Source organism: Cynocephalus volans, chromosome 7 (genome assembly GCF_027409185.1).
Source record: "Cynocephalus volans isolate mCynVol1 chromosome 7, mCynVol1.pri, whole genome shotgun sequence".
NCBI classification, from domain to species: Eukaryota; Metazoa; Chordata; class Mammalia; order Dermoptera; family Cynocephalidae; genus Cynocephalus; species Cynocephalus volans.
In genome coordinates this window covers 77,111,604-77,183,692 of record NC_084466.1, presented here as the reverse complement: position 1 = coordinate 77,183,692, position 72,089 = coordinate 77,111,604, and the positions used below count along the sequence as shown (strand labels likewise).

At 41.7% G+C, this 72,089-nt stretch overlaps 1 protein-coding gene across 1 annotated transcript; it reads left to right on the top strand.

Annotated features, from left to right (window-relative positions):
• Positions 1 to 21,331: 21,331 nt before the first annotated feature.
• KL (klotho) lies at positions 21,332 to 69,540 on the top strand. The gene is made up of 5 exons (XM_063103482.1): positions 21,332 to 22,150; positions 62,149 to 62,659; positions 63,428 to 63,696; positions 67,551 to 68,652; positions 69,203 to 69,540. The coding sequence occupies exons 1-5, from the start codon at positions 21,332 to 21,334 to the stop codon at positions 69,538 to 69,540; spliced, it is 3,039 nt and encodes a 1,012-aa protein (XP_062959552.1).
• Positions 69,541 to 72,089: the final 2,549 nt, after the last annotated feature.

Here is a 72,089-nt window from a genome sequence, read left to right as displayed (position 1 = left end):
GTCTTGTAAGGAAAGGTCTTGGAGCCCCTCTAGTCTTTGTAACCTTTTTTTAATGTCTGGGGCTGACTGGCCGATAAAGGCCATGGCAACTGCCGCCTGCTGTCCCTCAGAAGAGGGGTCAAACGGAGTGTATCTCCTATATGCCTCCATTAGGCGTTCCAAGAAAACCGAGGGGGGTTCTACTGGTCCCTGCAAGACCTCTCTTACCTTAGCCAAATTGGTGGGGCGCCGGGCTGCCCCTTTGAGACCTGCCACTAGAGTCCGGCGGTAGACCAGAAGACGCTCCCTACCTTCGGCCGTGTTGTAATCCCATTGAGGTCGATTGAGGGGGAAAGCCTCATTAATGAGGTTCTCGAGTTGTATAGGGGCCCCGTTATCCCCGAGAACGTTCTTGCGGGCCTCCAGAAGAATCCTTTCTCGCTCTTCAGTGGTGAAGAGGATCTGGAGTAGCTGTTGGCAATCGTCCCAAGTGGGCTGGTGAGAGAACATAAGGGACTCAAGAAGTCCCGTGAGACCTGCTGGTTTTTCAGAAAAAGAAGGATGGTTAGACTTCCAATTGTAAAGATCTGCTGAGGAAAAAGGCCAATACTGCAAAGGGACCAAGCCATTTGGCTCGGCTGGGGGCCCTATGGCTCGGAGGGGCAAAGCTACGGTGGAGTCAGGACCGGAGCCGTCTCTCGGACTGCGAGGTTGGCGGCTCCTAGTCCCCGCAGCCGGTCCCTCAGGGCTAGGATCACCGGGCGCTCGGCCTGGTGCCGATCTGTTTCCCTGAGGGGTCAGAGGGGGCAGCGGAGCCGCCGGGTAAGGTGGGGGTTCAGAGAGAGAAAATAGGTCATCTGGTGTCGGGAGGACGGGGGGTTGGGGAGGGGCGGAAGGCTTCCTTGTAGGTGGCCTTTGAGTATTTTCTGATCCCGAAACAACAGCGACTTTGCTGGAGGGTGGCACCCAGGGAGGGGGATTCTGGGCGAGGTCTTGCCATACCACGACATAGGCAACCTGGTCCGGGTGTCCTCCGGTCTCCTGAAAAACAATCTTTTTAACTGCAAAAATGACAGTAAGATCAAAGGTTCCCTCTGGCGGCCAACCTACGCCGAATGTGGGCCACTCAGACGAACAGAAAGTCCGCCATTTTCCTTTTTTTTGATCTCCACGGACAGATTGTGAGCCCTGGTTTTGACATCTTTCCAATGATCTAGAGTAAGGGAGAGAGGGGTAATGGCACTTTGTCCCATCTCGAAAATTTCCAATAGGGGAACGACGACGCAAAGACCTATCACAACTAAGACAAAAAGAAACCAGAAACGGCGACGAGACCGAGTGCCGTAGAAATAGAAGAAAGAGTCCGATGGCAGAGCGCGCCTCCCGAGACGCGGTGAGACCAAAACACAATAATCCTCTGCCAAGGGGTCCACCAGGCGTCCCTGGTCCTCCCCTGATCCTGGGACGTCTCCCAGGATTGCCGGGTGGCGAGCCCCCGAACACGTCTGTTCGCTACCCGCACTTCGCTCCCAGAGCGACTAACCCGGAACAAACTGAAACCAAAATGCGCGCACTCAGAAAGACAGTCGAAATCACTGAGTCAGACACAGAGACGAGACACAGAAACGAGACACAGAACGACTGCTGGCCAGCTTACCTCCCGTTGGTGGGTCGGTGGTCCCTGGGTGGGGGTCTCCGATCCCGGACGAGCCCCCAAATGAAAGACTCCCAATGTGGGTAGTCAGTCAGTTCGGGGAGACCCTCCCAAGGAACAGCGAGACCACGAGGACGGATGCAAACAGCAAGAGGTTTATTGATCACACGGGTACCCGGGCGACTCAGTCTTTTGGAAGACTGGCGCGCCGAGTAGAGCTCCTGGGTCCTTTTTATAGCAAAAAGCGCGGGTACAGAAGCGAGAAGCGAGTTTAATTGGTCAGTTCAAATAAGCGCGGGTACAGAAGCGAGAAGCAAGGTAATTGGTTAGTTTAAATCAAGCCAGGGGTGAACTTCGGTCAAGTGGGAGTCCTTGAAACAGCTGAGGGGCACTCTTGAAACTTTAACTGACTTGTCTATTTCTGGGAACTATCCGCCCTTTGCCTCGGGCCGGGGCCCAGGTGCATAACCACAGATATCCTGTTTGACTCTGTTCCCCTTGTTTCTTAACTTGACTTTTTGGCTGTATTTTCCCTATACTGCGGCTAGCTTGAAAAGAAAAAAGAAAAACACTTCCTTCAGAGGGACCCTAAGCAGGAGCAAAGAGCCAGGGAGGGGAGCAGACCGATGAACAAGGGGAAGACGAGCAGGACCTTGTACAGCCTCACTGGCCATCACAAGGACTCTGGCTTTTATTGAAGAACTTTGGGATGTTATTCTAGGGAAAGGAGTAGAGGAGTCACGTGATCTGATCTGATTTCAATAGGATCACTCTGGCTGCTTCGTCGGCAATAGACTGTGGAAGGGCAGGGCAGACACAGGAAGGCCAGATATGACTGTAATGACCAGAGAGATGATGGGTCCTCAACCAGGACAGTAGCAGAGGACGTGATGAGAAGTGCTTGGATCCTGGATATCTTTTGCATGTGGAGTCAAAAGGATTTCATGACTGACTGGATATGTGGTCTAAGGAAAAGTAAAAAGATGAGGATGACTTGAAGGTTTTTAGCCTGAGTCACTGCTTCCAGTGACCATCTGGATCGGGGCTAGCACAGGTTTTGCAGGGACAATCAGGAGCTCACTTTTGGACGTGTTAAAATTGAGGCCGGAGAGAGGGATCAAACACATCCATCGATCTGGCCAACTAGCTTCTGTTGCTTCAGGGACACTCACAGAGGCCATGCTGTCTGCAGTGGAGGTGGGTGGTCCAGCCTGCACTTGGGAGGCTGAGCTGTGTTTTGGAGAAGAAGGTGGGGTTGTCCTTCTCGGCCCCGCTGATAGAGCTCATTCCTGGGCTTCACTTTATCTCCATCTAGACTCCCTTGCGAGACGCATGGCAGGTATTCCATAAATATTTGTTGAATGAATAAAAGAATGAATGAATGATGAGTTTTACAAAAGGAGAACTATAAGATGTAATAGGATATATATAAACATCATACTGCCGTGGCTGCATTTAGAACTGCTCACAGTTGTGTTAATAGGAGCAAACTTCATAATTTTAAATCATCACATACTTTTTCATGCTGGGTACAACTTATACTAGTTAAATTTGGCAAATATTTATTAAGACTAGTTTCCTTTTTCATCTATATCTCTGCCATGCTCACTTAAATATTTAAAGCAACTTTAAAAAGCTTATTAATTTAATAATTTGATTTTGAGTGGGACTCATATCAGAGACCAGAAATTCTAGGCTGAAAGCTATCTGGTAAATAATTGTGAGTCATCTGGATTTGACTTAGTGGAGAAAATATTGTTATATGGAACTGTCGTGTTGGAAAATGAGCATGTTGGGTAGTTCCTTTTAAAATAAAGTTGTCAAACACAGAGGTCATAACTTATAGTTACAAACATCTGGAAGAAAAGTTGAGTCAAACATGAAAATTTTCCAAATCACCAGTTTTAATACAAGGTAGACAAAATTAATTAAAAGTCTGGACCATCTGGATTCTACTTGTGAAACCGTGAGGCAAATCTAAGTGGAAGTGCTCATAGAAAACTTTAATCTTCAAATCCAGGCAATTAACTAACTGAATATGTAAATTTATGAGGAACTTTAATAATTATTAAGTGCATCTTAAAATAAATTGCTTAGTTTTTAAAAAATTATGGGCTGAAGTCTTTAATCACTTCACTTTGTTCCCTCTCTTTTGATTTTATTTCATGGCAAGTAGGTGAGGTGAACGACAAGCACGTGCACTCTGCACCGCCCCTAGCAGGGGCAGCAGCCGTTCTGGCTGGTAAATCCCAACATGACTCTCTCTTTTCACTTCCACCAGTTTCCTTTCCCCACCACTTTCTTGTGGGGACATTGTGTGTCTGAATGCTCTCTTTCTCTTGGTCATCAACCCATTTTCTTTCGGGACTGGCTCCTAACGAGAGAAGTTTCCAGAATACAACCACTCTGTCCTTTTACTCTCCCCACCCTTTTCGTTTTCTCTCTCCTCTGTTGCAGTGTGTGTTAAGTCACACACACTTGCTTGTGTTTTCTGAGTTCTCGTGAAGGACAGATCTGTCTCCTAGTCAGATCATCAGCTAGGAATGCGGCTTCTTATTTGTGAACCTCTTTGCTAGTCCTCAGAGGACACACTGGAGCACTGTGAGGAACTCCCTTGCTGGACAAGTATGGGAAGTTACCCTCAACTTGGCCATCCCAGTGGTAAACAGAGAGAAAGGAGGAGAAGCCCATCATAGTTCATTGGTCTGTCACTAAGGGGGCTTTTGTAGCTAAAGTGGGCAGTCAGCTAATGGAAGTGGTTTCACTCTCTCACGTTGTCATAGAGCAAGGGAGGACTGTAGCTGTGAGGAAAACGGAGTCAGTCTGGTCAGGCCCCCTCACCTCCTATCCAGCTGGGTGTGATTCAGCACATCTGTTGTAAACAAGTTACAGAAGAGTGATGTAACTGCGCACGTGCACCCATATACTCTGGCTCGTCGCCACTGTTATGTCCTTTCAGTAAAAAAGGCAGCGGCTCTGAACCGCTGGCCAGCAGAGCTCACGTTGGAATAAAGTGTGTCTGTCCTATTATTGGCCGCCAGAATCTTTTTTCAGCTACCTGACTCATGACCTGCACAGGACAGGGCAGAGGGGTCTGCGATCCAGCCCAGCAATAGCTGACAGTAGGACCAAGAACTCTATGTCCCAGTAGTGGCTGTAGACAGAGGTGCGAGGAGGGACCCACCATGCAATGCTCTGCTCTCAATTCCCTTCGGTATTTTATTCTGGAGGAGAATACAATACTGTTTCTTGAGATATCCCAATTTTTATCAAGTTCTAGAAAATAAATTTAAGAAGACATTGGAATCATATTTTTCTATTTTATGCTCTTGAAACTGAATAGAACTTTCAAGGAAGAATGAGCTTAGAATGCCCTACCCTTCCAGATCCTCTCTGAGTTGGGGGTTGACTTGGGCCTGGACAGACCACCTTGAGTAGATATGTTGGACTGAGCAGGACTGAAGCCATGTTGGGACCTAAAACTGCATGGGCTGTAGGCAAATTTTAAAAAGACACAGTTTTTTTTTTTTTGGCTTGCATTTCTCTAAGTTCCCTCATTTTCCATGGTTATTTGATATTTTGAACCTTGGTTATGGAGCAAGATGGCATTATTTACATGAATGTAAAGTAGTTTTCCAGGCAGCCTGGAGCTGCAGACTTTCACGTACTATCCAGACACTGGGAAACCAAGTAAGACATCCATGAAGCTGTGCTGATTCCGCCCCTCCAGCAGGCCCACGAGATAACAACAGGACAGGAGCAGAAACCAGATGGAGTCTGGAGGAGACTGCACCTGGCCCCTTGCCTGTCCCTCTCCCTCCTGCTGTTCATTTCCCATGTTCCATTCCCTCACCCCCTCTTACAATCTCCTCTGTAAATCTGCGTCTTTGAGATGGTTTAGCCTGGCCATGCTCTTTTGGGTTTCCTGGGGAGATGGGTTAGCCCAACATCTCTCCTCAGGTCACTGTTATTCCTGAATAAAAGCTGACTTCCATTTTTACCAACATTTGACTTTTGAGTGGTTTGCGTTTGAAAGGGGGCAGTCAGCTGGACCTGTGTGCCCAGTATCAAATTTGGGGGAGCCTCAGCCAGGAGCTGAGTGTGCCCAGTAGCAGATATGAGGGGCCCTGATGCTGCTCTGAGGTTCTGGGGTTATTCAGGGGCACCCAGCTGCTAACTGCCTACACACCAGCCCTTGGCCCCAGCACCGACACCACTGGCACTCTGGCCAGAGCTGGTTGGACTGATGCTCAGTGGTCCATCTGGTGATTTACAACTCGACTCCAGTCACTGCCCTAACTTCTCATGAGAAAGCCCTAGAAGTCCCAGAGAGGCAAAACCCAGATACAAGATGAAAGGTCATTGTCTTATCAGCAGTTCACAATACTGTATTTTTAGCTTATTATGAGCCATCCTATTAATTCCATTAGGACTTCCTTTTACCGCATACTTTCATACCACTCAGTATGTTTGTACTTAAAAATTGTTATCTCATAAGTAGTAATGGTCTACTTACAGAAATATGGTGAGACATTAGAGGTGTGGATTTGAGTAGCGAGCAGGAATTTTGGATTATGCAGACTCAGAGATTTGTTCTGCTTTCCCATCTCATTCATTCCACAAATATGTAGGTGCCTATTATGTCAGGCACCAGCAATGGGTCAGAAACGAGCACTGAGCATTTCAGTCCTTGCTCTCATGGAACCTATGTTCTAGAAGGATGAGACAGACAACACACTGAGAAACACATGAATATGTAACGTCAGGTGAGCAAGAGAGAAAGAAAAGCAAGGCACCATAAGTGGGTAGAGAGGGGTGAGGTGAGGGATGCTTTTCGAGATTCTGTGGTCAGGGAAGGACTCCTTTTGAGATGACATTGCAGTGAAGTCTTGATTGTAGTGAGGAAACAATCTGAGTAGATATTTGTGATGAGGACTCCAGGGAGAGGGATCTTCAAGTTCATATGACCCAAGGCGAGGGCATACCTGATGTTTCAGGAGGGGTCTCCTGTATGGCATGAGGAGGAATGGCAGGAGATGATGTTGAAGAGGTGCTAAGGTCTAGATCTTACAAAACCTTGCAGGTCCACCTCAAGGATTCAGAATTCCTCCGAGTATGATGGAAAGTCACATTGAACAGGAAAGTGATTAATTTGACATTTTAAAAGGAAGCAGAGAGATCAGTGAGGTGACCGTGGTAGTCTGGGACACTACGGTGGCAGGAGTGAGGGTGAAGTGTTGAGCACGGTGAGCACCAGTTAGGTTTGGGATCTATTGTGGAAGTAGAGCGGGCAGGGTTTGCAGAAGGATGGATGAGGGTTGCTAGAGGAAGAAAGTTAACGGTGACTGCAGGGGTTTTGGCCTCAAATATGTTTTTTCCAAAAGAAGGAGAGAGCCATCAGCTATGTTACATGCTGCTGAGGGATTAAAGTGAGGACTGAGAATTAAGCACTGGATTTAGCGACAGAGAGATTATGCATGATCTTCATATTAGTGATTTTAGGGAGTTGACTAAGAGCATGACTGAGCTGGTTTCAAAAGAGAATGAGTTTGTCTCTTTCAGGAGGTATGAATAGCCTGATTGGATAAAGGAGGAGCTCGTGGTGTAACCTGAAGTCATTGGTAATCTTCCAGTTCCTAGGCTGGGTGATAGGTTCATGTAGATTCACTGGATTAGTATGTCTTACATCTTCCAATTACATCTTCCATTATAATTCATATATTCCTTTCTATGAATCAAATATTACACTTGAAAATATTTTAAATTTAATACAGAAAGAGAATGGAAAGAGGAATTGGAGACAGCAAACATAGATCATTGTTTCAGAGGGATTCACTGCTAAAAGAGTGGCAACCACGTTGCAGGGCACAGGTCTGGCAGCCTGCCTCCAGGCAAAAATGGACAACCTCAAAGCCAAATGTTGGTGAAAGTGGAAGGCAGCTTTTATTCAGGAACACCAGCGACCTGAGGAGAAATGTTAGGCTAATCCATCTCTTCAGTAAACCTGAAGGACAATGCCCAGACTAAAGCTGTTCGAAAGACTCAGGTTTACTAAGAGGTTTTTGAAGATGGGGTTGAGGGAATGGAACATGGGAAATGAAAAGCAGGACGTAGGAGGATAGGAGCTGTGGGGGGCTCTGTGCAAGATCTCACCAAGACTCCATCTGGTTTCTGCTCCTATCTTTGCTGTTATCTCAGAGTCTGAACGGTGCATGCCTCCTGGCAAGTCTGCAGCTCCAGGCTGGCTGGAAAATAACTTTACATTCATGAAAATGTCATCTCGCCCCATAACCAAGGTTTGAAATATCAAATAACCATGGGAAAAGAGGGAATTCAGAGAAATGCATGCCAAGAAAAAAACCTGTGTCCTTTTAAAATCTTTTTGAGCACCTGCGGCTTTGGGTCCCAGCATGGCTTCAGTTCTGCTCACTCCAACAACTGGAGGTGAGGTAGGGGATGTGGTGTCACTCCTGCACAGCATTCCCAAGTTTGTATGTTTGTATGCCGATGGAAATAATCCTCCAGCAGAGAGGGAAAGGATGATGACGGAAGAGAGATGGGCAATTTCAAGAATGGCGTTCTTGGTTATCAAGAGGGTCAGGGATGGAGAATCCAGCAAGAAGAGGATCAGCCCTGGATAGGGGCAGGGCAGTTTCCCCATCGTTATAAGAGGGAAGGCAGAATATATAAGCACAGATGCACGAAGACTGGTAGATTTGTTATGGAAGGTTGTGGAACTTATTTTCCAACCACTTTTGTCTTCTCAAGGAAATAAGCAGCCAGGTCAGTATCTGAAAGCAGGATGAGGAGGAGGTGTTAGAGCTTGAAGAAAGAGAGAAGGTGTGGATTAGGGAATGGGCAAGAGAAGGGATACAGGAATTGTGCAGGGGGGCTGGGCTGGGTAGAAGGCCCCTCTGTGGCTTGAGGTAATGAATTTCAATGAGATCACCAGCATGGTGGTGTTTTTCTTCATCCCCATCCCAGCTGCTCAGGAGTAGAAGAGCTACAGGTAGAGAGTTGGATTAAATCAAGATTGGGGTTTTTCTGGGCTACTATTATGCAGGGAGAAGGGTAAGGTCATCGAAAATGAATGCAACGGGCCAGCCCCGTGGCTCACTCAGGAGAGAGCGGCGCTGGTAGCACCAAGGCCGTGGGTTGGGATCCTATATAGGGAAGGCTGGTGCACTCACTGGCTGAGCGTGGTGCGGACAACACCATGCCGAGGGTTGCGATCCCCTTACAAAAAAAGAAAAGAAAAGAAAAGAAAATGAATGCAAAGGGGTAGATTATAAGGGTAGACAAAGGCATTTAAGCTTTATAAGGAGGGAAGTGAGGCTGTGAGTGGGGTTCAGACAGTAAGTGGCAAGGTCATAGTGACAAAGGATTATCAGTCCCAGGGGAGCCAAAGAACTGTTGCCAGCGAAGTGCTAGAGGGAATAAGATGGAAAGGTGGCAGGTGGGGTTAGATGATGGGATGCTTGAAAGTGAGGTTTTAGAGGCAGTGCAGTTATTGATGATGACAAAGTCGAGGGTTATGGGTGTCAGTGGCAGAAGTTGGTTGGAGGCCAGGATCACGGGAGAAGAATTCGGAGGCCAGAGTGCTGGAGAGAGTCTTCTGCATGAAAATTGAAATCACCATGAGGGTGGCAAAAGCAGTGGTAGAGGGAGGGGCCATGAGTCAGGTGCTGAGGTCTTTAGTGGATGAGGAGGAGTTTCTGTGGATGGGGCAGGAGGGACTGCAGATGCTACAGTAGTTTAAAATCCTGGGAGCTGCTGCGAAGATGGAGAAAACATTTTCTAGAAGAAGCAATGAGGAACAAGGACTCCTGGCCAACCTCTGCTTTCCCTAGTCTGTTTTCCTTTTCATCTCTCTCCAGTTGCTCTTCCAAAAGGCTGCACACCAGGAATGTCCCCTAGGAATGTTGCAGCAGAGGCTGCTTTCCCCTTCCCTTCCATTCTTTCTCTTTCCTCAGAGTAACAGAAACCCCTAAGCATTAGCTGGGCACCCAGTTTTCCAGCAGCATATTAATTTCCTAGCCTACCTTGCAGCTAGGTTCGGCCATGGAGGTGTATGAGCAGGGATATGTGCCATTACTCTGGTCATTCTCTTTCCCCTTGTTAATGGCTGACAGAGACCTTGGGAACACATGCTAGGGGTGGCAGAACCATTACAAACCCTGGGTCGCCCTCCCCAGGACCACTGTGTGAGTTAGAAATAAACAACTTCTGTATTGTTGAAGCCCCTGTATTGTTGCCATTGTTACAGCAGCTTAGCCTGAACCCAGTTAATACAAGCAGCATGGAAGAGTCTCTTTCCCTAAATCCTCACCTACACTTTGCCATTTTATGGCCTGCTAGGGACTAAATTCTGTGACCCCCAATATTCATAAGCTGAAACCCTAGTCCCCAATATGATGTTATTAGGGCCTTTGGGAGGTAACTAGGTCAGGAGGGTGGAGCTCTCAAGATGGGATTAGTGCCCTTATCAGAGGAGACAGGAGAGAACTTGCTTTCTTTCTCTGGCCAGCTGCCCCCTAATTTATTAAAGAAGGGAAAGAATTAGTGAGACCGGTGACTGTTTCCATGCAGACAGCATTACCCTTTGTTGAAATCTGCACTCTCTGGCACTACAAAACCGAGTTAATCCCAATGTGATTACCTGGCCCATGTTTTTCCCTTTTTTCTCTCTTCTTTTTTCCCCCCCTCCTCTGGGGTAAGGGATGGGGAGCAAGTATCTATAAATTAAACATGAAAAGAAGAGGAAGAAAATTCCTCCCTTCAATTCTATGCCTCAGAGGTAAGCATTTGGCATATCTTCAACCAGGGGATTTAAAAAAATCTAAACTTGTAACACAATTTATTTAATTTCCACCATAGCTGGGCATTGGGATTTGCCTATTATTTGTCATTACGAACAGCGCTACGCTGCACTGTGCACCTATATCCTTATGCATTTGTTGCTTCTGTTGTTGTAGGAGAGTCCTTGAAGTGGCATTTCTGGATGATAAGGGTATCAGGAGAGAAATGAATAGAGGGCCAGGGACTAGGAGATGGGGACAGTAAAGAGGAGGAAGAAGAGACAAACTAGAATCACAAAGCCAGAATCAACAAGATTTTCATGGTTGGAAGTAAGCTATAAAGATCAAAATGCCAGGGCCACATAGCAGGCTCTTGCTGAACAGATAAGATCTTCAGGTTCTCTCTGAAGAGAGAGATGACCAAAATGGTGTGGGTACAACATCAATATTGTTGGGGTGAGGATTTGTAGGCAGTTCTGCTCTCCCTGGGTCAAAGGTCTGGACCCTACACCCAAGTTTTATTAGTCACACTTGGAGAGTAATACATTTTGTGCAGTTTTTCTATGCTAGTGATGCATTCCAACTAATTAATTCACATTCTGTTCCAACCAATGCCCCTGATGACTCAGGACACCAATTTCAAGCCTGTGGTCAGGAACAGGGTGGCTATCTGTAAGAATGCGGGGGACGATACTAACTGGGCCATCCACATTGTGAACTGTTGTCCTTAGTCCTAATCAATAAAAGAACTGACCATATTAAAAGAAACAGCAAGTTTGATCTTGTATTATGTGATAAGTATAGCTGTTTTGTTATCTCAGTGAGAAATAGGTTACAAAATTGTGGATTTTAAAGACTGGAATATAGCCAATCTGAAATAGTGCATATAAGGTATTTGAGATAAACGTGGTTTATATAGACAGTTACTTTAAAAATGCATGCTGTGTAGCTTCAATCCTGCTGTTTAGTGATGAAGTAGCAATAATCTTTTGTTGACTTTTCAGGAAATTCACTATAGTGGCTCTTTTATTTTATTTTTGTACACTCACCCAGTGCTGTGGGTTGAATGACCCCCACAAACTCATTGAAGCTTAAATTGTGTCCCCCAAAGATCTAGGTATTGGACACTTGGTACCCACTGTGACAGTGTTGAGAGAGTGGGAAATCCTATTGTGATGATTGAAAGGTGGGGCCTTGAAGAGGTGATTTAGATTGTAGGACTATGCTGTAGTAAATGGATTAATAATGATGGCCAGGGGCACGGTTCTGAGGGTTTTAAAAGGAAAGCATGTGGGAGTCTCTCTCTCTCTGCTTCACAATTTTCTGCCATGTGACACCCCTGCATTGCTGTAAAACCACCACCAAAAAAAGACCCTCACCACATGTATTCCCTGGACTTTGGACTTCCCAGCCTCCACAACTGTAAGCAATAAATTGTGTTTTCTTATAAATTACCCAGTTCCAGGTATTTTGTTATAAGCAACAGAAAGAGACTAATACATCCAGCTTGCTCACTCCCAGCAGTTGATTTAATCTTTTATTCTACAAGAAGATATAAACCATTCATTTTAAGTTATTCCCCTCAACCTCTGTCAGCCTCTCACCTCAGAATATATTTGTGTATACTTTCACCTCTGCTGCCCTGTCTCTCTGTAGCTCTACCCACCCCTCTTGCTTTCTCCTCTTAGGAAGACATAATTCTTCTGCACTTTGAACCAAGACTAACTGACATGTACTTCCTTTAATGTACACAAAAATTAAAAAGTCAAACAATTTTGAAAGGTTTATTAAATAGTCATTGATCCTCTGGTTTTATCCCTTTCAACCCTTTGAGCTGTTTTTTTGTTTGTTCGTTTTATTTTTATTTTGGTGGCTGGCTGGTACAGGGATCCAGCCCTGGACATTGGTGTTATCAGCACCATGCTCTAACCACTGGGATAACCAGACAGCCACTTTTAGTTTTCTTCATATTTCACAACATTTTAAAATAATACCCATGTACAGTTTTCTCTTGAATCATTCTTGCAACTGCCCAATATAATAACAATACTCTATTACATTCATATTAAGTGCAAATAAATAAATTTCACTCATAGCTAAGCCAAGTAGTTTCTATAATAACATTCCCTTCATTGTACAACTCCTCTCACCCCCAGAAGTGCTTACCTCATTATTTTTATTTATTTATTTTTTTTAGTCTGGTTCTGATGCTTGCATTGTCTCTTCTGACTAGGGTGTTTTTATTTTTGTTTTGCCTTTTAGCATGCCTTGTAATTGTTTTGTTGAAGGCTGGACATGACATACTAGATAAAAGGAACTGAATGAGGTAAACAGGACTTTAGTGTGAGGTTTTATGTTTATCTGGCTGAGAGTTAGGCTTTGTTTACTGTTTGTTGTAGCTGTGATGTCAGAGGTTAAACTTTTAGTGTCCTTGTTTTTGTCTCTCCGAATGTCTTTGGGTCTCCCTAGAGACTTCTTCTTAAATAGGGTCTGAGGCTTTAGTTGTAATCCCCTGTTATCATACAAGATCCCTATTGATGTGGGGGTAAGGTGTGTGTGGGGGGTGTTAAGATGTGGGAAAAGGGGAATCTTTTTACAGTCCTTAGGATCTTAGTCTTTCAGTGAGTCTGACCTGTGTATTTCTTTTCCTCCATATTGGAAGCTAGAGGGAGCTGGATTTGGGTATTTCTCTTCCCCCAGGGAAGGGCCTGGGGGCCTAGGAAGTGGGTAGTGCATGACTGCACTGGGCAAGGGTGGAGAACTAAGATGTAGTTGATCCTGTTTTCAGACCTCCATTTCCCCTCTCCTGCCATAGTATCTCAAACCTTGGTTCTTTCTGGAGTGATACCAGGTAAATCATCTTGCTTCTCATTTGGGTCTCCCTCAGCTAACCCACTTACCAGCCCTTCATCCTCATTTCCTTTCCACATACTAACTTCTCTCAATCTCACTGAAAATAGATGTGTCCTTGTGATACTATAAAATATATAGTTGGTCTCTGTTCCCATATCCTGGCATACAACTCCTAAAATTCTTTCAATCTCCAAAGTAATAAATGTCTTTTTGTATGCTAATGAGTTGACTGATGGCTGGCAGCCCCTAGGTTGCTTCAGGATGGAGTTGGTCATCGAATTGACCAAGGCAGGATTAGAGCATTGGGACTTTCAGCCCCCCCCCCCCAACCTTTGGGGAAGGGAGAGGAACTCAAGGTTAAGTTGATCCCCAATGGCCAATGATTTAATCCACCATGCCTATGTAAAGCCTCCATAAAAACCCAAAAGCACAGGGTTCAGAGAGCTGCCAAACAGCATGTGGAGGTTCCTGGAGGGTAACACACCTGAAGAGGGTGTGGAAGCTCTGTGCCCCTTCCCACATTCCTTGCTCTATGCATTTCTTTATATCCTTTGTAATGCTCTTTATAATAAACCAGTAAGTGTAAGTGAAGTATTTTCCTGAGGTCTGTGCCACTCTAGCAAATTAGTCAAACCTATGGAGGGGGTTGTGGGAACTCTGATTTACAGCTGGTACATCGGAAGCACGGGTCACAACCTGGGGTTTGCAACTGGCCTCTAAAGTGGGGACAGTCTTGTGGGATCTTAACCTGTGAGATCTGATGTTTCTCCAGGTAGATAATTTCAGAACTGAATTGAATTAGGGAACATCCGGCTGGTGTCCACTGGAGAGCTGAGTGCTTGCTTGATGTGTGAGGAAAAACCCACACTCATATGGTGTCAGAAGTGTGTTGCAAGAGTACAGTGGGAGAAACTGAGTCTGCTCATTCCTATATTCTCAATCTCTTATCCTCCTCATTGGCGGAGGTATTTTTTTCTTGTTGTTGTTTTTTGAGAGGTGAAGGGAGTAGAAATATCTTTGTTCCAGAAACTCAATACCCCAAGTTCCTGCTCCTAGCTTCTAGGCATAAGCATTATGTCAGGACCTGGTTAGTTGGTGTCCAAAGCAGTTTCAGGCTATGGCAGTAGCAGTGTTACTTAGGAGGACATGGTAGAGGGGTAGGGTGCAGGATCCAAGCCCCCAGGCTCCCTGCTTTGCTAGGAAGAGATGAAACCATCTAGGAATGGTCAGGTTTCATAGGATGCAGAAGCAACCAGAGCCCAATCTAGTGTCTGTTTTAGCTCCAGAGTGCGCAGCGGTACCGCGGCTCCTTGAGCATCCACTTCTGTTGTCCTGAAGCCTTTGTGGAGCTCCTTTTTGTCTCTTTTCTAGCAGCTTTTTGTACAACACCCCTGCTGTGCCTGCTGTGCTCTCTTCCACAGTGACGGCATTCCAGCTGCACGTTCTTGTTTTTCTGGTCTTCTTACTGTCTCCATGCTTAACATCTTGGGTCCTAAAATGTCTACAATCAGCTATTTTGGGTGACAGTTGGTGTTAGTTATGCTCTTTTGCTTCATCTTTCTCCTGAGACTCCCAACTCCCCTTCTCCTTAAACTTTCCTTCACTGCCCACAAATATGTGCAGAGTTCCCCATCTTGAAGACATTTTCTCTGAACTCTGCTAACCCCAGCAGTGACATCCCTTCTCATTCCCTCCACAGAAGAGTGTATACTTCTGGCCTTTATTTTCTTGCCTCCCACAGACTCTCATTAATGCCTGACATTGTCATCTGGCTTCAGCCTCATTACAACTTAAAAAGTCTGTGTCCAAAGTCACCAAATGACCTCACTTCTAGGTTAGTTGTCTTTTCTCAAGAAGGTTGATCATTTCTCCTTTTTCAAATGCTTATCACTTGAGTTGGAAAAATACTTTATCCTGGGATTTCTGGTGGGTCCTCCTTTTTTGATCTTTCTTACTCCACCCCTCCATCCCTCTAGATGGGAATTACACCAAGGCTCAGCCCTTGGCTTTTAGTTCTTTCTTTTTTTAACACTCCCATCTTATTCACTATCCTTGCATCAACGTTTCTGGTCCAAATCACCAGTCTGTAACCACCTCCCAAGCTTCAATTCTATATCTCCATTATATGTTTGATATCCTCCTCACTTATATCTCTGACTGACACTTCAAATTCAACATATTCAACACTGACTTAATCTTCTGCCCAAATTAATTACACCTCCTAATGTACTTGGGTATCATTTTTATTTTCAACTAAGCTCAAAACATTAAAATCTTCTTTTAATCTTTCCTCCTCTCTTACCTCCCATATTCAGTCTTCTTTTGAATTGCCTTGCATCTTTCCTTTCCTTTTCTTTGCATTTTTCACCATGCTAAGCATAAGCCTTGCTTAATTCATTAACCAGGTGACTTTACTTGCTTTCAAAATGGTCTTCCAGGCTCTAGTATCTCCTCTTTCAATTAATCTTGAGTGTTACCACCAAATCAATAGATTGGTTAATTGATACTGCCCCTGTCTTAAAATAAGTTGAGGCATATTGCTGTTTGCCCTTGTAACTCCTCTATTCAGAAACTTTCAGTGGCTCCTGAGCTGGGCTGGGCCCTTACAGATTTGAAGTTCAGCTTCTGAAATATAAATCACTTTCACTTTGGTTTGCTTGCAAGTAAGCAGAGTGAGGATACTGGTAAGTGGGAATGGCTCCCTGTTGCCTACCTAATTCCTCATGCAGGCGCACCTGGCATTTGGTGGTTCTGAAAACTTCTGTGGAATGAGGAATTTGCTAGGTCAGAAAAGCTCAGAACCCTTGCATCACTTCCTTTTCAGTACTTTTAGACTGGGTAGAGGTGAGTGCCAGGGGAAGTATTATATGCTGGCACTTAAGCTATTCCACAGTTACACAGCTTTGTGTTCTATTTCTTGTCATATCATCAGATCTCCTGAGATCTCAGTAGAGCAGGCTTGGGCCACGGCCTACCATAGCTGATATGTAGGATGTCAAGTAGGTTGCGGTGTGACCACTCCCCTTCCTGGGCTCAGGGCAGATGTTACTAATCAATCCAGCCTCTCTTCCTAAGATGGGATGTGGCTTTGGAAGTCTCAGCATACTGTGCTGGCCCTTAAAACGGTAATCTAACTCTTACAAGTGGATTCATTTCTCCTCTCATTCATTCCACAAATATGTGTGGTGCACTTACAGTGCATAGGCACTGTTCTAGGTGTCGGAGACACTGTAAAGAAAAAACCAGATGCTTACTGTCATGGAGATTACATTCTCCGAAATAATATATATATATAAAAGTAATAAATATAATAATAATTATAAGAAACAAGTAAATAAGATAATTTGAGATAGTCATAAGTTCTATGAGGAAATTAAAACAGGGCCCTGTAATTGAGAGTGGCCGGGGGTAACTACTTTGGAAAGAGGTCAGAGAAGGCTGTCCTCAGGACATGGCTTCTGTTCTGAGATGTGACTGAAGACAGACAGGCGGTCCTGTGAAGAGCATTCCAGAGACAGGGCAGGACAAGTCAAAGACCCTGAAGTGGAGCAAGTATGTCTTATTCCAAGGACAATTAGGAGGCTGGTGTGGGTGGAACAGAATGAAGAGTGGAGAGAGGTGTAGAAGAGGAGGGAAACAATCAGCAGAGAGAAGAGACAACCTATGGAGTGGGACAAACTATTTGCAAACTATACATCTGTTAAGGGGTTAATATCCTAAACATACAAAGAACTTAACTCAATAGCAAGAAAACAAATAATTCAATTGAAAAATAGGCAAGAGATCTGAATAGACATTTCTCAAAAGAAGACATACATATGGGCATCAAGTATATGAAAAAATGCTCAACATCACTAACCATCAAAGAAAAGCAAATTAAAACCACCATGAGATATCACCTCATACCTGTTAGAATGGCTATTATCAAAAGACATAAGATAACAAGTGATGAAGGATATGAAGAAAGTAAAATGCTTATACACTGTTAGTAGGAATGTAAATCGGTACAGCCATTATGGAAAACAGTTTGGACGTTCCTCAAAAAATTAAAAATAGAACTACCATATGATCTAGCAACCACATATCTGAGTATATACCCAAAGGAAATGAAGTCAATATGTTGAGGATATATCTGCACTCCCATGTTAATAGCAGCACAACTGACAATAGCCAAGATATGGAATCAACCTCAGTGTCATCAACAGACCAACAGGTAAAGATAATGGGGCATATATACACAATGGGATACTATTCTGCATTTAGAAAACAGTAAATCCTGTAATTTGTGGCCCCATAGATTAACCTGGAGGACATTAAGCTAAGAGAAATAAGCTGGGCATAGAAAGACAGATAGCACATGATCTCACTTATATGAGTATGTGGAATCTAAAAAAGTTGAACTCATAGAAGAGAGTAGAATGGTGGTTACCAGGGGCTGGGGGAGGGGGGATGGTGGCTGGGGAGATATTGACCAAAGGATACAATGTTTCAATTAGACAGGAGGAATTTCAAGGAATAGTTCACAGTGTACAACATGGTGACTAGGGTTATAGTTAATAACAATGTACTGCATTCTTGAAAGTTGCTAAAATAGTAGATCTTAAGGGTTCTCATCACACAAAAATGATACCTTTGTGAGGTAATGCATATGTTAATTAGCTCAATCTAGACATTCCACAATGTATACATATCGCAAAACAACATGCTGTACACAATAAAAATATTCAAGTTTTGTCAATTAGAAAATTAACTAATTGGTTAAAAAAAAGAGGAGAGCAAGGATTGTTTATCTGTTTTGTTAACTGCTGCATTCCCAGTACCTAGAGCAGCAATGAGCACAAAACAAATATTTGTTTAATGAGTGAACAATGTAGGAGGCTCTGATTTGATGTAATGATGGATCCTAGGAAAGACCCTTTACAACCTGACCCCAACCTACCTTTTCAGTCCACTATTTTCTTGAACAAATAGACATTTTTTTTTCACTACAAATACACTGTGAACATTTTTTCCTTCGATGCTTTGCTTCCCTTGATTCCTCATCTCCAGGTCTCTTTGCAAGTTTTACCTCTTAAACTCCAGAGGTTGTCTTATCTTCTCTGTGAATCTTTTCAAACCAACTCAAAATAGGGTAATTGCTCCTTCCTCTGAATTTCTCTAACAGTTATTTTATGTGTCATTTATTAACACCCAACATAATTAACTAAGTGGCTTGTTTATCACCAATTTTCTTTATCCCATCTCTCCAGTTTAGTCTTGTCTTTGAGGGCAGGGGTTGTCATCTATGTTTTGAAGAATCCAAGCACCTCACTGTTGTCTGACCCATAGTCGTTGCTCAGTGAAATTGTGGTTGATGACTTAATATTTTCCCATAGAGGGTGAATATATGTGAGTGGCGAGCTGAGGTTGGTATTGTGTTTGCGTGCATGTGACTCAGCGAACCTCCTTCTGTTCCCTTGTGGTCCCAGGAGCTCTTAGGAGAACAACAGGAGGGAAGGGACTGGATGAAGGAAAGTGGGTGATGGAGGAAAAGATCAGATTGTGAACCACTTTTAGGTTCTTGAAAATCATCACCACAAAGTCAGTAAGTAAAGTTAAAGATATCTTTCCTTAAATGCATCAGTAACTTCACTTTCATATTCAAAGCACAGCAAGTAATTAATCTCTTATTTTTGGGAGAACAAAGCATTTGAACCCCACATTTTAGATGTTGAAAGGTGGTTGTGAAAAATAAAAATCAAAATAAAACCAAACACATGAGAAGCAGCAGTAGCAGTTATTCACACTTCAGAAATCCAGAACTTAATAACCACGAGCAGAACATTGATGAACAGAAAGTTCTGGATATAAAGTTTAATTATCATGTCATCTTTATCATCTGGGAACATCTCTGTGAATGCTGAAAGCTTTCACGTCCACCTTAGAAGATGCATGTGACTTTTGTGTCACTCAGACATAGATGAATTTCAAATGTGAAGCATTTAGTCAGCTTGGTCCTGCTTTTTAATTGCTGCTTTAAAAATAGCCTCTCTCTCTCTTTTTCACTGTTGGTTAAATAAAAATAGCAATAGATGCAATCTGCCCTGAGCACAGACCATACCTCAATAAGTGAATACTTAGCCAAAGCTATTTTCCTGAGACCCACGAAGCATTTCTAACTGAAATTTAACAAGCTGCAACCCAGCAAATACTCTGATCTTCAGCTCTAGAAGGGAAATGTGATGCTGCTTGCAAATGTACAAGCTTTTTGATTTAGCTGGAAAAGTGTGATTGGGAAGGTGTTTGGTATAATTTTTAAAATTGCTTAAGTGTCATTGTTTGTTATTTCACATTTATTGAAAAATGTAAATGCCACGTTTGACAGAATAACAATAAGTCTGTTCCAGTCTGATGACTTAATCTTACTAATCATTATAATATATGCTAGCTGGAGTTGGGAATATTTAATAAAATAATGGAACATATTTTTTGTGCTTACATTTCAAGGGAATTAATAAAAGTACTTTCATGTACAACATTTAAAACCTTATTGACTAAAGGTTTGTATGAAACAGTGCAGGGAAGATGACTGGAGGAAAACAGACGTACCTCTAACACAATCTTAATCATTCAGCATATGTGTAGGTGTGTGGGGACTGACACAATTTAGTGTATAGGGAGGTAAAGATATTAGCAAGAGCTTCCATTTGCCCGGGCTTTTCATCTTTGTCACCTTTGTGCACAGTTGTTCATTTCAGCTTCACAAGCCTCTGAGGCGGCAGGGCAGACAGGCCATCCCAATTCATAGATGAGGACACTTAGGCTTAGAAAGATTGTCCTGCCCTAAGTCACAAAGGGGAGCCCAGGCCTTCTACTTGCCACCAAATGCTCATCAGTTATTCACCAAACATGTATACATATACAAATAGACGCCAGGGCTCCGCAATTTCTGTCGAAAGGGCCCTTTGGCAACCGGAAAAACGTCATGGCTTTATTTTGTTGTAAGGGGATGGAAATGGTTGTTTGGGCTAAATTTCCCCTCCTTTCCCCCTTCCCAGCTCAAGTGGCAAATGTGGGACGCAGGGACCTACGGCTCCAGCACAGTTGTTGGGTGCACAACTTTGCACAGATAAGTTACTTGCAAAGTTAGAGCCGAAAGCTGAAACATGATTATTCACAAAACGGATGCAAAAAGATAATAAATGTGAATGAGATTACGCAAAGTTGAAACCTTGGTGTTTTGTGTTTTTGGTTTGTTTCTCTCTTTCTCCTCAGAAGAACAATCAACCACTGTTTTTTGAAGTTCTGCAGGGAATTCTGAGAGATCTAATTAAAGAGTAAGTACTGGTTTGAAATGGTTAAAGGATAACAGTAAAACAGAGAGTAAAGCAAAGTCCCGACGCACCCCAGAAATCTACTTTGTCTTCCTCCAAGGCTTCCAGGCTGGGGGCCTGGGGAAGGGTCCGGGCTCCCCCGAGCCGGTGGCGTGCGTCTCCACGCGAGCACCTCACCTGGCGACCCCGAGGTCCTTCTCTCAGCGCGCGACAAAGTTCCGACTGGGCTCTCGCCGCCACGCCCTCCCGCCACCGTTTCGGCCAGTGCCTAATGGGCTCCAGCGATGTCGCCGGGGAGAAAGGAGAGAGCAGGTGCTTCCCCGCCGCCGGGCTCCGCGAGGGCCGGACGAAGACGCCGCGCCCAAGTTGGGGAAAGTTGGTCGCCTTCGCTCCTCGACGAAGCCGGGCTCCGCGGCTTCTCCGGGGCGGGCGCTCGGATGGCAGAGACCGCGGCGCGCCGGGGCCTTGAGCGTGGCCGGGACCCCGCGCGGCTCCGGGCAGCGGGGAGGAGCAGGTGCAGCGTCTCCAGCGTCCACGGCGCGCCCGCCGCCCCCTGCTCCCGGGGCGCCCCTCGCCCTGTGCGCCCCCGCCCCCCGTGCCAGGGCGGAGGCAGGCGCCGGCCCGCAGGTAATTATTGCCCGCGGAGCGGGGGTGGGCGCGGGGGCGGGCGGCGCGGCGGGGCGCCGGCATAAAGGGGCTCGGCGCGGGGCCCCGGCGCCCGGCTCCCGCGCAGCATGCCCACCAGCGTCCCGCCGCGCCGCCCGCGGCCGCCGCCGCCGCTGTCGCTGCTGCTGCTGCTGCTGCTGGCCCTGGGCGGCCGCCGCCTGCACGCGGAGCCCGGCGACGGCGCGGAGACCTGGGCCCGCTTCGCGCGCCCTCCCGCTCCCGAGGCCGCGGGCCTCCTCCACGACACCTTCCCCGACGGCTTCCTCTGGGCCGTGGGCAGCGCCGCCTACCAGACCGAGGGCGGCTGGCGGCAGCACGGCAAGGGCGCGTCCATCTGGGACACGTTCACCCACCAGCTCCCGGCGCCCCCGGCAGAACCCACGATCGCCGACCTGCCGTCGGACGCCCCGTTGCCGCCCCTGCCCGCCACCGGGGACGTGGCCAGCGACAGCTACAACAACGTCTTCCGCGACACGGAGGGGCTGCGCGAGCTCGGGGTCACCCACTACCGCTTCTCCATCTCGTGGGCGCGGGTGCTCCCCAACGGCACCGCGGGCGCCCCCAACCGCGAGGGGCTGCGCTACTACCGGCGCCTGCTGGAGCGGCTGCGGGAGCTGGGCGTGCAGCCCGTGGTCACCCTGTACCACTGGGACCTGCCCCAGCGCCTGCAGGACGCCTACGGCGGCTGGGCCAACCCTGCTGTGGCCGACCACTTCAGGGATTACGCCGAGCTCTGCTTCCGCCACTTCGGCGGCCAGGTCAAGTACTGGATCACCATCGACAACCCCTACGTGGTGGCCTGGCACGGCTACGCCACTGGGCGCCTGGCCCCCGGCATCCGGGGGAGCCCGCGGCTCGGGTACCTGGTGGCGCACAACCTCCTCCTGGTGAGTGCGAGGGGCCAGGCGGAGGGCCGCGCCGAGGAGAGGACCTCCGGAGGTGCCAGGGGCAAAAGGGGGGCCTGAGTCTCCAGCTCAGTTGAGGCCTCACTTGAACGCACTGGGAGGTCACCCAGGATTCGCAGCCCGGGGGGAGCTGGAGCAGCTCCGGCTTGGAAGGTGTAGAATTAGGAGTGGGAGGGAGGTCCTGCAGTGTGCGCGCGAGTGAGTGCCCCTTGGAGCCCATTTGTCAAAGGAAATAGGAATCGGTTTCTTCAGTAAGGGAAGGAAACTTCTTTTTCTGGGTGTTTAGGAATTCCTAGAAGTAAGGGCCGGGAGGCCACCGGGAGAGAATGAGGGGGGCGGAGGGAAGAAACACAGAAGCGCACAGATAGCGTTACTCTCTGCCAGAGTTTGTGCAGATGTCACGAGTTCAGTGTTAATAAGAAAAGATCTGTCTTGCTTGTGGCACCAATTCACACTGCATCAAATGCAAAGGTGTCAAAACCACGTTTCCTGGGAGAGTCGGGTTTAAACTGTCTTTGCAGGTCCCCTCTGCAGCAGCCTAGGGATGACACCCACCAACCTTACTTGATCTGAAGACCACTTTATACAATCTTAAATAAAGCTAGGCAAAAAAAATACAGAAATGACTGCAGGGTAATACAGATTGTGTATCTGCAACATCTGTATTTCCACAGTGTTCTTTACAGTTGAAAGTGTGCCTCACTTCGGAGATTAGCTTGACAAAAGTAATTTTAACACCCTTATGCAATAGGTTGCATAATTTTGACAGCTGGAAATACTGATATTCCATGATAAAGTTGTCTCTCAAATATTTCTTTTTCTTTTTTTCTCCTTTACTTAGCGTTGAAACCTCCATTTGTTTGAGGGCTCATTTATAATGGTGTTAATTGTTGGTGCACTTTGTATAGGGTTTTGTATTGTGATAGAGTATTTTATGTACATGTATAAACATTTTAAGAAAAATGTACAACTTTGAGTACCCTATTTTGGTGCCTTCTGGGCCAACTGGAAGACCTATGTTAAAGTTTAGAATTAAGCCACATATTCTGAACAAATTCAAGATGAAGACCATTTCTAACCACTTTTAATTAAAGCCATAGATAACCGAGGCAGAACAGTATTGGGTTATTGAGTTGACAATGCTCTGAGCTACTGGTAATGTTGTAATAAGTGTTAAATTCAATTGTATGTCAGCTCCACAAAACCCATTTGCTACCACTGGTCATGAAAGAATGTTAATTTATTTGACAAACAAATGTGATTTTAGTTATTCCATGTTGATATATATGATATTTTATCAGGGTACGTTAGAGCAATGATTCTTAAACTTTTTCACTCTGTCAGTCCTTCTAAGGAATCAAAAAATCCTAAACACCACCAGTTTAGTGTTGGTGATAGAGAACTATGAGGAAAACTGTCTCACCTTTTTTTTTTTTTGGATGGTGGGCCGGCCCAGGGATCGAACCCTGGACCTTGGTGTTATCAGCACCACACTCTAACCAGCTGAGCTAACCGGCCAGCCCTTGGCTCACCTTTCGAAGAAAACATAAGCAAATTATCAGTTTATACCAGAAACAAACGAGTTTAGTGAATCAGCTGGAGGATGTAATAGAACATTCCTGTAAAATTACTACTTTAGATTTTAATCATACCGGTTCTATTTTTGGAGTACATATAATGAGCTCTGTATATATACAAAGATGTCAGTTGTGATTATAGAGACTTATATGATCATTTTATTACAAGATGAAGAATTGCATGAACTCTGGTACTGTGGTATTTTAAATAACCAACATGCTTGAGGTTTTTGTGCCCACTCTTGGCCCACTGATTAACTTTTCAGTTATACTTTTTAATCCTTACACAAAAAATTTGCCAAGCACTAACGCTCCTTCCCAGAAATGCAGTGGACTTTGTATTCATAAGAAATTAGTAACAGGCTTTGCTGATGCTGCAAGCAAAATGTTAGTTTCTGTAAAATATTAATTTTGCTTTTAAATTTCTTTGGGTTTGGCATTTGGTCATTCCTGTATCTTATTTAGAAGTAAGTTCCCATTATCAAAGAAGGTATCTTAAATTAATTTTTTCTGAGAGGTACTTTTAGTCCATTTTAATTTTAGCCTATTTTGGAGCAATGAAAACATGCTCTTTCTTGGTGTGTGTGTATGTCTTGGTGGGGGGCGGGGGTAGCGGGAGGGAGGTTGGAAAGTTTTGACCTTACTTGAAAAAGGTAAAACATATTTTGCAGAATATGGTACTAGGGCATTTCAGCGGGGTTCAGATATTGCTATTGCACAGAGTTGGGGCCACCAAGCCCCCAGCATATTCATTTGTGTTTGGGGATCTGATGCTGGTGAAGGATAAAGAGGGTTTGTGCCCCCTCCCCACCCTTCTCTGTGCTTCCATTAATTTACAAGGGGACTAAGGAGAACCCCTGGGAAGACTGGAAATGTGAACTTCCAGAGATTCAGGAATCCTTCTCTGATGGTCTGGAGGACAGGAGGCAGGACAGATAATAGGGGGCCCTGCTCAGAATGGGGGTCTCTGTGTTCTCTTGTGGGTTTCTGGTACTGGCGTGAGCCTTGACAAAAATGGTGTCTGTGTGTGTGAGAGAGAGATCGAGAGAGACAGAGAGAGAACGTGTGAGAGAGAGAGACAGAGAGAGAACTGAAAGGATTCCCCTGCAGAGCTCAGAGCCAGGGGGCCTTGCTCAGGTGAATATAACCCAGGAGGACACGCCTTCTCTCTCTGACTTGCAGATGGCTGCTCAGCCTTCACAGCTCTTGAAAGAAGGTTCTTGATGTCCCTAGAAAACCAGCACTAAGGCCTGCCATTGGGTAGTCAGCCCAGCAATGCCTCTGAGTTTTTGTTCTGTCCATGGGTTTCTGAGAGGCCCAGAACCAAGCTGAAGATAATCTTACAAATATTTGTGCAGGGAACCTGTGGAAGAGACCACATAAGGAAGTGGAGCCAAGAGATATTAATCTGGCCATTAATGTGTAGTACAGACATGGCTGGCATTGAGCGCTGGTGCCAGTGCTCACGACCTAGTGATGTGTCTGCAGCAACTGTCCAAGCCACCGCTTGGCTTGGAGGATCCCACTGTCTCTTGCTTCTCCTCTTGGCTCCCTGGCGATTCCTTCTGTCTTCTTTGTTTACTCCTCTTCAGGGCTCAGACCAGGGGCCTCTTGTCTGGATTCACTCCAAGTGATCCCTTTGAACACCCTCCATACTCTGAAAACTACAGATTTTGAGTCTCCAACCAGGACTTCTCCCCTGAGTTCCAGACTCGGATAGACGACTGCCTTTTCCACCTAGATGTCCCATAGGCCTGTCACTTTTAACACATCCAAAACCAAACTCCTGATATGAGACCTTGCTCTTCCAGTTGGTTGGGCCCCAAATTCTTAACAACTCCCTTTCTCTCACATCTTATTTCCAATCCATCAACAAGTCCTACAGCTCTATCTACCTTCAATATGTGTCCAGAATCAAACCACTCCTCCTCTTATCCACGGCTACAGCTGAGGTCCGAGCCGGCATCAGGTTCTGCCTGGATAACTGGAAGAGCCTCGTTGCTGGTGCTCCTGCTTCTGCCCGTGTCCCCCGCAGAGTGTCGTGACGGATCTTCTCCAGGCTGCCGTGTGTGAGCAAGACAGAGTACCCACTTACCAGCTCACAGGCTCCTTCGGCCCCACACCCGAATGCTCTCTCTTCCTTCTGTGGGACCCCACAACACTGTGCCTCCCTCCGAGGCCTCCTGCCACTCTTCCTTTTATTTAACCGTTGTTTTCTTTTACCCCGCCAGCCTTGCAGTTCCTTAAGTGAGGAAACCCTTTTCACTTCTCCTAAATAGATACGGCATCTTGCCTTTGGGATATGCTCAGGAGGTAGCTTCTGGCTACTGAATACCCTGATCTTGGATAAACTCAGGGCTTCTAGGATTTTCTCTCCTGGCCAGTCTTTCTAGCCACTTTCCAATGGAAAAGGGAATACCAAATCCTAATCAGATACGAAAATCAGTAAACATAATGGGGCAGAATCTGACTCTTTCAGTGAGAAGTTGAGGTCCATCCCTGAATTTATGACTTTTGTAAAAATTTCAGTGGAAACTATCTGAAGTCACTGTGTAACATTATGAAACAGTTTTAAAGTGGTGGTGGTAGTGAAGTCTCTTGGCTGGCCTTAGGGCCATATGTTGGCAGGGGCTTTGTATCTGGTTGAATTTTTATTCCCCAGCTAATAAGTGTAAGCAATTTATTTACTATCTAATGCTCAAACTATATATACTATGTACTTTTGAGAAGAAATTTACAAATTTTTCTCTCATTAAAATGTATTTGGTGCTTGGCCAGAATAATCAACTGGGTTTAAAGTTAATGTATCTTATAAAATAATACTGAATTCAATGGTGAGTTTAATCAGAAGTAGTTAGAATATCTTCCAAGGAGCTTGAATCACTCCTCTTTGAATATCTGACTGAGCACAGTGTTTTTTGAACGTTATAGTCAAATACAAGAAAACATTTAAAATAGGAAAATAATAAAATCGTAGCAATGTTTTAATAATGTCAAGGATTTTGAGTTGAAGAGGGAAAATGGAAACTACCAAGCATTCAAATAATGTCATTGTGCTTTTCTGAAGTGTAGAGTGAATGAACGCACTACTGTTTCCTGAATATGTAGTCATGGCTTTTGCACACAGAAGCCTTCTGAGTTATTTTATTATTATTTTTTTAAATCACTGCTCTAAACCAGAATTTTATTATAATTAATTTGTGTAAAGTTGCCTTTCTTTCAGTGAAGGTTATCTTTTTAAGGCATGAGGGAATCTTTACGTGTTGGAGGAGAACAGAATACTTGCCAGTGGGAGGAGAAGAAATATGGAGTGGGTCAGTGAAATACATGCTGTTCTTGAATCCTCCAAGATCTACATCTCCAGAAATGCCAAAGTTATAAGTGTAACCTGTATAGCATTCAGTGGGATGAAGTCTTTGAAATTATTGCAATAAAATTCGACCAGAGAATATCAAATCATTTTGAAGTATACTATTTTACTTAAAACCCATTACCGAGTACCTTTCTGGACCCCACTTGGTGTTTAAGGATATACACTAAAGTTCAGGACTGATAGATTTGATATACTAGCTAAATTAAAGATAAATATTTAGTGAACTTTTGTGGCCCCAGTCTGAATAGATTTTTTAAAAAATTAATGACATTATTGTTTGAAGTATGGGTGCCAGAACATCACCCGTGAACCAGTATCATTATAGTTTGATCAAATACTCAAAATACACAAAAAGCTGTGATATATAGAAAGCTTAAATATAATGGCTAAGCAAATATTATTTCCATGTCTGCATGTGCACTTTTATTCAATTATTAGACTGTTAGAATTAGAGGAGACCTGGGACAAATTCCTTACAGTGCCCCCCTGGGGTCACCTGGTTTCCTTGACTCTGCGGCCAGAGGAACCCACTTCCTCTCAAGTTTTCCACTCGATTTTATCTTTTACAGTGAACTGGAACCTGCTGCTGTACAGCACTCATGCCTGGTTGCCTTTGCCTTCCAAAATCTCAAAGAATAAAATGAATCACTTTTTAACGAGATGGCTTTTCACATATTTGAAAGGGCCACTGTGTTCTTCCTAAATATTTTCTCCTTTGTGCTAAAGTCTGCTCCAAGAAGACTTAGAGGAAGCTGGGCATTATTCAGGGACGTCTCATGAGAGCCTACTGTGTGGTAGGCAAGTGTGGCGTTGAATTCTGACAATACGAGTGTCACCTTTGAATAGGCCTGTCTGTCTTCTGACACTTGAGGCTAAGACGGAGGGGAGGGATTGGAAAGGTTGATCTTTCGATCTCCCAAATGGGGAGGGTCCAGGGCTGCCTGTGGCATCTGCCTCTGTCCCACCCTCCTTCACAAAGGGCTGCTGGGGGGGTGTAGATGGCTGAGGATGAGAGGCCGGAGGTCTCCAGCTCTGGAACCTGAAGAGAATACAGACCCCTGGCTGGTGAGGCATATTTACTCTTTTCATGAGGGTGGGGCGGGGGTGGCTCTGAAGCCACAGCAGAGGGAGGGTGGGGGAGGAAATGTCCCTTGCAGAGCTTTCTGGGATGCTTTCCCCCACCTCAACCCCACTTCTCTTTGGATTCCTTGTCACAGCGTCTTCTCCCCTTAGCCCCTTCCCCTACTCAGTGTCCCGAGTTCTTCCACGGTGTCTGGTACCCTTTGCTCCATGTCAGGCCTTTCTGCCAGCCCTGCAGAGGTGGGGGTTGGTGGTAGGGGTCTTTCACTCTGGGCTCAGGTACATTCTCCCTGAAATTCTCTGAAGTTAGACACACCATAGCATGGGTGTTTCTTACCAAAGGCACACTGTTTGGGCTGCATGAGAGGCTCAGGTTCCTTCTATTTACCTAACACGGGCTGTTAGGGGGCCCCTAACGTGGGGGCCTCTTCACCTCTTCCTGGCAAGGGTTGCATTTCCAAATCTCTGCACAAAAAGAGGACAAAAGTCTTCTCTCTGATTCTGCAGGTTTGCCCTTTGCTTTAGGGTGGCTGGGGGTTTAGGGTGGTGGGATCTCACTTAGAGTACCACAAAAAGAGGAATAAGGATATGATCCCTGCCCTCGTGTTACTGACAGATTAATAGGTTACAGATAGTTGTCAAATAATTACAATGCAATGTATAAGTACCTCCACAGCAGTAAGTACCTGCTACAGTGGGGCACCAGGAAAGGAGAGGGCGGTTAGAGTGTGGAGGGTGGTGGGGGTGCGGGGGCAGTCAGGAAAAATATAGAGATGAGATGGGGGCTGTCAAGCGTTTTCTATAGAGGATGAAGTTTTAGGCTTTGTGGGTCATACAGTGTCTGTTGCAACTAACATTCAGTTGTCATTGCAGCATGAAAGCAGCCATAGGCAATGAATGGGCACCACTGTGTTCCAATAAAGCTTTATTTACAAAAATAGGTGGTGGGCCTTACTGCTGGGCTGGGTGTGCCAGGCACACAAAATAGGAAGGACATTGTATCGTTCTAGGAAACAGCCCTTGTGAAGTCAGGGCAGGTGAGACAGTGCGACAGTTGACACAAAAGTATGTGGTCCTTTGGAATGGTGGGAAAGACAAGAAGCTGGAGAAAAGCCTGGGAATTCCCAAGGCCTCTCTTAACATTTGCTGTGCAAAACAAAGCTGTGCTCAGATGTTCAGAGTAGACTTGAGTGACCGTCTTTCTTGTTCTGGACACTGAATGTTCATGCCGTCCAAGACTGCATGAACGGTGTGGCTGTCACCTCACTGTGGACTAACATTAGTCTGTAGTCAGCTGAAACTTCTCAGCACCCCCCACCCATGTAAATTGCTCTTCAGGGACCAGATGCCCCTGTCTTCTCCTTTTGTAGTTTATTTTCGAACTTTTAGTCTTATTAAATTTCATCTTCAATGTGCAAAGATAAGAGAAAAGTTTACTACAGGTCGTGGGTTATTCTTAAAAATTGGATATACCCTAAATGTGTTCAGGTAATCGGTTAAAGAACTAGTGGTACACGTGTACATTGGGACTAACTGGCTATTAGAATGTTGGTGTATGATTATTAAAAAGTTACACATAGTATATTGTTAAGAGAAAGAAGCTGGTTATGTTACTCTTTTGACACTTCTTTGCTGTACAAATAAGTGTGTATAAGTAATGAGCACTTCGCAGTTTTTTGGCTGGGTTCTCCCGAGCCTCTGTCCCTGCTTCCAGGAACATGACCCTGGCATGCTGAAGACTCGGTTTGTCCAACTGAGCCCAGTTAACCCACAGAATCAAGAGAAAAAATAAATCCTTAATATTTCCATCCCCTAAATTGGGGGTGGCTCATGTTGCAGCAATAGGTAACTGAAATAAAAAGAAAGGAAATAAGGAAGTAATTAAAGAAAATTTCCTGGAACTGGAGGACATGAATTTCCATATTGAACAGGGAGTACTAGGGGAATCATTAAAGCATATACCTGCTGTGGTTTTGCAGGGTCCTTCCTCCTAGGGACCCGACCACCTCCTAAGTCAGTGAGTAACAGATCTGAAAAATGGCTAAATCTGGGAACTGAGCAAGGGGTCATGACTTTTTATTTTGCCATGTTCTATTAACCATCTTTTCAACTCCCTGGCTTCTAGCAGGTAGACCTCACTTACTACCTGGACTCTATTATAGCGGGGTCTCATCATCCCCATGGATGGCAGCAAGCCCAGATCTGTGACCACCTGTCCTGCCATCAGCCCTGGCCTGGAGAGGAGCACCACCACTGCATTCGTTAGTGTGCTGGTGCCCGATTAGTGTAATCCTGAGGGCTTTGGTGAATAGTGTGTCTCCCTTCCTGGGACTCCTGTGAAACATGGTCATCCAGTGGGTTGTTTGGCTTCAAAAAATATGCTGGTTGCAGCTGCCTGCTTCTCTCAGCTTCTTTATTCTTTCCTCCATCAGTTGTCAGGGCAACATTGTCAGGCATTTCCACCTTCTCAACATTGGCCATCACTTTCTACAGGCTTTCTACTTCCTAGTAGCAAGTTTGCCCCTTCCCCTGGGGTCCTTGCCAGAGAGTTAAAACTAGGGGGCATTCTGAGAAAGTGTCCCCTAGTCAATGAATTCTTTCTTGTCCTATGTAATATTCCAGCTCCATGGTCAAGGACCCTCAAAATTCAATCCCAGTGGTACTCCTCAGGTTCTTGCAGTGAGTACTAAATCTTGCCGATACTCGGGTGTGTAACGTCTTTCCGCCTCTTCCAGGCCCAGCTGTCTCCAGGTGGTTTATGCAGGGATTTAACCCTAGTTAGTGGCCTGTCAGCTCCTGAAGGGGTACCTGTTGTCTTTCAGGGGAAAAGCTTCTTCAACATAGGAAAATGCTCTCTTACTAGGAAACGGTGGGCCACCTCTGTAAGCTACAAGGATTCTGAGGGGTCTGAAGAGCCAGCCTCCTCGGGGGCAACCACATCCCATGTTTCATAGTCACAGGTTTTCCCAACCAGAGCCTTGACCTCAGTGTAACAGGTCTGCTTTGACTGAGCATTTAAACATCCTTCATCTCTGCAAATCTATCAGGTCCTAGGGTTGCTACTAAATTGTTTCTACTCTTCCACTGCAGGAGGTAAGGGCCTATCTGTAAGCTACAAGTGAGACACTCTGGCTCTCATATCGAGCCTTTAACTGCTTGTTAATGGTCCTGAGTTTCTTATTATTTCTCTGAACAGTCTCAATACAATACAGCAGGAAGCAGTCAATTCCCCTCTCCTCGTAGGTATTGGATTGCCTGAATCAGTGCACCTGCCACGGTATTCTCCTTTGCCAGGGTATTTCTTCAGGTTACTGCTGGTAAAATATTTAGCAATTGGGGCACCATTCATGCCAGGGAACTATTTCCCCTCTACATATTGCTCAGAATGGCATTTGCTCTGCTTCCGGGAAGTGAATGAGATGGTTTTCAAACTCCACTTATGTTAGTTTGGATCCTCTAAGAAGCAAATGCCAAGACAGGGTTAAATGTGCTAGAAATTTATTGGGGAAACAACTGTGACGGATGAAGAGGCAGGTGAGCCTTTAGGTCAGGATGCATGTCTCACACCCAGGAAGGACAGCTGGGCAGGAAGGAGGACCAGATGGGAAGAGTCTCAGATGGCAGTGCAGGTTTCAAAAGATCCAGCCAGGCCAATGGGGGGTCCTGGAGCCAACATCACCCATTGGAGAAGTCTTGCAGGTAAGGGGTCTGTGTTAGTACCCCTGCCATGTTTGTTCGTACTGGAGTAGCCTATGAGAAGCATGGCCTTGGGACCGAGGGCAGAATGGATCCAGAGGGGTAGCAACTGGTGCCATCAGTCACCTGTGCTCTTTATAGCAGGAGAACAGAATGGCACATTTTTATAGCCACCACAAAGACTAGTGAGGAATGCCATTCAGCAGAAGGGAATGAACATTATTTGCAACCTAGAATTTGATACTTCTCTAAACTATCAATCATATAGGAGGGTAGAATGAGAATATTTCAAGACACTCAAAATCTCAAAAAATAAATCTTCCATGAGCCCTTTCTCAGGAAGTTATTGAAGGATAATCTCCATGTAAAATGATGAAGATAAGAAGGAAAAAGACAAAGCAGCAGGTCTGACCTGGGAATGTGTGATGATGAACTACAGACCCGGGCAGTCAGCTGTGCAGCAGACCTAAGAGCAGCCAGTGCACGGGGGAGGATTCCAGAAGTGCATCTCCAAGAAATATAATAGAGGCTGATGTGACCTTGGGGAAGTCTGTGCTGAGAGGCTATTGGAAATTGTGGGAAGAATTAGCCGCAGGCTCAAAGAAAACCAAGCAAATGAAAAAGCAATGCAAATATGAACTTCAAGGAAAACAAAAATAAGAAAGAAAACATAGTCTTAATTACTACATTACAATGCCCAGCTGTGAGTAATATTCATGTTGGCAGAATAATGTCAGCACTGACTATTAGTTAAACCCAAAACTGTTATATAACTAAATCGACTGTGTAAGAGAGCTAAATGCTCATCTACCCTAACGGCAAGTCAGTGGATACTTTCTGCAGCGTGGAAGTATGGAGATGTGTAAATTCTCAAAGAAAAGGTCATAAGAGCCAAAAGTGGTTGCCTCTTGGGGGTGGGGGTGGGGTGGGGATTGGGGAAAGTATAGGAGGGAGTAGGACGGGGAACTGCGATCCCCGATTTTTCTTATAAGTTGCTTAGAACGATGTATTTGACTTTTTAAACAATAAACATATATTACTTTTTAAAAAATTAAAAAAGAAATACGTATTTTTACCATAACTTTAAAAATTAATTTTGTTAGTTATAGCACACTGGCATTCTAGTCTGTAGAGCTCTTTTTGAATCAAGCTTGGGAGAAATTGCAAGTTTTCAGATTAATGCCTTGTGAGTTTTTATCCTTTTGATGACAAAAAGATAGAAAGAAATAGGGCTATACATAAATTTTGTGGGATATCGTTAGTCACCTTCTCTTATGTGGCTTTGTCCAATTAATGTTTCAAATATCTATGGGTACTTGACACTTAATAAGAAATGAATAAATTTTTGTTTAACCAATGAATACTCTTAAAATATAGTTCTTCAAACAGCAACAATTCTGTCTCTAATACCCTACTTTTCTTCTTGACCCCAAGAATTTCACAAGAAAGTTTAGCAATTGTCAAAATTGTTACATACAGAGATATGACTATTCTGTTTCCAGATAAGCTACATGTCTTAGTCTGTTTTGTGCAGCTGTAAGAGAATACCTGAGACTGGGTAATTTATAAGGAACAGAAATTAATTTCCTCTCAGTTCTGGAGGCTGGGATTTCTAAGATCAAGGCTTTAGTATATCGTGAGGGTCTTCTTGTGTCACCCTACAATGGAAGGCAAGGGGGAGGGGAGAGAGAGAGAGAAGAGGGGGTTGAACTCATCCTTTTATAAGGAATCCACTCTGGCAATGGCAAATCCTCTTCTGAGATAATGGCATTAATCCATTCATGGAGGCAGAGCCCTTGTGGCCTAATCACTTCTTAAAGGTCCCCACCTTGTAATACTGTTACAATGGCAATTAAATTTCAACATGAATTTTGGAGGGAACAAACATTCAAACCATAGGATTATATAATACCATAAAAATTATCTGAGGCTAGTTTGGCAGACTTATTCTGTGAATTCATGTTTCTTCCTAGTTATCCTCTCTTCCTTAGTCCTGGTGCACTTCTGTTAACCATGATGTAATTTTTCTTAAAAAATCTATTGTTTCTGAAATACACATTTTCGTCCATTTTGAAATTAAGAAAATTTTCATTCTTCAAGCACCTTATTTTCTATAATACCACAACATGACTGATGGCCATCCCATGACCATAAGTGCAAATACTTTTGTGAGGCCACCCTTGGAGATGATGAATTTGGGATGGCCTGCAGACGGCTCATGTACTCGCCTCCTGCAATAGTTAGAAACTCAAGTTCAAGGAAGAGTAGATAAAATGAGCGCAAGGGGTAACAGAATCAAAAATGCTGGTGACAGTAGCTAATGTGAGGCCTCATGATACATAAGGATGACCTGAGAAAGACCTGGAAGATGTGGGCAGAACTAATGTTCTCCAGCAGACCCAATAGATGCAGTGAATTAAGGAAGTCAACGAATTGGAAGGATCACTGTCTGTGATCTCAGAATGCAATGTTGACTTTGAAATCAGCTTTATGTTAGGGTGATGAACCAATTTTAGAAATATGTATTTCTTTATATAAACAGTCAATGAATCAAATATTACTGAGTGCCTGTACCTATCATACAACAAATATATTGTGTACAGTTTATAATCCTGGATTTTATTCCATATAGTAACAGTTCTGCTGAGGAAGCTCAGCCGATATACACATGATCTGCTGGGAGAGCTGCTGCAAAGTGTAATGCCTGTAACAGGAGCCAACGGGTCATTTTACTGAGTGAAGGGGGCCAGGGGTAGGAAATGTTGTGGCCTTTGGTGGGCCTGGGTGTCAACTAAATCCTTTCAGCACATCATTGTCAGGAGGGATGAAGTGTAGGTCCTACCAGATTCTCTAAGGTTTCAAAAGAAGCTACAAAGTCAGTATTTTGTGTTAAATTTCCTGATTTTTTAAAGATTAACTAAAAAAATTCTTTTTAAAGAATGACCAAAGTCAAACAGATCTTCTCCATGAACTTCGAATTTATAACATCTGGCTCATCTGGAAGTCTTGGCAGGAGCATGACACCCAATTGTCCAGTATGCCTTGTCCGTCCTTCTCTCCTGAGCTTATAGACGGGGGTGGCGGCCTGGGAAGTACTGCGTAGGCTTCACCTCCTACGGGAGTGGTGCTCACGAACAACTTAATTTTTCCAAATCTAATGGTTACGTATGTTGGAGAATGTGGATTTTTGAGCATAATAGCTCCCTGATGTATGTATTGGATCGTGTCAGGTATTAGACCCTGCAATAGTAAATTCATAATGGATACTCATTTAAATTTATTTTATTTTATTAGATGAGATAAACAGATCTTTGTTGAATCAGTAGACATCACAGAGGATGCTCACACCATGTCCCCACTCCCAGGCCAGCTTGGAGGTTTACTTTCTGGAGGAAATGGAGAGGGAGAAGTGGACTCGGGGGCACCGGGCAGCGCACAGGTGGTGGGGTGAGGCACAGGCACGAGCACAGGGGCTCAGCTGCAGTCGTACCTGTGTGTCCTGTCACCTCCCAGTAGCCGCTCTACTCTGTAAGCAGATGGCATCCATCTCCCTGGCAGGAAAAGGGAGAATTTTTTCCTCTCTGAAGACCCTGAATGGCTTCCCGAAGCAAGGATCCCACCCCCTGACATTTGGGGGGTCTCTTAATGAAGTGGTTGGTTTTCTGACAAATCGGCATCAGGTAGAATTTGCTCTTCATTGGAGCTTGCTCCAATGCCTATAATTTTTGACCAGTTTTTAAGTGCTTTTCTCTTAAATATGGATAGCCAAGCATCAAAAGATGTTTGAGGAAAGCTCTCAACGTGAAACACACAATAAAATAAACAGAAAAGCAAACCAGGGAAAACAGATTGTGTAGGAAACTAAACCCGTACACACAAAACAAGAAAGGAATAATCAGAGAATGTGAAAAAAATTCTTGAACACCCATGACATGATTGTTGAAATAAAACGTTTAGTTAAAAGGTTGGAAAGCAGAGTAAAAGCAATGCCCCCCAATGCAGTATAAAATGACAAATAAAAGTATTAAAAGGAAAAAGATGTAAAGAATCTTAACAAAGATCCAAAATCAGGCTAATAGTTTTGAGAAGTGAGACTAAGGAAATGGAGGGCAGGAAATTATTGAAGAAATAATATAATAAAATGCCCCAGGACTGAAGAACATGGAGTTTTAGCTTGGAAGAGCCTGCTGAGTGCCTAGCACAGTGGGTGTACAGACATGTAGGAATTTAGAGAACTTACCTTCAGTGTAATGAGCCTAAGAAGCTGACGGAAGATACGCACAAGCACAATTACACAGTAAATAGAGAAATAGGAAGAAATGGGATCTAGAAAAAGTATGGTTGCAAATCCATGAGAAGTAATGAAAAACCCTGTCCTGAGAGCACTCTAGACAGCATCTAGTCCAGAGTGGACCAGGGGGGAGAACTCTAAGTGAAAAAGTAGACTCAAGGGAGTAGATGGTATGGCAGAGAATATGATGGAGAGTCATGAGAGCATTTATAAAAGCACATATGGAATATTACGCAAGTTTAATAAAGAGGTGTGTATTTATTCAAGAGGAAATAAAAAGCTGTCCAGAAAAGGGAAACGTTATATTGCCATGTTTGGCTCTGCTGTGCGTAATACTTAGATAGGAAACTTGATGTAAACACTGATAAGGATTTAAATAAGAACAGACATTTGGGAGGATAAGGGAAGAAAATAGGGGGGTGTAAAAGAGCTAACTCATTATGCTGATGAATTATTAAATTTCAAAATAAGCATAGTACTTAGGAATATGATGGTAATTACTAGAAGAAACTGCTAAAAGTTAAATGTGGTTGTCTGTGGGGAGCAGGAGTGAGGGTTTGAGAGGGTGGGGAAGATGCTGGTGGTTTTTCATGATAAGCCTTTGGTACTATTTGATTTTAAACGATATGAATGAATTTATTTAATTAAAAATAACTAGAAAACCCCCATACCGTTGGATAATGCTTTATAGTTTCCTGAAGTGTTTTTAAGTATTTTAGGGGCAGGAAAATTTGTCGAGGGGCTCAGAGAATTTAGCTGACTTTCTGGCTACCAGAGGGCCAGAGCTGGGGTCAAAACCCAGGTTTGCTGAGCCCCCGTTTCCATTCCATCACTCCATGCTACCTCCAGCACAGCACCGTTTTCATTTGGGGTGTGCTGGCCAAAGTCTAGGCTAAAGGTAAGTTTCTTCCTTGTCCACATCAGCATCTGAAATGGAAAGGAAGGTGAGCCCTGACTTGCTGCACCCCTCTTTAACTTTCATGAGCATCTGAGAGGCTCACCATTACGATTTTTTTTTAAAAAAACCACTAACCCAGATACATCTGCTCCATTTACTATTGCTATGTAATGCCCCCAGACTTGGTAGCCTTCAATAACCATTTTATTTAGTTTACAAAGTTGTGGGTCAGATTAGAGATCTCGCCTGGGCAATGGTTCTGTGGTCTGTGGTTATCTGAAGCCTTGATGGGGCTAGTGTCCAAGATGGCTCACGTGTGTAACTGGCAGTTGATGCTGTTGACCAGAGCACCTGTGTGGGCCACACTGCAATATTGATCTCGGGTTAGCCAGACTCCACACGTGGAAGCTAGCTGCACCCACAGCAAGTGTCCCAAGAGAACTAGAAGGACTTAGCCTTGATGTAACATAGAGAACTTGACTTAGCCTTGGCGTCATGTAGCTTCACTTCTGTCAGAGCCGTCACAGCACCACAGATTCAAGGGAAGGGGGCACTGACCTGTCCATGGGAGCCACGGCAAGGTCACACTGCAAAGGATCACGGTGATGGGAGATGTCCATCTCCTGTCTTTGGAGAATACACTTGCCACAGCATCTCCAGCTTTTCAGCTCATAGTGATTTGTCTGAAGTAGCTTTTTCCATCTCCTCAGGACCTACGTATACATCTTTAAATATATGGTTTAGAAACTACCTCCTACGTGAAGACTTCCATGATTTCCCTCAGGAAGAAGAAAACTTTCCTTCCTCTGAATCATAACTGCATTTAAAAAAAATCTGTCATATGGCACTTTCACTTTCCATCTTGTACCATAATCTTGTGTACCTGTGCTTTGGCCACTCACAGTGCCGTGCATACTGACTTGCTTACTGAGTAAATGTTTGCTTAATGAAATAATGATCGCATAATAACTCTAATAACATCCATGAAAAAGCACATTTCAATTCATCTCTCTCTCTTTTCCTTTACAAATTCTCAGTTCTGAAAAATGAAAGAAACCAAAGGATCTCTTATGAGGAGTTATGGTATAAACTGTGCATGTTTGTTTCCTGTATTTCTGCTACTCTGTGAAAAATAATGGAAGAGATGGGGGCGTGAAAAACTGTGTCATTTACAATTTGATTAAAAAAAGCTTTTTTTCTTTTCCTTTTCTTTTCCTTTCATGCTTTGGCCCTGCAGTTTTAAAATTTCTCTTTCCGCCTAGAGGAAGACAATTAAGCAGCTGTCGCTGCTGAGTTCCCTGTGCGGTAAACAACCTCACAGGAGTGTGGCCTCAACCCTGCCTTCCAGCCACACTGAAGGTCTTGTGCTCCCTAGGGCCTTTCCTTCCGAGTCTTCTCTCTGCTTGGAATGTTCACTCCAGCCCTCCCTGCCCCGCAGCCACAGGTCCAGATTCTTCAGTTCCTTACAGTCAACGCCCAGAAGCACTTTCTCAAATGAGGCACACTCTGACCACACCATTTAAAGCTTCTCCTACAGACCCAGGATTACAGGCAGAGGAGAAGACTACTTCCTGGGGGCCTCCAGGGGATAGGAAGTCACAAAGGTATAGATACTGCTGATGAAAGGCGTGATGATGAATCTCTTAAGCTTGGTTTTTTAGCATCTGAAGAATCAATAGGAGCAATTAAAAAAAAAAAAAAAAAAGCAAAACCCCTCTGGCATAATAGTGGCTATTGAAAATGCAATCTGAAATTCCTTATGAAATCCCCAGATAGAAATTAATTCTTTGGATTTAGTTGCTCAACACTGTAGGGCCAAGAGGCTTATATGGTGTTAATTAATACCTTTTGACGAACATTTGTAAATGAATCTGGCCCAAATGCAAGGAGACCAGCTTTTTTTTGTGATAAAGAGTAATCTTTGGAGATTACTTATGGTCACAAAGGGAGACTGTAAGGAAAAATTTTCCTGGACTTGGAAATGAGGCAGAAGGATTACTGGTGTCCTGAGCTGAGGCTCGGAGCAGGTCTGCTTGGATAATCCCATCCTCGGATGCTGACTCTCTGGGGGTGCAGAAGAGAGTGCCTTTGATTAATCTGCTCTTTGCCATGGATTAGGGTATTGTGAATTACATAAAGGTAGTTGTTAATTTGTAAAAAACTGAGGGTGATGGAAATGGTTCTTGCCTAATAGAACACATATGGATTTTGTCCTGTAGAGATGTAAATGAAAAGATTAAAACCACAGCATATTTAATGAAAGGAAAATAAAGATTCTTGTGAGTGCCACCAAAAAAAAAAAAAAAAATGTTGCATGTCCTCTCTTTGGCACCCCGGGCTTCCCTCCTCTCATGCTGTATTTCCCATAGCACTTACTGACTTCTAACTTTCTTTATAAATTACATTTACTATGTTTGTTGTTGACTCTGTCTCCTCCAGAGAAAATGGAAGCTTCACGTGGGCAGAGGTTTTGTCTGGTTTGTTCACTCTTGTATCTCAAAGCACTAGATCTGTGCCAGGCACATAGTAGGTATTCAATAAATACTTCTGGAATGAACCTATCCCTCAGTTTAGACAGGTGACTTTCATACTGATTTGACCTTGATCCACAGTAAGAAAGGCATTTTACATATTGATATATACGAAACTGAAACAAAATTTTCATGAAACAGTACTTATCCTTATTACATGCAGTGCATTCTGATATTTTCCAATCTTTTCTATTTCAATTTTCAAAACTGCTTAAGTTACCCATGAATTGATTTCACAAATGAAACCTATAGTATGAAAAGCTTTGACTTAAGACCACGTAGAAGCTGCTACCACAAAAAGGCAAATGAGAGAGAGGGGGAAAAGGGACAGGCAGATTACTTTCTCCTATCCGCTACTCCATAAAGCATATTTCATTTTTCTGTAATCTTATCCTGTCTGATGATGTAGAAATCCTCACACACTCACATGTCACTTTTTCTTTGGGTGAAAAGTGTTTTCTCTTGCAAGGGAATTGAGTTATTTTAAAAGCAAAGAGCGGAAAATGAGCCTGTGAATTGATAAATGGTTTTAAAGTCTGAGGAAGAGTAGGTTGGCACCTGCTGCTGATAATTCAGACGGGAGAATTAGGTGAGGAGGCAGAGCTAGAACGTTTAGAAAGTAAAGGTGACTATTATGGAAGAAAAACACTTGTCTCATTTTTGTTGAAATCGGAGAGCAGCTTCTTCATGAGGGTATTATAAAATTACTCTGGTGATTATCATAAGAGATGTTTACTGAAAAGCTCATGGTTGGCTGATGAGCCACAGGATATTCTGCTGACTTGTGAATACATTGCTTATCTGAGTTTTTTTATCTTCATGTCTCTTTCTCATCTAGCCTTAAGTCTCTCTGCCTGACCCCTCAGTGGTTCTCATTTTGTTGCCATTGGGAAAACTGAGATACAAAAACCAGGAATTGGAACTCCTCTGTGTTCCCAATCTTAATGTTGTGATTAATGGGCTAAATGGTCACAAGCCGAATATTTTAGCAACCTAGCATCAGGGATTTGGAAGGATTTTCTTAGCAGCATGATTTAGTGTTAAATAGAATGATTTAACTGATATCGATTAGTTCTGTACAGATAAATTAATGAGGTAAGAAACTTAATCTCTGATTTATTGATGTGTTTACCCAATGTATTATGAAATAATTTAATCTCATTTAAAGGAAGTTTTTATTTAAAAACAAATGAGTAAGGCCTTTTATATAACCCACTTTGGGAATAGCCAGACAAAATGACCTTAAGTAACAAAACTCCAAAATTACCTTGGTCGTGCCTAGTTGTTAGAGCATGCCTTTATCTGAGTGGGTTCTTATAGTGCCTCGAACTCGGTGATAGGTGTATTAAATAACTCTGTATTTTCATTTGACCAACCCTGACTAAAACCAGCTTAAGGAAGAACCGGGACTTTATGAGAAGGACTCAGAATTGAAGAATAACTCCACGGGTTTAGTTAGGCTTTAGAAATTGTAAGTAGTCGTTACTATCAAGGAGGGCTCTCTTTCTGACTCACTAAACACATGCACATACACCACACACCCCACACACGCATACACCACACATACTGCACACACCACACACACACACACAAACTACACACCCACCCACATACATGCACATACACCACACACATAGACACACAAACCATACACACTACACACACACAAACCACACATACTACACACAAACTACATTCCCACACATGCGCGCGCGCGCGCGCGCGCGCGCGCGCACACACACACACACACACACACACACACACACACACACACCTGTACTTGGGTCAGTTTGGCTTCTTACATCCCACTGAGGGCTATCTTTTCCCATGTCAGCAACTCCAGATTCCCTTCCTCTCCAGATGCAGGAGAGCCCCTAGCCTCTATTCCAGCAGAAAAATCTCAGGGAAGACATCTCACTGGCCTGGCTTGGATCATTCAACTTGAAGAATAAACAGTGTTCTTTTATTTTTATAGCTTTCATGTAAAACCAGTGGATAATACTAAAAATTTCTCAAGAGCAGGTATTGCACCTTAGGTATGTTCAGTACCTCTAGAACCTAGCATGATGGTCAGTGCATAGATGCTTAGTAAATCACTGATCAAATCTACACTTAAAAATGGTTAAAAGGATAAATTTTATATGGTGTATATTTTACCACAGTAAAAAAAACAAAAACTACTATCTGTCTTATTGTCCACTTCTCACAACTAGGATTTATCATAATTTCTTGTGATTTGTAGAGGAGACCTAATCTCAAATGTAATTATTTGGGGTAGAATAATAAAGGGTTTTAGCAATCATATGCAGCAATAAGTTTCACCTCGAAGATCTTAAAGAAGGTTTGAAATAAAAATGTTGTGATATGGAACATACCAATGTTTTGGGTGTGGGTGAAAAGGTCTTAATATTGGGATCATGTATTTTCTTTTCTTATTTTTGGCAGCTGGCCAGTATGGGAATCTGAGCCCTTGACCATGGTGTTATCAATACCATGCTCTTACCAACTGAGCTAACCAGCCAAGCCCTGGAATCATATATTTTCTTTTTGGGTATTGATAGAGTTTGGATATGTTGTCCCTGCCAAAACTCATGTGGAAATTTGATCCTGAATGTGGCAGTGTTGGAAGCTGATTGAGTCATGGGAGCAGATTCCTCATGAATGGATTTATGCTCTCCCTGGGGTAGGGGGGATTAATGATTGAGTTCTTGCTCTATTAGTTCCGGGGCGAGAGCTGGTTGTTTAAAAAGACCCTGGCATCTCCCCTCTCTCTCTCTTTCTTGCTTCCTCTTGCCATGTGATCTGTTTGTACCTGCCGCTTTCCACCATGAGTAGAAGCAGCCTGAGGCCTGTGCCAGATGCAGCTGTCCCAGAATCGTAAGCCAAATAAACCTCTGTTCTTTATAAATTACCCACTCTCAGGCATTTCTGTTATAGCAACACAAAATGGACTAAAACAGGTATGTCTTGAGGAACACTGGGAATCAATTTTTCTGTTTGTGTTAGTATGCAGTAAGTAATGGCACACATCTAAGCCTGGGATTTTGCTTGTTTCTGTATTCCCAGCACTTCTGTGTCTGACATATAGTAGCTGTTGAGTAATATTTGTTGAATAAGTGACTAAATTCCTTGGCATGGGAACTAAGCCATCTATCAAAGTAGTCATCTTTAAAAATCAACAAAGATTTTTGAAACTGTAGATTCAACCAGAGAGTGACAAATGTCTTCACCTTTGCAGATTGACTTGCTTTCTTATTGCCTAGATTAGTCATTTACAATGTGTTATAGACTGATTGAATTGAAGGCCTCAATTTTGTCATCTCTTCATTGCATCCACGCCTTTTGCCATGTAACTTTGCAGTGTCCTCCTTGCTTTAGCCAATGGCAGACATTGAGAAAGTGCTTGTGAGTTTCTGCTTGGTCTCTTGCTCCTCTGCAGTTGTCCTGAGAAAATGCCCAGGACAGTCCACTGGAGGATGAGATGTGTGGAGCAGAGCCAAGCTGTCCTGTTTGTTCTAGTCAACACCACACTAGATCAGCCAAATAAGACCAGAAGAAATGCTCAGTGGAGCCCAGCCCAGCTCACAAGTAATACTTGTTCATGGCCACGTGGGTGATGTGTAACTAATACACCACGCTCTTTCCATTGTGTTTCCAAATATCTCTCAGATCTTTTCTTTTCTTTTTTTTTTTAACTTTCCAGTAGATATCACCTTTACCCAGGACCTTAATCGTATGTACATTTTGGCAGCATCATTCCAACTTTCAGCATCCAGATGTTCACATTTTAATCCTTTCTGCAATGGATGATTTTGAACGAATGCTTTTGATCATCACTGTCTCAGAAATTTATGCTCCTCTGTTGTGGCCTATTCTATCAAATACAAATAACTTTTCATTCAAAACTTTTCATAGTCTCATCCTGTATGCTCTACTGTAAACTTATTTTCCCAAAGCCACAAACTATTAATCCTTTATTCTAATTAGGTTGATACTGTTATTTTCACAGCACATTGAGTAAATTCTAATATCTCTGCCCTTAATCATAATTTCCATGCCTGGATACTCCATTGCCCTCTCTAAGCACCAGTTGAATTTCACTATGGGTAGATATTTAAGAGGCTCTTTGCCTGCAACCCACCTGCTCCAGAGGTGGTACAGGCTAGAAAAGGGAGCCCAGTTGTTTGGCTTAATTGATCTTGTAGTTTTTTGGGAGAGTTCCAGATTATTTGATCAAAACATTTTGGTGGAGAATAATTTAATCAACAAGAGCACTTGGTGGAAAATAAGTCCCAGTTACCGTATTTTCTAGTATTAATAATTTTGGTATTCCAGGAATCTTTTAAGCATTTAAAACATTTTTCCCCCCAGAAATTATAAGGTTAAAATGTAAGAAATTGTTGTTCTTCCTTGTTTGTGAGATTTTGGAACAATTGAAAGATGTAGCAATAGGAGATTAGTAAATCAAGAAATAATTATTGAATAGTGGGGGATAGAATTAGTTGGAACAATCCATGCCACCCATCTTATGAAAAAAATGAAAACATAGCTAATCAATCAGAACAAACATCATCAACTTAGAAAAACAATGTAGTAAATAATTTGAAGTAGAGAATTCTCCAAACTTGAATATTCTATTTTCATTTCCAGTTTATTTTTTTCTTATTGTAAAAGTAATGCATGCTCATTACATAAAAGACAGAGAACCAGAGAGACAGAAGAGCGTAAAAAATGCCCGTAGTCCCACTCAGTAGAGACAATAACTATTATCCCCTTGATATAAATCCTTTAAAATCCTGACCTATGTATGTTTATTTTCTTTATGTACATATGACTCCATAAATTAGGTAATACTGTACATGGTTTATCTGTAGCTAACTGTAATTTATTAAAGTGAATGATAATAATCTGTCTCTAATTTGTTCCATTTAATCCCTTATTCCAGGGTTATTTCAACTGATCCCTATTATTGGCCTTGTAGGTTGTTTCAAATAATCTAACAATTATGACTGGCACATAGTAGCTACTCAGTAAGTATCTGAAAGAATAAATGAATGAATGATCCTATGTTGTTGGATGTTCAGGTTGTTTCCACTGAACTCCACTGTTGGCAGAGCATGTACACAGAGTCCTGGTGAAAAGCCACCAGCTCATGAAGAACTGTGCGGGAGTGTGGCATCTACTCCGGCTGCATATGGGTAGGGTGCTTTGGGAAAGGACTGCCCGAATGTGTCTGGGGAGCCAAACAAGGTCACAGGGGAGACGAGAGTTGGGCTCAATCTGGGAGGAGTGGGAAGTTTTCAGTGAATAACTAGGGGAACTACTACTAAGAGTAAAGGGCTAATTAGGGAGTAGGTCTAAAACAGAAGGCAGAGAGCGATATAGGTAGAAGAGGAAAAGCAGAATATTACTTCAGGGTTGGCAGGCTGACATCCAAGGCCGTGGGTGAGGGGTGAGGGGAAGTGGGCCTGGTGGTAGCAGGCGAACGGGCTGGGCAAGATGGGCTGCAGGAGAACGTATCTATAAAACTGTGCCGGTTCATGCTGTTAGCTTGCGAGGGGCTGTAAGTCTTGGTGCTCAGAGCTAGAAATTCCACTTATGTGGTATGCTGAAAAGTCCATTGTAAAGTGAGTGAGCCCAACTACCGCCTCTTCACAGACACAGGCGTGAGATAAGGGCACACCTCACGTTACTGCACCGCACTTTGTCATGCTGTGTGGACACAAATGGAAGGTTTGTGGCAACTCTGGGTCCTGCAAGCCTGTCAACGCCATTCTTCCAACAGCATGTGCTCACTTTGTGCCTCTGTGTCACATTTTGGTCATTCTCGCAATATTCAAACTTTCATTATTATCATTACATCTGTTATGGTGATCTGTGATTAGTGATCTTTGATGTTACTATTGTGATCATTTTGGGACACCAGCGCCATGCCCACATAAGACAGCTCCACTGGCTGGCCCTTCACCTGTCTCTCTTCCTCTCTTTGGGCCTCTCGATTTTCTGAGACACAACAATATTGAAATTAGGCCAATTAATAACCCTACCGTGACCTCTAAGGGTGAACACTTAGAAAGAAGAGTCGCACGTCTCTCACTTTAAATCAAAAGCTGGAAATGATTAAGGTCAGTGAGGAAGGCGTGCCGAAAGCTGGGCCTCTCCTGCTGAACTGTCAGCCAAGTGGTGAATCCAAAGGGAAAGCTCTTGAAGGAGATTAAAAGAGCTGCTCCGGTGAACACCTGAATAAGAAAGCGAAACAGCTTTACTGCTGATATGGAGAAAGTTTTAGTGGTCTGGATAGAAGATCAACTAGACACAGCATTCCCTTAAGCCAAAGCCTCATCCAGAGCAAGGCCCTAACTCTCATCCATTCCATTGTGAAGGCTGAGAGAGGTGAGGAGGCTGCAGGAGAAAAGTTGGAAACCAGCAGAGGTTGGTTGACGAGGAAAGAAGTCGTCTCCGTAACATACAAATGCAAGGTGAAGCAGCAAGTGCTGATGCAGAAGCCACAGCGAGTCATCCAGAAGATCCAGCTAAGATCACTGATGAAGGTGGCAACACTAGACAATGGCTTTTTAACGCAGACAAAACACCCTTATATTGTATTGGAAGAAGATGCCATCTAGGACCTCATAGCTAGAGAGGAGAAGTCAATGCCTCACTTTAAAGCTTCAAAAGAAAGGCTGACTCTCTTGTTAGGGGCTAATGCAGCTGGTGAGTTGAAGTTGAAGCCAGTGCTCATTTACCATTCCAAAAATCCTAGGGCGTTATGAAGTATGCTAAATCTACTCTGCCTGTGCTCTGTAGACGGAACAACAAAGCCTGGATGACAGCACATCTGTTTACAGCATGGTCTACTGGATATTTTAAGCCCTCTGTTGAAAACTCCTGCTCAGAAAAAGATTCCTTTCAAAATATTACCGCATACTGGCAATGCACTGGGTCATTCAAGACACCGATGAAGATGAACAAGATTAATGTTGTTTTCATGCCTGTTAACACAACATCCATTCTGTATCCCATAGATCAAGGAGTCATTTCAACTTTTAAGTCTTATTATTTAAGAGATACGTTAATAAGGCTATAGCTGCCGTAGATAGTGATTCCTCTGATGGATCTATGCAAAGTAAATTGAAAACCTTCTGGAAATAATTCACCATTCTAGATGCCATCAAGAACATTTGTGATTCATGGGAGGAGGTCAGAATATCAACATTAACAGGAGTTTGGAAGAAGTTGATTCTAACCTTCATGGATAACTTTGAGGGGTTTAAAACTTCAGTGGAGGAAGAGTTGCAGATGTGGTGGAAATAGCAAGAGAACTACAGGTAGCATTAGAAGTGGAGCCTGAAGATGTGACCCAATTGCTGCAATCTCATGATCAAACTTTAACAGATGAGAAGTTGCTTTTTTGCAGATGAGCAAAGAAAGTGGTTTCTTGAGGTGGAATCTACTCCTGGTGAAGATGTTGTGAACATTGTTGAAATGACACCAAAGGAGAGTACTACATAAACTTAGCTGATAAAGCAGCGGCAGGGTTTGAGAGGATTGACTCCAATTTTGGAAGAATCTCTACTGTGGGTAAAATGCTATCAAACAGCATCGCATGCTATAGAGATATCTTTCAGGAAAGGAAGAGGAAGAGTCAATCGATGCAGCAGACTTCATTGTCATCTTGTCTTAAATTGCCACAGCCATCCCAGCCTCCAGCACCCACCACCCCGATCAGTCAGCAGCCGTGAACACTGAGGCAAGACCCTCCACCAGCAAAAAGATTGTGGCTTGCTGAAGGCTCAGATGATCGTTAGCATTTTGAGCAATAAAGTATTTTTTAATTAAGGCACATTGTTTTCTTTTTAGACATCATGCTATTGCACACTGAATAAACTACAATTTAGTGTAAACATAACTTATATGCACTGGGAAACCAAAAAATTTGTGGGCTGCTTTATTGTAGTGTCTCGAACCAAATCCACAATCTCTCTGAGGTTTGCCTGTATTCATCTAACTGGGTGTCAGGGAAGTTAGAGGTGAACCCGGGAGCAGAAATTAGGTCCCAGGAAACTTGTAAGGAACTGCCCATAGAAACTACTGGCTGTTTTTGTGGATAAAAGTTATAGATGGCTATTTTGGGAAATTATTTAATTTATTTATTTGTTCTACTTGATGGTTATTTTGCGTGAGGCTGTTTGAAATTCTATCTTAAGAAACTACAGTTTATAATCCATATAGTTGTGTTGATAGAAGTAAGAGGAATAATTTGGTCTACAAACACGAACATTAGGCTAATTGGCATCCTGTGTAACAGCTCAGGATAGCAGTGACTTCTAAGAAAGTCCTCAGACATGTAATTGTGATATTGCTCGTGAAGTTGAGATAAAAGGATGCCTGAAACAAAACAACCCCCCCCAAAACAAATCTCCAGTGCTCTCTCAATTTTTAAAAATCCTTTGACCTTTTCAACAGAGTGCATCTTTAATTTAGAACTAAAGTAGCATTTGGAGGGCTCTTGTTGGGTAGGGAGTAGACACAAATGAGCTGTTTGAATTATTTTCTGTTTATGGGCTGCATTTCAATTCTTTCACCATTGGTCTTGGTCAATTTAATTAAGATTATTTGTGGATTAAATCCTTTAAGAATTCTCCTATTTCATTTTTTTTTTTAAAGAATCTAAGGAATGGTAACAGAAGGCAGCCCATTTAGTGTTACCCCTGACGTATATTTGAGTGATTATTACTACCATCGGTGTTTTCTCCAATTTTAGATTCATATATCCAGCTGCCTACCAGACGTCTACATAGAGGAAGCAAACCCATGGCCCATCCAGGACTGATCTCTTCCCCCCGCCAACCCCTTATCTTTTGCTTTCTCTGTTGTCCTTGATTCATTCCCCCTCACATGCCACCTAGAACGTCCAACGCATCAGCAGGTTCTGTTGCTACTGCCTGCAATGATGACCTATATCTGGCCACTGCTTACTGTCTCCTTTGGTCCAATCCACCATCACCTTTTGCCTGGACCACTGTGATAACTGGTCTCCTTGGTTCCCTCGTGCCTCCTCGAGTCTATTCTCTGCATAGCAGCTGCTGAGCTTTTAAAAATCACGAATCAGATCACATCACTAGCACACTCAGAATAAATACTTATATGGCACATACCATGTGCCAGTCAGTTCCAAGGGGTTTCCATATACTGACTTATTTAATGCTCATAAGGATGTGATTATAAGCTGCTATTGTTATCTGTGTTTTACAGATGAGGAAACAGAGGCACAGAGAAGTTAATTTGTCCAAGGTCACACAGCTAATCAGGGTGCAGAATTAGAACAGATGACCGAATCCATGCTCTTAACCACTTGCCCAACTCTTCCCACGCCCCCTGCCCCGGCCTAATTTAGCATCCTTCACTTTTTCTTCTCAGTCGGGTCTCTCAACAGTGAGGGTTCTCCTCAAAGAACCTGTCCTACCTAACTGCACTCTCCATCTCAGTCCCTGTCCCCTCTGTCCTTTCTATGCCTTATTTTCACTTGTTATCTTCCTTCCTCCCTCAATGTAAGCTCCATGAGAACAGGATCATATTTTGAATCTTTTAGAAAAGTGCCTAGTGCAATATTGGTTGAATGAATGAATTGATCCCTGTAATTAAAAGCTAAATAACTGATTTTTTTTTTAAAAAAAGTAACAGTTACTATTGTAGTTTCAGATATAAATTTATGTTTCAGAGAAAATCAGTGTTCTTTTGCCACATAGATCCTAGGTAATTATACTTCTGTCCCTGAATAGCTTTGCCTGTGACTAAGATATCTACCAATTATTAATTTATTTATCTATAGATCTTTAAAATTGATGCACATATTTTAATGCAACCGCATACATTCTCTGTAACAAATATCCTGATAAACCTATAGAACATTCCCATAACCCCGGAAAGTTTCCTTGTGATTCCTTCTAATCAATTCTTACCCTCCGTAGGTGACCCTATTCTAATTCCTATCACGATAGACTAATTTTGGGACTTTGTTTAACTTTATAAGAAAATGCCAAATAGTTTTCCAAAGTGGTGGTACTGGTTATACTCCCACCAGCAATGGATGAAGGTTCCAGTTGCTTTACATCCTTGCAGGGATTTGTCATCAGTCTTTTTAATTGTAGGCGTCTTAGTGGGTTTGATTGCTTATGGTGGTTTTAATTTGATTTCCCTGATAATGTTGATGTCGAGCACCTCTGTAGGTGCATACTGGGCATCGGTGAAGATTCTCTTGTGAAATATGCATTCAAATCTTTTGTACGTGGTGTGGAGGGGGAGTTATTTTTTACTTTGATTGGGAGGATTATTGTATTTATATCGGATGTAATTCTTTTGTCATATATATGTATCTATATTTATGTTATGTACAAATGTTATATATATTTTCTTCCAGTATGAGATTTGCCTTTTTATTTTGTTAAGCTTTAATGAATCAGTATTTTCTTTTATCACTAGTGCTTTTTGTGTTCTAAGAAATCTTTTCCTACCCCGAGATCAAGAGGCTGTTCTTTTATGATTTGTTATACAAACTTTACAGTTTTAGCTTTTTGATTTGGATTTATGATGTCTCAAGTGAGTTTTTATGCAAGGTGTTAAGTTGGGGTATATATATATATATTTCATATATTTTTCCAGTTATCACAGGACCATTTGTTGAAAAGGCTTCCCTTTTGCCATATAATTGCCTTGGTGCATTAGTTAGAAATCAATTTGCTATGGCTTTATTTTTTAATTCTCTATTCTTCTCCTTTAATCTATCTGTCTACCCTTATGCCAATATCACACTATATTGATTATTATAGTAAGTCTTGAAATCAGGTAGTGTGAATGCTTCACCTTTGTTTTTTCCTTTTTCCAGTTATTTTAACTCTTCTAGGTTTTTTGACTTATATATTTTAGAATTAACTTGTCAATTTTTACGAAATGTTTGTTGAGATTTTGAGTGGGATCATATTGATTCAATAGATCAAGTAGGGGAGAATTGGTAATTTAACAATATTGAGTCTTCCAATCCATAAAAATGGTATCACTTGCTTTATTTAGGTCTTCTTTAATTTCTGTTAGCAATGCTTTGTAAATATCATTGAAACAGTCTTGTACATCTTTTGTAAAATTATTCCTAAGTATTTTGTGATTTGGTGCTATTGTAAATGGTATTGTATTTAAAATTTATTTTTAACTGTTTACTCCTTGAAATAAATAAAATTGATTTTTGTATATTGACATATTCTGTCAACTTTCTAAATTCACTTATTAATTCTCTTATTAGTCCTAACAGGTTTTTATTTTTGTTTATTTTATGTCCCGTAGGATTTCTACATAGAGAATTTATGAACGTTATGAACAACAGAGTTTTTTTTTTTTTTTTTAAGTCTTCCAATTCCTTCTTTCCAATTGCATTCTTTCTTTAATTCACCTTAGTGCACTGGCTGAGACTTCCAGTAAAATGTAAATAGAAGTTGTGGAAGTGGTTACATTTACTCCTAAGTATTTTATTCTTTTTGAATCTATTATAAATGGGATTATTTTCTTAATTTTCTTTTTAGATTGCTCATTGCAATTATATAGAAATACAACTGACTTTTATGTATGAGTCTTGTACCCTGCAATTTTGCTGAATATATTTGTTATTTCTAATAGATTTTTGTGAATACTTTAGGATTTTTCATATGTAGAATTGTGTCGTCTGTGAATAGAGAGCGTTTTACTTCTTTTCCAACTTGGATATCTTTTATTTTATTTTATTTTTTGCCTAATTGCTCTGGCTAGAACTTGCAATAAAATGTAGAAGAGCAACAACAAAAGCAGGCATCCTGTCTTGAGCCTGATCTTAGGGGGAAAACTTTCAGTCTTTCACCATTAAGTATGACGTTATCTGTGGGTTTTTCATAAATGCTCTTTATCATGTTAAGGAAGTTCTCTTCTGCTCCTAGTTTTCTGAGTGTTTTTATTATAAAGGACTTTTGGATTTTGTCAAATGCCTTATTTTTGCATTAATTAAAATGATTGTGTGGGGTCCCTCCCCTTTATTCTGTTAATGTGATGTATTACATTGATTAATTTTTATATGTTGAAATATCCTTGCATTCGTGGAATAAATATTACCTGATCATACCATATAATTTCTTTAATATGCTGCTGGATTTGTGTTGTTAGTATTTTGTGGAGCTTTTTGCATTTATATTCATAAGAGATATTGGTCTGTAGCTATTTTTTTCTTGTGATGTATTTACTAGCTCTGGTACCAGGGTAATGCTGGTCTCATAGAATAAGTTAGGAAGTGTTCCTTCGCTCCTATTTTTTGAAGTGCTTGAGAAGGATCAGTGTTAATCTTCTTTAAATGTTTGGTACAATTCACCATTAAAGCTAATGGTCCTGGGCTGTTTAGCTGAAAGATTTTTGATTATAGTTTCCATCTCTTGTTGTACATCTGTTCAGTTTTCTATTTCTTCTTGAGCCACTTTTGGTAATTTGTGTGCTCTTAGGAATTACTCCAATTCATCCATGTTATTTGCCTTGTAGGCATCCAGTTGTTGATAGTGTTCCCTTATAATACTTTTAGTTACAAAAATGGATATACAGAAAAGGTCAGTAGTAATATCCACATTTTATTCTGATTAATTTGGGTCTTCCTTTTTTCTTAGTCAGTCTAGTTAAAGGTTTGTCAGTTTTGTTTTTTTCAAAGAACCAACCTTTAATTCTGTTGATTTTATTATTTTTCTGTTCTCTATTTTGTTTATATCCACTCTAATTGTTATTAATTCCTTTATTTTGCTAGCCATGGGTTTAGTTTGCTCTTCTTTTTCTATTTCCTTAAGGTGAAAGGCTAAGTTATTGATTTGAGATAGTTTGTGCTTTTTTAATGTAGGAATTTGCAGTTATAAAATCTACTCTGAGATCTGCTTTTGCAGCAACATATAAGTTTTGGTATGTTGTATATTTTGTTTGTTTGTTTTTGTTTTCATGCATTTCTGAGTATTTTCTAATCTCCCTTGTGCTTTCTTCTTTGACATTGGTTATTTAAGAGTGTGTTTTTTAATTTTCACATATTTGTGAATTTCCCAGTTTTCCTTTTATTATTGATTTCTAGTTTCATTTCATTGAGGCCAGAGAAAATACTTTGTATGATCTCAGTCTTTGAAAATTCATTAAGACTTGTTTTGTGGCCTAACATATGGTCTATTCTGGAGAACGTCTCATGTGCAATTGAGAAAAATGTGTATTCTGCTTTTGTTTGTTGGAGTCTAGAAATGTCTATTAGGTCTAATTGGTTTATGGTGATGTTCAAGGTCTCCATTTCCTTGTTGTTCCTCTGTCTAGATTTTCTAGCATTATTGAAAGTGCAGTATTGAAGTTTCCATTAATTATTATTGAATTGTGCATTTCTTCCTTTAATTCTGTCAATTTTTGCTTCATATACTTTGGGGCTCTATTGTTGGGTGCACATATGTTTATAATTTTTATATCTTCTTGATGGATTGACCCTTTTACCAACTAGTAATGTCCTCTTTTCTGTCTGTTAGTGATTTTTGACTTAAATTATATTTTGTCTGATATTAGTATAGTCACTCCATCTCTCTTTTGGTGCATTTTTTTTTTTTATATCACTGAGCTTAATTTTCTGATATTTTTAGAATTTTCATATCTATATTCCAGGTATATTGGTTCCTAATTTTCTCATAATTTTTTTGTATCAGGGTTATAGTAACCTCATAAATTGAGTTGGAAATATTCTCTCCTCCATTTTCTAAAAGAGTTTTTGTGGAATTGGTATTATTTCTTTCTTAAATATTTAATAGAATTCACCAGTGAAATGATCTGGGTTTAGAGTTTTCTTTGTCAGAAGATTTTTAATCATAAATTTAATTTCTTTACCTGATATAGATCAATTAAAAATTTCTATATCTTCTTGTGTCAGATTTAAGAAGTTATTTTTCAAGAAATTTGTGCATGTTATCTAAGTTGTCAAATTTTTTGGCATGAAGTTGTTTGTAATATTTTCTTTTTGTCCCATTAATGTCTGAATATTTGCAGCAATAATCTCTGCTTTATTTCTTATGTTTTACTTGTATCTTCTAGATTTTTTTCTTCATAAAGAGTATAAAGAGGAGTATCAATTTTATTAATATTCTCAAAGAAACAAGTTTTGCCTTTGTTAATTTTCTATTGTTTATTTTCTATTTCACTGATTTCATCTTTTAGCTTTATTATTTCCATATGTCTACTTATTTTGATGTTAATTTGCATTTCTATTTTCCAACTTCTAAAGATGGAAACTTAGGTCACTGATTTTTAGATCTTTATCTTTTTCCAATATTAATATCTAAAGCTATGATTTCCCTTTAAGCACTGTTTTAGCTGCATCTTAAAAATTTTGATTTGCTGTGTTTTTATTATTTATTTAGTTTAAAATATTTTCTAATACCTCTTTTTATTTCTTTTTTGACTTATAGATTATTTAGAAATGCATGTTTAATTTCCAAATATTTGGTGGATTTTCTAGATATGTTATTGATTTCTAATTTAATTCCATTCTGGTCACAGCATATTCTTTGTAAGATTTCAATGTATTAATATTTCTCGAAATTTATTTTTTTCCAGCATATGGTTTATATTCATGAACATTTTATGTACACTTGAAAATATTGTCTAGTGTAGTGTTGACAATATTGTCAAGTTGATTGATAATATTGTTTAGACAATCTATACATACTTATTGATTTTTTTTTGCTACTTCTTCAATTACTGAGGAGTTAAAACCTCCAACAATAATTGTCAATATGTCTATTTTTTTAATTCTGTGAATTTTTGCTTTATGTGTTTTAAAGTTCTGATATTATTACATTTAGAATTATGTCTTTTTGATGAATCAACCCTCTTATTATTACAAAATATCTGTATTTATCTCTGGTGACATTTCTTGTATTGAAGTCTATTTTGTTATTAATATAGCCATGCCAGCTTTTATATGCTTATCATTTGCATGATATATCTCTTGCCATCCTTTATCTTTCAAACTGAGACTTTATGTTTATAGTATATTTCTTGTACACAGAATGTAGTTGGAACTTATTTTTTCAAAAGCTAGTTTGACAGTATCTGTCTTGTGCTTGGAGCATTTAGTCCATATTTATTTGAGTATTTATCGATATGATTTGGTTTATGTTTATCATCTTGCTATTAGTTTTCTATTTGCTCCATCTGTTTTTTGTTTCTTTCTTTCTGCATCCTTTTGAAGGAATCAAATATTTTTAGTAACTCATTTTTCTTATTTTATGGGCTTTTTAGATATACATTTTAATATATTTTTGTGGGTTTTTAGGGATTATGCTATCCTTATCATATAGCATACTTAGAATTGATCTTGTTAATCCCATTCAAAAAAGTTTTTATTTTGTTTTGGAATTTTTATATATTTTTCTAGTTTCTGTTTCTCTGTTGTCATTCCCAATTTTTCACTATATCTATCTTTTCCTTGAAAAATCTGAACATATTTATAATAGCTATTTTAAATTTCTTTGCTAATTCCAATATCTGAGACATCTTGGCCTCTGTTTATTTTGAATACTTTTTATTTCTTACTGAAAAGTTTCATTTTCCTGTTTTTCATGTGTCTAGTAATTTTTTATCATACTTTGGACACTATGAATGATACTTTATAGGGAGTCTGGTTAATGTTATCATCCCTTAAAAGGTATTGTGTTTTGTTCTGCTAGGGAGTTAAATTAACAGAGGATTCATTTGATCTTGACAGGCTTGGATTTGGTCTTTGTTAGAGTTGGTCCTATTTCAGTTTTGTCCTCCCTCCTCAGGTATGACTTTTCTGAGTTTCAACTGAATGCCTAAAGTGCTCAGTCATATTTCTCTACTCTGGCTACTCTGAACTGCAGTGTTCCCCAGACCTACCCAACCTTTGGTATTCAGCTCTCAGACCTAAGGCACCTTCTCTTTGCCAAGTCTTGCAGAATCTTGTCCTGTGCATGTACAACCAAGGACCATTAGGAATCTCCATGCAGACTTCTGGGCCCTTTCTTTGTGCATCTTTCTTCTTTTCTGGATATCGACCTGATTCAGCAGTTCTTGCCTCTGATTTCGGTCTTCTCAGCTCAGCAGTACTGCTGTGTATTGCTTGGCCTTCATTTCCCTCACCCAGGTCTGGAACATGACCCAAGGCAGAAAAGTGGAGTGGACATGGAGCTCACTGCCTATTTCCCTTCACTCACCATTTTTAAATATCTGTTTGTGTGAAATTTTGTGTTGGGTTCTGTGAAGGATACAAATAGGTAAATGATAAGGAGCTTACAATTTAGCAAGAGAGAAAAACGTCTATATGTGCTATGAAATTCAGAGTGTTTCCCTGACTTCCAAAATTTGGAGACACTAGCTGATGAGTAGAAGGAATACCAGATCAATTTTTTTCTAGATTTTTCAGATCCCATATGTCAAAATCTAAATCAAGGCTAGAAAGGAAGCAAGAAAGGCATCACATACCAGAGTGACTTATAACTTACAGTGGGTCATTAGCACATTGTGAGACAATACAGTAATTCTCAGAGGCCTACCATATCAAATTCTTTCTAATTTACTTTTTATGATGTGTGCCTGAAAGTTCTCTCTCTTTCAAGGTCTTGGAAATAAAATAGAACCAGGGTATCTCACAAGAGAATTTTCCTGCTTTGGCCTGGAAAAATGTTTCTGTCCAGACTCTTTGATGTGGTTCTTATGCCAGCCTTCATTCCTTCGTATCTGTTTATTAAATACTTATTCTGTTTCAGACACCTTGCTACAATCTGAAGATAGACAGATAAAAGACCCAATCAATGTCTTTGAAGGACCTACAATGTAGACACTTGAATAAATGCAATAAAATATGGTTAAGGTCTTTGATAGAGGTCAGCTGTGGAAACACATAGAACGGACGTTTAACTAAGGCTGGGAAGAGAGAAGATGTCTGGGAAGGCTTCGTGGAGGTACTGATGTCTGAGCTGAGTTTTGAAGTGGAGGTGAGGGTGGAGGAACTGGGAACAGGCAAGACATACTTTCGAGAGCTGCACCTGTAAAAATGTGGAAGCCTAGGGAATCTCCAAACTACAAGTAGGGTTCAGTGTGCGTGGGACTTGGGATTTGAGGCAGAGTTTGTAGGGCGAGTTAGAGAACAGGTCAGCAGGGGTTCAGATCAGGGATTTCTAATAACTGTCAAGCAGGGCCTGCCACCAACTGCTATGAACCATTTTCCTTTTTAGAATTTTAATTATTATTATTATTATTATTTATCTCTAAAGGAATACATGTTAATGGTAGGAAATGGAAACATATGTAGACAGGTAAAATGAAGAGAATTATCCCACCCACAATCCTGCCACAAAACTCTTTTAACAAGTTACAAATTCTTCCAGATCTTTATGTACATATTTTTCTTTAATTAAAATGCTATTAAACTCTACTTACTGTTTTGTAACCTGTTTTTTTGTTCAGTTAGCATTTTAAAAACATCGTGTTAATAGATATTCTTTTGCATTATTTATGTTTGAATAATATTTTTTTATGATACCATCATATATTAAAATGTTCATATATGGTTGTAAACATATTTGAATATTGGACATTTCAATTGTTTTCAATATTTTGTTACTATAAAAAGTATTTAAATGAGCATTCTTGCCCATACAGTTTATTATTTCCCTGAATCCTTGGCAATAAGTTTATTAAATCTAAATCTTAAGTCAACAAGTAACAAGATTAACATACTTAGAATAATTAGAAAGTGATGCAAGACTATACATAACCATCTTCCTATTAATCATCCTTCGTTGTTGCAGAATCCTAAATGGTGACCTATCCCACACTCTGCCTCACGGTGTTTGATTTCTCAAATCTACCATCTGCAGATGGAATGAACTGCCTCTGAGGAGATGAGAACTCAGCTCAGTTAACAGACAATGGGGCTCCTTGGTCCACAGAGGGGATGTGGGAACCCCTTAGGGAGCTCAGTCTGGGCAGGATGCATCACTACCTACACTAGATGATGTATGTCTAAGACTCTTGGACCCTGGACGAGGGATGTGCAGCTTGGTGTGGCAGGTTGGGCGGGGTTGAGGGACTTCCTGGAGAAGATGCCATGCATGGATGACCACCAAGTTGGGCTACTGTAGAGAACAGGCAAATAGCAGATCTGATAGGGTTTGGAGTGGGGTCCATAGTTAAGCCAAATGGTATCTAAGATGCTTTCCAATGCTGTAGATTTATCCTTTTCTAAATCAACTACTTAATAGACACTTTCACTGGCATTATATCGTTTAATCCTCACAATATCCCCATGGGAGAATAGATGTTATTCTTGTTTATATAGAGAAGTAACTGAGGCTCACACTGGTAATAGATAGAGGAGTTGGGATCCAAACCTGTCTCTTCAACTCCAAACACAGGTTTTATTGCTACGTCACATTCTGCTATGAGCTGGATTTCTTAGCAGGTGGTGATTCCTTTATCTGCAACGTTCTTCCTTTTAAGTCTGCTCATCCTTTAGGGAGAGCGTTCATGGAGACCTTACAGTTGCAAACTCTGTTAGTAGTTTTACACAAACTATCTCTTTTAATCCTGGTGACGGCCTTGTGAGAGGCACAGGAAACTCAGGCTTACCTGCCCAGATTAAGTGATGCAGCCAGAAGCACACAAGTAAAAAGTGATGGACAGGGACTTTATCTGATATCCAAGACCACACCCTTCCCTATGGTCCAGGCCACATATCTTTTTCTCACTAAACCTCCTCGAAGCCATGTCAAAGTCCTCAAGGTTAGAAGAGTGGTCCATGATTATAAACAATTCCATTGAATGTCTTCAGCAACCTGCAAAGCTGACTCAGAGTAGGAAGTTTCCTCGTCAGCACTTGTTCTGCGGCAGGACTCCTGTTAGATTTAAGGACATGACTATTAATAAAGTCCCCTGGCCCTAAGTCGCAAGGGGTGGATTCTTAAGTACCAGCCTGGCCTGCTCCCTTGCTCTTCTGTTTAACTGTTAAAAGTCATCATGAGGTCTCCGGTCAACAGGGAAAGGAGGGGCTGGGAGCTATGAGGAAGGCAGAGGAGGGTGGGAGACATCCCAGAGCTAACAGCAGCCTGGCACCAGTAAGTCCCTGGTTTCTGCCTCTGTCTGCAAGCAGGCAAGAGAGTACACCAGGGGCCTAGGCAGGAGCTGAGGGGAGACCCCTCTACCTGGAAGCAGGCAAGAGAACAGACCAGGGGGCCTAGCCAGGAGCTGAGAACATCCCCCCACCCCCAGAAGCAGGCAGGAGAGTATGCTGAAAACACGACTTCTGTGTGGCCCACCACAGCCACTGCCACAGCCACGGCTGCTGCAAAAATGGCTCAATGCCAAGGCAGTAGCCACAGCCACTGTGCACGTGGCCCACCAGATACTTGACTGCATTGACACAAGGAGAGTCACCGGCAGAGACTGGAAAAAGAAAAGAACATCTCTCTCCTCAAAGCCCACTCCAGAGTACTAGAAGAAATAACTGCTCTATCAGATGACCAGACATCAGTGCAGAGACACTAGAAATATGAACACCCAAGAAAATATGACACCACCAAAAGAACACAGTACTTCTCAGATACCAGACCCTGTAGACCAGGAAACCCTTGAAATGACTGAAAAGGAACTCCAAGCAACAATCTTAAGGAAAGTCACTGAGATAGGAGGAGACTCAGAGAAAACATAATGAAATGAGAAAAAATATCCAGGTTATGTACGAGGAAATTTACGAAGAGATTAATACCTTAAAAAAGAATGTAGCAGAACTCATGGAACTGAAGGATTCATGTAAATTAAATAAAAAACACAACAGATAGCTTAAGCAACAGGCTAGAACAAGCAGAAGAAAGAATTTCTGATCTTGAAGATAGTCTTTCTGAAACAACCCAGACAGACAAAAAAAAAAAAAAAAAGAAAAAAAAGAAAAAAGAATTAAAAAAATGAAGAAACTCTGAGAGCAAGCAGACGACCTTAGGCACAGAAACATTTGAATTATGGGTGTTTCAGAAGGGGAGGAGAAAAGAAAAGGCACAGAAAACCAATTCGATGAAACAATAACGGAAAACTTCCCAGGTATAGGAAGAGACGTGAACCTTCCGATCCAGGAGGCTCAAAGATCCCCAAACAGATTTAACCCAGAAAGATTCTCTCCAAGACACATTACGAACTGGCAAAGCTTAAAAGACAGAGAGAATCTTAAAAGAAGCAAGACAAAAGTGTCAAGTCACCTATAAGGGAACCCTATCAGACTACAGCAGACTTCTCAACAGAAACTCTACAGACCAGAAGAAAATGAGATGACATATTCAAAATACTGAAAGAAAAAAAGCAGCAAGTGAAGAATACTATACCTGGCAAATGAGGGAAAAATTGTATTTTCCAGACAAACAAAAACCATGGGAGTTCACCACCACATGGCCAGCCCTATGAGAAATCCTCAAGGAAGTCCTGCATCTGGAATCCCCAAAACGATAATCACTACCATGAATACACAAGAAAGAACAAAATCCACTGGTAGAACAAAAATGCAATGAAAAGAAACTATATCTTACCATCACAAAAAACCATAATGACAATGTAATAATGCTTTATTTCTGATTTTAGTAATTTCAGTCTTCTCTCTTTTTTTCTTGATCATTCTAGATAAAGGTTTGCAAATTTTGTTGATCTTTTTCAAGAACCAATATTTGGTTTTGTTGATTTTCTCTATTGTTTTTTAATTCCCTATTTCATATATTTTTGTTGTAATTTTTGTTATTTCCTACTTATATTTGCTTTTGGTTTGGTTTCTTCTTTTTCTTTTTTCTTAAGGTAGGAGTTTCATGATTTGAGGTTTTTCTTATTTTTAATATAGGTGTTTACAAGTACAAATTTTCCTCTAAGCACTGCATGAGCCCTGCATCCTATAAATTTTGATATGTTGAGCTTTGATTTTTATCTCAAAGTACTCTCTAATCTCCCTGTGATTCTTCTTTCTACCCATTGTTTATTTACAAGAGTATTGTTTAATGTCTGCACATTTGTGAATTTCCTAAATTTCCTTCTGTTATTATGGTCAGAGAATATATTTTCTATCATCTTAGTCTTTTTAAATGTATTAAGACTTGTTCTGCGGCCATAAAGAAAAAAAAAAGTCACTGGTTTCTTACATCACATGGGCAAAGGCCCCTCTTCTTTTGATCAACATTTTATTTTCCATTCCTTCTTAGCTGCTTCAGGTCATAAAAATATATATATTCCGTGAAATGAAACACAGTAGATATTCACTGAGAAACTAAAAATAAGAGTTAGACATAAAGTGTCTTATTCCATTGAAATGTTTGGCTAAACTCTTAGGAGCGGGGATGAGGCCGTTCTTGGGTACCTGCACTGGAATGAACCATGAGAAGACTATTTAGGAAATCTGAACAGGACATTTGACACACACTGAGCATAAGTTTCTTCAGGCCTAGGGAGTGAAATGAAAATGGGCATGATCATTTTGGAGAACATACAGAGTCAAACAGAGAACGAGAGTAGATTTTTCAGAGTGTATGTTAGGAGAAGAGAAGACTAATGAACGGGACTTGTACTTGTAGGAAAACAGGCAGAGTATATCAAGAAATTCAAAGATAAAGAGAAACTGAAAGTAGGGGAGAAAAAAACAATCCCTATAATCCTCACTATTCTTTGTAAGCAAAAAGGAAACAAATAAAAATACCAGAAGCCAGTAAGACTTGATGAGAATATAAAGTTGGTTTTATGGAAGCGAAGCCCTTTTTCACTGCTGTAGGAAACTCCCAGCTGAGCCCTAACCATGGCCATCTGATCTTCTCGCAGCTGTATTTAGTTATTTTTTGCTCTTGGCTTCTATCCTGGGTTCCGGGGTTCTGGAGGGTGGGCCAAGGTTAGATATTGGAGTTGTTCTTTTAATTTATTGTGCTAATTCTTCTTAAGGAAAAACAAAGATTGTGAGAACACGTGTTAGAATTTTAGCTATGAGAAATGACTTAGAAATATTAAATTGACTCCAACAACTTGAGTCAATTTGAAAACTCCCAGTCTCTAAGGATAAAAAATATAATCCTATTTAGAAATTCCTGGTGTGATCACAGATGTGGGGTTGGTTCTTTTCATGAAACCCATTAATTAAAAAGCACATAATCCAGAGTCAATTAAGTAGTGAGATATTATACTAAATTCTTATTTTATTAACTTTTCAAAATGTGAATCAGAACTACACACTCAACCCAAGAAATTCATAGTTTCCACTGACTGCTGGAGAATAATGGAAAAAAACTCCAGTCGTGGTAGCAGCTCACTGTGGGGTGACCTACCTTCAAAATAATTTATTGGTTGAAGCAGATGTTTGCGTTGTGGGCTTAGTTACTAAGTTAGGCTTGATGAGAAACAGATACAGCTGGAAATGGGGATTCAAATATGTAATGCGTTTCTCCTCACAATCAGAGATAAACTCCCATGGTTCTTCTCTTCACAGGCTCATGCCAAAATCTGGCATCTCTACAATACTTCTTTTCGCTCCACTCAGGGAGGCCAGGTGTCCATCGCCCTAGGCTCCCACTGGATAAACCCTCGCAGAATGACCGACCATAACATCAAAGAATGTCAAAAATCTCTTGACTTTGTGCTAGGCTGGTTTGCCAAACCCATATTTATTGATGGTGACTATCCTGAAAGCATGAAGAATAACCTTTCATCTCTTCTGCCTGACTTTACTGAATCTGAGAAAAAGTTCATCAATGGAACGGCTGACTTTTTTGCTCTTTCCTTTGGACCAACCTTGAGTTTTCAACTCTTGGACCCTGCCATGAAGTTCCGCCAATCAGAATCTCCCAGCCTGAGGCAACTGCTCTCCTGGATTGACCTTGAATATAACCACCCTCAAATATTTATTGTGGAAAATGGCTGGTTTGTCTCAGGGACCACCAAGAGAGATGATGCCAAATATATGTATTATCTCAAAAAGTTCATCATGGAAACCTTAAAAGGTATGATTGCAGCTACAATTTTCATTTCCTGCCAAAATCCAGTGAGAAATCAATCTTTAAGAGGATCTGTAATAAACTACATGAATTTATATGTTTTAATTGTAATGTAGAAATTCATTTTGGCAATAGTGGGAATGCATTTATGTAACACCTTTCTCATTTGGGGTTTGAAGAACGTAAATTTTTAAAACTCATTTTGTGAATGAGAAACTGGGTTATGATGTTTGAAATTACTTGACTTTCAGAGTTACTAATTTAGATTTTTAGATTCTATTAAGCATAAAATAAATCCCAGGATATTTAGGGCTCTGTACGTTTTTGAGTTTTTGTTGCTTCGGCTGAATAAAACACTTTTTAGAGAAAAAGGAACACCCAATATTCTGGAGAACATAGTAAGTAGCTCATGCTTTTAAAGCCTTTATTGATTTATTGCATCAGGCACAATGCTAGGTGTCTCAGATAGAAAGTGGGACCAGACTTCTGCCCAGCCCTGTAGAGCACCCACTGGAAATAAAAAACTATCCTGTCACGGTGCTCAGAAATTCAAATAAAAACATAGTGGAGATAAGCCTATTTGTGAAGACATTTATTTGTAGAGTTATCTAGACTCGATTAGAGTCTTTGTAATAAGAAAAATCATTGGTTTACCAAACAAGACGCATTCCACCGTATTTATTTCTTGAAGTAGTAAAACCTTCAGATGCTCTTGAATCATGAGGTTGGTGTCCAGAGAAAGGTCACGTTGCTCTCTTGTCTCTGCCTTTGCAGCCATCAGGGTGGATGGGGTCAATGTCATTGGGTACACGGCGTGGTCCCTCATGGATGGCTTCGAGTGGCACAGAGGCTACAGCATCAGACGCGGACTCTTCTATGTTGACTTTCTAAGCCAGGATAAGAAGTTGTTGCCGAAATCTTCAGCCTTGTTCTACCAAAAGCTGATAGAGAAAAATGGCTTCCCTCCTATACCTGAAAATCAACCCCTAGAAGGGACATTTCCCTGTGACTTTGCTTGGGGAATTGTTGACAACTACATTCAAGTAAGTCAGCTGACAAAACCAATCAGCAGTCTCACCAAGCCCTGTCACTAGTAAGTAGTGCTTCCTTATTAGGCTGGTTGTCATGGCACATGGTCCATTCTTTGAGCCAAACACGGTTCCTTAATGAACACGTTAAGTGCACAATTTGGAATGCTTTTTCATAGATAAGATATAACACAGAACTCCAAAGTATCCAAGATCTCAGTGGAGCTGCTGAGATTGAGGCAGGAACATTAGGCAGAGCCCTCCTGAGGCCTAAATGTGGACCCTGCAAACTTGCAGAAACACCTCAAGAAATAAAACCCTTGGTCCAATGATTCACTGTTCAGAATGGCCTTTTTAACAATAGTCATTGAAATGATATGGAAGTTCTTCAAAATGATCAATCAATATTTATTGAGCATCTATGACGTAGTTAGCCCTCAATATTCTTTTTGATTTCCCTAATTTTAAAGGGACTTGTTTTCTAGAGTTTGATTGAACACTTTAGTAAGCACTTATTGGATGCCTAGTGTGTACAAAGCTCTGTGTTATTTGCTCGGTTAAGGGCAGCTCTGTTAAGGGTAGAAGACACACTGAGATGAGTAAGATGGCCTGTGCTTTCAAAGGAGTAAAGGAGTCTATTGAGAGAAAATGATGGATGTAACGGAGTGAACGGAGCACGGTGGTAAGTGGTAAGTAAACACAACGGTGGTGGTGGTCCGGGTGTGAGGGGGAGGCGTGCTGAAGTGAGGTCTGAGAGGGACAGTAACAGTCAAGACAGAGACAGGTTTAGTATCCAGAGACAAGCAGTGGGATTTAGCATGTTGGATTCTTCTAGCAAATTCATTGGTTCTACAAATAGCAGCTTCAAAAGAAGTATTTGGAAGAATGCTTGGATCTGTGGAAAGGCCTCCAATTTGAAATGGGTTGCTGTTTTCTTGTAAGTATCGAACTAAAATCTTTTATTTATAAAGAACTAAATCAGCACTATCCTTAATCCTTTTGTGTGTGTGTGTGTGTGTGTGTGTGTGTGTGTGTGTGTGTCTGGTTTGGCATATTCCTATGTCTTTTCCAGACCATCCAGTTCGTTTTAGAGGCAGCCTGGGCACCCTCCTTCCTTTTAAACGACAACTGAGGAAAGAAAGCGTGCCAGCAGGAATATCCGCGCGCAGTAGAGTTTCGTAGCGTCCTGCACAGCGTGGGGACTTCCTCCATCTCTGTCCTTCTCCCTCAGCCCACTGCTGTTTAGAATCTCCTTATCCTAATTTGTCACCTCAAATTGGGACTGATACCGAGGCTCAAGTGGGGTCTGAGGAGGCAGAAGCGGGGCTGGCAGGGAGCAGGAGGCCAGGAGGAGGGGAGGCAGGTCGCCTCCCGCAGGCCCCTCTTGCCGCTCCCCTTTACTGGGGCTGGGGCGATCGGACGGTCCCCGTCCTTGTCCCGTCTCTTGACTGCTGGGCAGTGTGCCCCGTCACCGGGGGCTCATGCTGTGCCCTGATCTCTGCTGTGTGAGCTTCCGAGGGCAACGGGGCGCGCTGCGGCAGTGGGGACGGCGTCCTGTTTCCTGCAAAGAAAAGCCAGGCTGCGGTCAGAAGCAGCAACTGTGGCCGTGGATGGCAGGGGAGATGGGGAGAGAAGCCCTTTTCTCCACACGAGGCAAATGGTTCTAGAAGCCGATCTAACATCAGCCACGCAGCAGCTCCGGAGCTCCTGTCTGAGGCTGCCCTGTCCTTTCGCCCCCTCAGCTCAGTGTCCCTTCCCCTCCACCTGGCAGAGCTCCTCAGACCCCTCCTCTGCAGAACCCGCCAAACACAGAATTCAGTCTCCCTCAAACCCACGGTGGACGGTGGACGGGGACGTCTCCAGAAGCTTCTAGGGGGAAAAGGCTGCACTTGCGGGCTTCCCCCTCCAGCTTTGCATGGCGGGGCAGCGCCCTTCCTAAGCTGGCTCCACCATCCACGTGGCAAAAGTGCCTTCTTTCCTGTCTCAGTTCTGAGGGGGTGTGCCTTTTCATTTACAAGCAGTCCTCTAGGCTTTTAAGACATTCTATCAAAGTCCTGAGAAGTGATTTTTAAACCATCAAAATGCACATTTTCCCTTCTGGCTAGTATTTTAAACTCAATATTTGAGGCATGCATTTCACCTGAACAACTTTAAAAATAACATTCCATTAAGCACCCAACCTGTTTGATGTATGACCTTAGCTCCTTCACATAAATTGCCACTTTAGTTGGACCCAATTTCCCAGCTAACAGATTTGTTTTCCTAGAACCACTAAAGCTCAGAGCTAATATAAATACAGAATGTGCAATGTACTAAGGACATAGAGCTTCTGTAACGTTGGTCCCTGTTAGGAGAAAGCTTCTTCCACAGCATAATAAATACCTTCTCTCTACTCATTCCTTCTGAGCAGTCCAACTCTATTATTTCATTTTTTTTTTTTAGTAAAAACAAAATAATGGAGGTTAGGAGGTATTTTGCCTAAACACTCATTTCTAAATGTGTTTTTAAGAAATATATATATATATATATTAGAAATTATACTTAGTCTCTCATATTTGTTTTCACATGGACTGAATAAAAGCTGATGTTTTGAACAATTATAGGAGAATTTAGTCAATAAGGAGCTCTATGAAAATAATCCAAAAATTTTCTTCCAGCTCTAAACACTTTTACTTCAAAAGAACATGCAAATATTTTCTCTTGTGAAGCTGAGGAAACATGACTTGTGGATGCCTCACAGTGGAAAAATCCTTCTACAGCATTCCCACAGGATCAGGCAAATGCATGTGTGGGTGATCTACAAGGGATAATTCTCCAGAAAAAGCAGCTGCCCTCTGACATGCTGTTTTTTATTACTTTCCTTTATAAACACAGCACTTAGCCCTCCATAGAAACAGCAGTGCATTTGCAACAGGCTTGTAAAATGCAACAAAACCTCTGGAGGGAGGATTTTAGTCATTTTGATCTTACAATTTGCCCCCTTTTCCTAAATACCTATTTTTATTTTGAAGGCTTACATATCATATGATTGAGAACCAATATTGCATCATCATTACAGAAAAAATAATTTAGTAAAAAAACCCAAAAAACAAAAAACAAACACCACTGAAAAAATCCCAATATGGGTGAATGACAATATGAGGATACTTCAAAAAGTTTATGAAAAAACAGAATTAAAAGATAATACTAATCTTCCCATGAACTTTTTGAAGTTCCCTCATATTGTTCCTTATTTCCAAATTGTCTCAGGATTCCTAACCTCAGTCATATTGAATTTGTTAAAATCTGTCATTGACCCTAAAGCCAGCAAAAGACAACAGTTCTGTTTATTTAGCACGTCTCCTACCTAGAGCAAACCTCAATTTAGAACGTGATTTTAAGAAGCACAATTTAATTATAAACACCGTTGCATTTTCTGACTCTCAATCAGGTTTTAAGCTTTTCCTTTTTTTGGTCTAGTTTTCTTTCTTTTTCGTAATCTGAAAAAGTTTCATACCATTAGGGATTTGATACATTAAAAGAAAAATATCCCCAAATACTCTGCGTCACACAGACCAGCGTTGTGGAAGAATCATTAGCGTTTGTCATGTGAAGTGACCAAACAGATTCAGATTTTTTTTTTTTTTTTTTAAACATGAAAGTAACAGTTTAAGGCTCAGAGAGAACGATGGGTAAAACAAATGTGCGTAAAAGAAAGTGGAATGTTTTCTCCCTCAGGAACTTACCATGCATGAAAGGTAATAGCAGTTCTCAGCTAGGCACGTTCCTGTCCTTGCTCAGCCGGCTTGCCAGTGCCGTTGAAACAAGTGCATCGAGTGACTTCTGCAGGGCTGTGCAGGTGAAGCTAACGTGCGCTCTCCCCTTCGTAGGTAGACACCACTCTGTCTCAGTTTACCGACCCGAATGTGTACCTGTGGGATGTCCACCACAGTAAGAGGCTTATTAAGGTGGACGGGGTCGTGACCAAGAAGAGGAAAGCCCACTGCGTGGACTTGGCTGCCATCCGGCCCCAGGTCGCCTTACTCCTGGAGATGCACGTCACGCACTTCCGCTTCTCGCTGGACTGGGCGCGGATCCTCCCCCTGGGGAACCAGTCGCAGGTGAACCAAACGGTCCTGCACTACTACCGCTGCGTGGTCAGCGAGCTCGTCCGCGCCAACATCACGCCGGTGGTGGCCCTGTGGCAGCCTTCCGCGCCGCACCACGGCCTGCCGCGCCCCCTGGCCAGGCAGGGCGCCTGGGAGAACCCGCACACCGCCCTGGCTTTTGCAGAATACGCCCGACTGTGCTTTAAGGAGCTGGGCCACCGCGTCAAGTTCTGGATCACGCTGAACGAGCCGTACACGCGCAACATGACCTTCAGCGCCGGCCACAACCTGCTGAGGGCCCACGCGCTGGCCTGGCGCGTGTACCACGACAAGTTCAGGCTGGCGCAGGGCGGCCGGATCTCCATAGCCCTGCAGGCGGACTGGATAGAACCGGCCTGCCCTTTCTCCCAAAAGGACAAAGAAGTGGCAGAGAGAGTTCTGGAATTTGACATCGGCTGGCTGGCTGAGCCCATTTTTGGCTCTGGCGATTATCCACGTGTCATGAGGGACTGGCTGAACCAAAGAAATAATTTCCTTCTACCTTATTTCACGGAAGACGAAAAGAAGCTCATCCAGGGTTCCTTTGACTTTTTGGCTTTAAGCCATTACACCACCATCCTTGTAGACTGGGAAAAAGAAGATCCCATCAAATATAATGATTACCTCGAAGTGCAAGAAATGACCGACATCACGTGGCTCAACTCCCCCGGGCAGGTGGCCGTGGTGCCCCGGGGCTTACGCCAAGTGCTGAACTGGCTGAAGTTCAAGTATGGGGACCTCCCCATGTATGTCATAGCCAACGGAATCGATGACGACCCGCGTGCCGAGCAAGACACGTTGAGGGCGTATTATATACAGAGTTACATCAATGAAGCTCTCAAAGGTGAGGAGCCCCTGAAACAGCGGTCTCTCGAAGGTTATGTCACCATGGGCACGACACCTGATAGAAACTTCCCAACATGAACACACACGGTCACTCTCAGAATGAATGACGTGCTGCCCATTCCCCGTCACGCTGAAACAGTCGAGGAGATAGCTAATATTTTTTTTTCCCCAGGGATAAGGGAGTTTAGCTAAAAGTGGAAAAGCCCGGAAATCCTACTCTGAATGTGTAAAAGTCATAGAGCCTCTGTCTTCCATCTCGGATGGCTCCACAGCCGTCTTAACTGCTCCATGCACATGAAGGTTTAAACTAGTCCACCATAGTAGGTTTCATTATGTAAAGCCAACTGGTAAATCTAGCTCAATATTTTTCTTAATAGTCGCCTTTTTATCTTTGCATGAAAGAAGCCTTTAACGATTAAGTCCAATTGAGTCTGAAGTTTTATTAAACGGTATTGACGTTTTCCCTGATGCACCAAGGCTGTATAAAAGTGAGGTGTTGCATGAAAAACATTTTAGTAACTGTTCTCCTCTCCTTTTGTTTTTTCCAGCCTACTTATTGGACGGTATCAATCTTTGTGGATACTTTGCCTATTCATTTAACGATCGCACAGCTCCGAAGTTTGGTCTCTATCGTTATGCTGCAAATCAGTTTGAGCCCAAACCGTCCATGAAACATTACAGGAAAATTATTGACAACAATGGTTTCCCAGGCCCTGAAACTCTGGGAAGATTTTGTCCGGAAGAATTCACCCTGTGCACCGAGTGCAGTTTTTTTCATACCCGAAAGTCTTTACTGGCTTTCATAGCTTTTCTTTTTTTTGCTTTTATTATTTCTCTTTCCCTTATTTTTTACTACTCTAAGAAAGGCAGAAAAAGTTACAAATAGTTCTGGGCGTTTTTCTATTCATTCGTTTTGACATAATTATGCACACATACCAGCTGTTAACCGTCTGCAGCTCTCAGTGTTGTGAAACTGTGAATTTCATACATCTGACTATTAGAAAACTTTTTTATGGCATATGACAGAGGTTTTAAGATGGGCATAGGTGATTGTAAAATATTGAGTAATATGAATAGTGCCAGAATTTTTTCTTTTTTTGGGTGATTAAAAAACTGACAAGTACCACTTGTAACACTCTGTAACAAAAACATGAAAAACGGTAACCATACCAATGCAAAATTTGTACAGATAATTGAATGACAAGATTAGGAATATTTTTATATGTGCCCATTCCTAAATTTAATGTTTTTCTTGAAGTAATAATTGCAAGCGGTAAACTAAAAAGTTAAGTCCCAAGTAACCATCTCTCAACTGCCATGATAATGCCTCATGGCCATACCTCTGTTGAACCAAGTTTCCCATGAAAAAGAAGATGGCAGAGTATAGGAGATGACAAAGGTCCCTAGGCTGTAATGTTTTTAGCAAAGGCAATCATTATGAATTTACATATCAGGTTAATGATACATTTAATGAATTGTGGAAATTTGTAAGTTAAATGACATTGAGGTGCTCTCTAAAGCCCCGGTTCTTGAATGCTTTGTCTAACTGGCACTTGTTGAGGGCCTGCACATAGGAGACTTTTGATAAATGTTTGCAAAAAAAAAAAAAAAAAAAAAAACCAACAGAAAACATGAGTCATAAGATGTTGAGCTCTTCAGGAAGCGTAAAGCAATGGTGAAATGCAGTATCCTGCAGTGGCTCTAGGTGGAGAAAAGGAAGAAAAAGTGCTTATTATGAGCAATACTATGATTTGATTATACATCCTTTTATTTTTGAGCAGAACTTGGAATGAATGAAATGACCCTTCCCGAGAGAATAAAGATAAAATAATAAGTCATTCTATGAAGAGTCACACCATTTTCTATTCTTTAAAATGTGCTATAATTTCTCTGAATTGATAGTTTTCAAAATTCTTAATAGGTTCGATAGCAATCTGGTGTGATGACACTGGAAGATTTGCTTTTGTGATCTCTGAGGTCCATTTTATGTTTTTGCTTCCATTTCTGTGGAAGTAGCTTTGAACTAGTTTTGCTTTGAACTTTTACACTGAAACATGCTACTGAGTTCTAGAAAGGGCTAATTAGGTTTTATCTTTTAAAGTCTCTTAGATAAATCTTGCTGATTTTAGACAGGAAGTCTCATGTTACACTGGAGTGGTTTTATAGATAAGTCAATATCACTGCAAAATAAAGCAGTATCACAACAGGCATAACTAACCTCACTGACACAGGGTCATAGTGTATAATAAAATACTGTACTGTATTATGTTTCATCTTTAGAGGTGGCATGATTTTTTTTCCATGAAAGAAAAGATTTTGGTGGTACTCTTTTTAAAACTGAACGTATTAAAATTGGACACTAGAGAATCAATAGTTTATTTTATGTATATATATTTTTCTGATTATAAGAGTAATGAATGCTTATTGTAAAAAATTTAAAAACAGAAACTATATGTAAAGAGAAAATAAAAATGACCTACAATCTCACAACTCAGAAGTAGCCACTATTAACATTTCCTGTGTTTTACATAGACTCAGATCATATTGTATATAGTTATGCATCTATTAATTTTCATTGTGTAACTTTCCTTTGTCATTGGTCTTCAAAAGCATGATTTTTAACAGTTGTAGAGTATTCTACCGTATGAATAGCTTATTTAATCATTCTTATTTGTTGGGCTTGTTTCTTATTAATTATTGTTAAATGATGAATATTGTTTAAAAATAATTTTCTTGCTACAATTATTTTAATTTTTTTGAGTGTAGAGAGAAGTAATTCCACTCCTTGATAAAGTATTATAATAAACCTGCCTGCAGCTTTGCCTTCTTTCATAATCATATAACTGTCTTCTAGCTTATTTTCTTTTTTAATTAAAAGTTTAAAAATTGGGGTTGACTAAACCAGATAAGATGTGATTGGAACAGCGACTGCAAGATCTGACTGCAAGAGGAATGAACGGCCAGGCTGGAGGATGGAAGAGGTGGGGATGGGTGCCCCTGGCTAGACCTTGTGGTTGAACTGAGAGCGGATTTCAGGCACTGAGACAGCCAAATAGAGGAAGAGCCAAAAGGGACAAAACAGAGAAGACAAAGTACCCAAGAGAAATGACATCTCAAAACCATCCAACTGAATTACGATGACAGCATCATGCTAACTTTGTGTTAGCAGGAGGTCGCTCACGGGCTAGATGAAAGGACACAGGGGACCTCTGGGATCGGTCCTGGGAGCCTGGGAGGCAGGCAGGAAGGGGCTAGATGTAGGGTTTTTCTAGTCTTGTGGGGCGAAGCACACTTATTTCTTAATGCCTTCTCAGAGCACTACATTCTTTCCTTTCCAGTCCTTCCTTTGATGCTTTACTCCCATGGAGTCTGGGTTTTTCATATGTATACAGTAGGCCCCCCATGTTCACCAGTTGCACATCTGCAGATCCAACA

What these genes read in the sequence shown, in the direction of transcription:
- KL (XM_063103482.1), top strand. Translation starts at nt 21,332, where the DNA reads ATGCCCACCAGCGTCCCGCCGCGCCGCCCGCGGCCGCCGCCGCCGCTG. An exon ending in CATCATGGAAACCTTAAAAG is followed by an intron (nt 62,660 to 63,427) that starts GTATGATTGCAG and finishes CTGCCTTTGCAG; the next exon opens with CCATCAGGGTGGATGGGGTC. An exon ending in CATCAATGAAGCTCTCAAAG is followed by an intron (nt 68,653 to 69,202) that starts GTGAGGAGCCCC and finishes TGTTTTTTCCAG; the next exon opens with CCTACTTATTGGACGGTATC.